The 72,089-nt window shown below is 38.9% G+C and overlaps 1 protein-coding gene and 2 long non-coding RNA genes across 14 annotated transcripts in view; all 3 read right to left on the bottom strand.

The window, feature by feature from the left end:
* slit2 (slit homolog 2 (Drosophila)) overlaps window positions 1-25,026 on the bottom strand; it is a 105,404-nt gene extending 80,378 nt beyond the window's left edge. For 6 of the 11 annotated variants that reach the window (XM_008412970.3, XM_017306450.2, XM_008413010.3 and 3 more), the window contains exons 1-4: window positions 23,906-25,025; window positions 23,054-23,125; window positions 18,426-18,497; window positions 10,100-10,171 (exon numbers count right to left, since the gene is read on the bottom strand). In XM_008412970.3, coding sequence (XP_008411192.1) covers window positions 10,100-10,171; window positions 18,426-18,497; window positions 23,054-23,125; window positions 23,906-24,120 — 431 coding nt within the window. In that variant the 5' untranslated portion in view covers window positions 24,121-25,025. Of the gene's footprint in view, window positions 1-10,099; window positions 10,172-18,425; window positions 18,498-23,053; window positions 23,126-23,905 lie in introns of all 11 variants that reach the window. The other 5 variants (XM_008413002.3, XM_008413029.3, XM_008413020.3 and 2 more) reach the window with 3 other exon arrangements.
* Window positions 25,027-31,356: 6,330 nt separating this feature from the next.
* LOC145552138 (uncharacterized) lies at window positions 31,357-56,918 on the bottom strand. Of its 2 annotated transcripts, none has more exons than XR_014088082.1 (3): window positions 56,648-56,918; window positions 34,601-34,684; window positions 31,357-32,144 (listed from the first exon to the last, which is right to left on the bottom strand). It is a non-coding gene; the product is annotated as an uncharacterized LOC145552138 (long non-coding RNA). The 2 variants fall into 2 exon arrangements; XR_014088081.1 differs by lacking the exon at window positions 31,357-32,144 and adding an exon at window positions 33,123-34,061.
* On the bottom strand, window positions 43,253-48,066 carry LOC145552141 (uncharacterized). The gene is made up of 2 exons (XR_014088084.1): window positions 45,391-48,066; window positions 43,253-45,287 (listed from the first exon to the last, which is right to left on the bottom strand). It is a non-coding gene; the product is annotated as an uncharacterized LOC145552141 (long non-coding RNA).
* Window positions 56,919-72,089: the final 15,171 nt, after the last annotated feature.

The following is a 72,089-nucleotide window of genomic DNA, read 5'->3' as shown; positions in this document are numbered from 1 at the left end:
CAAAGTCCCTGAAGATTTCTGCTTTTAGGAAGGAAGGTTCCTCCGTCTTGTGTCTTCTCAGTGATGCAAAGCCAGAGTTCACTTCGGGCCAAGTCACTTATACAAAACAGAAACATTTGAGTAGAAGCAAAGTAAGGAGACCCGAGATGAAGAGCGGGAAAGTTGGGTGGTTTTACCACACACGGTGACCCCTAATCACACATAAGGTTACGATATACTTTGACGATCCAGAAGACCTCACAGACACACAGATTCTCACGTATTTCGCACTGTAACTACCTGCTTCCAGGTAAGCTCTTCCTGGCTTTGGATTGGTATGTAACCCTCTGCCAGTAATCCAGACTCAAGTTACTCACACTCTCACACATAAAACACCTGGGCACTTCTCTAACAGACTCGCAGGCTCCATGCTTTAGGCTACCTGCCATAGACATTAAGGACTGACATACCTTTCTCCTATCATTTCCATGACTCTCTGCCTCGTTCCCCCTCCTTTCTTTACTTTGCTTGTCCATCAATCCCCCTCTAGACTGTGCACTTTTTCACACACATCTATCTCACAATGGCCAAGACGCCTCTTTCTTCGTCTCTGTAAATTCCTCGCAGCACTTTTTTCCACACCATTTAAGAGAGCAAATATGTCTCTAATCTTTCCTTTAAATTCCCTTCATTCATTCTGTCTGTATACACCCCTCCTCCTTCGCTGTAAGTTATTCCAGGCGCAGCTTTCACTCCCGGTGTGACACGACAGGCAAAGCAGCAGCATCACTGCTGGCAGCTCCATTATCCTGGATATCTCATCGGTTGACACCGACGCTCTCTGACCCTTTGCCCCACTGCTCTGAACTCTGACACTCGTACAGCCTGGGTGACAGGTGATTAATGAAGCCGCATGCGTCCAGCCAAACTTTAGATAGACAGCTTCATGTTTTAACATCATCTGCTGAGTTACATATTACATGAATATGAAATTTTTCTTTGCAAAACAAACTCTGGACATCAAATTTAGCTCTTTTCTTCATCTCTGCTTCCTGTATAAAATTTGCTCAATTAGCTGGCAACACAATCATGGTTGGTCATTTGCAAACTCAAAACTCTTGGGCTCGTAACAACAATCTTCTTGTGGAAGTTGTCACTGAGGAAAGAAGACTTGGCTCCATTTGTTCATTTTGATCTTCTAATCCCGCTCTAAAGTCTGTAGGCTGTGACGTTCACTCTGTCTACTGGGAGTTACTCACCAATTTGTATTTCCATTTCTTAACATTGTTTTTCTTCTTACTGTTTCTTCCATTTCTTGTCCCATTTAATTAAAACCCAGCGTAGGAGTTTTGTTTTCATTTGAGGGGTAACATTTCTATTAAATACATAGATAAATTAAATATCCACAAATATCCTCAAATCTGAAGTATAATTTAATTGTATGTTATTATAAGGACATTTTATATCATAATACTGTAAGTTCACATTTGCTCTGCAACTGTTTTTCATTTTGGTCCATGGAATTTGATCAAATAAGAGATCAAGCTCATTTATAAAGCCAAAATACCTCTAAGTGACCTTTTTCAGGTAAATATGTTTTTTTATATAAATGAACCAAGTTTCTTTACAGCATCTTTTGACTCTTGAGTTGACAAATGACATTCCAACAGGGGCCCAACTACACATTTTCTAATGTAAATGCACATTAGACAGTTTACACATCATAGGCATTCTCGTATATCATTTTTCTATTCAGCAGTACATCAAATTCTAGCTTTTACATTTAATGCTACATTCAATCTTAACAAAACTCTCCATTATTCTAATAAAGTTACCTTAGTGCAGTGCTCTCATGGTAAACTGAGTTAAATTTAGCAAGCCAAAGTTATTAAATCCAGCAGAGTTCAGGCCAGAACTCACGTCATGTTTTATGGCGCACAGTTAAAGCTGAGGATGTAATGCAGCTTAGCAAAAAAACGAAAGAAAAAAAACTGCACACAGCAGTAAAGACTACAAAAAGCACACAAAAAAGAGCTGTACACACATCCTTTACATTGTTGCTGTGTAAAATAATTTGTTGTTCTGTTGCTCCCTAAACAACATCAGCGGAGCTGGAAAACTCTTACTAAAATAACTTGAGAGTGAATCAGGCATTGTGTTCAGATGAGAATGACCAAATCACTTCTTAGGAATGAGTCGCCTTGAGCGTTTCAGGTCATGTGATTCATATGACGGTGAGTCACCAACACCTCGAAACTGTTGTAACTATTAGCTCACCCTCAAGGTAATTCATAATCTGCGCAAGGATGACATGGAAATATTTGAAGACCAAGACGTTAAACAGCAAGGAAAGAAACATACAATTACCTTTCCCACTGTTTTGACTAAATACAATGTGTCTGATCCAAGAGTGCTAATGAAAACATTTCTTGAACTAGAAAAAAAACCTGTGCGTGTGTGTGTGTGTGTGTGTGTGCGCGTGTGTGTTAAAGAGCCATTCTCTAATTAGAGTGCATGTTTGTGAGTTTTTATATCTGCTAGAAACAGGAACCAGGGGGTGCAGAAAACATTGCTGAATCGTAACGCAATGCGCCTGCGGCTATACTTGTTTCTTCAATGAAGAAAGAAAAAATATCTAAAGTGAAGCAAAAAAAAAGAGACGGGGTGGAAATGTATGAAATTTTATGGCCATTGGTTGTGAGCTATCCCAAACTGTATCTTAAAGCTTTGAGCTAATAAATTCTATCACCAAACTTTGATTAAATTAAAGAAAGTTTGTCAGCTTGTTAGTATTTTTTTTTTTTTTGTTAAGGTTAATTTGTTGTTTTTTTTTATTATTCAGGTCGTGCCTCTTTGTACAAGAGGCACGATCTCTCAACTTTCTGTGTGAGAGTAAGCAAATGGGAAGTGTGAATAAATTTTATTACAAATGGAACAAACCTAAGAATCAAGGTCAAGCACAGGAAGTAAAGAAGTACCTTAAACATTAAAGGTTTTTAAACTATATGAACAACAAGTATTGCAATTATTAGAAATATGTTTGCTCATACATTACTCACTAGGTGCTCAATAAGCTCTTAATTACGTCACAATTTTTATTTTACAATATAATTGACTTCTTTGCTGTTAATCTTTGTCAAAGTTTTGTTACTGAAAACTGCATTTAAATTTATTTATGATCTCACTGATAAAAACTGCAAGCCATAACATTTTGCATGGACACAATTCATCCAAACATACTTTAAATTTTTTCTTACCAAAGGTTTAATTTTTCACAAGTTTTTGTTGGTAAGAGGGAGGCGACAGCCCAGTTCTTTGCTTGTATAAATCACCTCCTACTTAGATCTCACGTCTGGAACATTCTTCACCTTTGACCGCTCTCAAACCCAGAGGTCATCGTCACTGTGGCAACAAAAACGCTTGGAGCACCTCTATCTTAATTAAAAAACATTATTTACTCAGAGAAAATTTCATCCTCTCTACCTTTGACCTCTCTCTTCCTTTCTCCCTCCTCCCCTCTCTATGCAACCAACAAACTATTGACACCATAGAAAGGCCCACATCCTCTGAAGTTTTCCTGCACTTTCGTGTCACACCAGTGCCCAGGCTGTAGTACTTGGCAGAGTCTGCATGCGAGTGTTTCTGTGAGAAAGTGTGTGTGTGTGTGTGTGTGTGTGTGTAGTGGGGTTAACCTTTCACAGAAGACAAAGGTACAACGTTAAGACTCAGTGCTTTGTGGCAAAGCGTCATCAGGAAAGCGTTTAGTAGAGGATTAGAGAGTACTATATACACATCAACAAACACACATTAAAAATGCACTTTAACTCATTCATTCAAACTCTTATTTAATGCTGATGTAATGTGTGTCAATTAACTTTTTAAAATGTTTACGCTTCATAAGTAAAAGTGGTAGGATACTTTCTTAAGTTCACGTGTCAAATACCATAAACAACTTTTCTTTGCAATTTTTTCAACATCCCTTCTTTAAAAATGAAACAAAACTCAAAACAAGATAAGATATTATTTATCCACATGAAATGACAATGAAATTTGACAATTAAAAACTGGAAAGCAGAAATTAAGTAAATGAAAGCTGTTTTTTTTGTTGTTGTAATTTTATATAGTTTTGTAACTGTAAATGAAAAGCTGATAAAGATAACACTAACAAAAAAGTAAATGAAAGGTTCAGATATGCATGAAGCATCTTTTCTGCTTTGTTGCAGATTGTCTATCAGAACAGCAAACATATAAAATGTTCTTTTTTTCTGCAACAAAACATATTGAAATGAACAAAAGAATAAAATGCAAACATGTATCTAAAATTCTGATGAGCTGAACGAGGTTAGAAATTTACTTCTTGTCCTCTCCTGCATTCCTCAGCTAAGTTCTCACAACTGGCGCACATGGAAAGTAGCATAATGTTGCAAAGCCATGAAGCAGACTGCTGAATCTTCTGCAAGCACAAGGTTAGACACTGAGAGCTTTAAAAAAGTGTTTTATGATCTTCTATCAAAACAGTGATTTGGTGGTCTGAATGTTTTATCGCCCGAAAGGAAGGATGTTATCTACTGGCAGCAATAGCACGTTCAGTTTGATTTAAGGGATGGAGAGCTGGTCAAAAATGAAGTTCACTCTTGGTAAACTGGGTGTATACTTGCTGCTGTTAACGATCCATCTAGACAATTTAAGTTTACTTCTCAACAAACTGGTGTGCTAACTATTCATCAAGTTTCGAAATCATACTCCACAAAATACTCAACGTATTGTGCAAAGTGGTGGGATCCTTGCTTCAAACAAAACAATAAAACTCAGCAGTTATACAGCAAAGATTGAGGAGCATATTAAAACTGTGTTTGAGTTCAGGCATAATCCTGAGTTGACAAGGAAATAGTTAATGTGATATCATGGTTATGTGGACTGGAGACGGATGAACAACTTTCCCATCATGATACTTCAGTTGCCATAAAAATGTCCCAGTCAGCCACAACATTAAAAATACAAAAGGCTATATGACTGACTATTGGGTTACAGTGACTAATGTAATGGTATCAGGTGTTTGTGATGGATTACTGAAGCCAATAAACTGTAATTCCAGAAATGGACACTCTTAAAAACAAAGCAAAAAAAAATCTGGATTTAAGACCCAAACGGCCTTTTAAACATTAAACACGCATGTAGACGCAGATGAAAGCGTGTTGATGTATACCACCAAACCACTACAGCACAAACAATGAAAAAGTTTAATTATGCATGTAAATGTGTTCTGTGCACTGTGGGGAAGATGTCAAGATGATGGAGGGAGTGTTATGTACTGGGAAATGTTCTGCTGAGTAACTTTAGGTGCTGTGGTTCATTTGGATGTTACACTGAAACGCATTAGAGTTGACGCCTCTCTCTCCTTCACTCATTCCCACTTGTAATTGGTTTCTTTTGGTCAGAAACTTGTAAAGAAACTTCTCAATTCTGAAGTGTTCTTCAAAGTTTTGTTTTTCTCTAAGTGACTGCTTCAAATTAGAGCTTTGTAACACCTCAAATATCTTTGCTTGTAACACATCTACTTAAAATAGTCATTTTAACACATTTTTTCCCCAAAAGTTTGCCTTCCTTTCCTTCTCGAAGGAAATTCTCACATAAAATACCAAGAACAAAATCTACTTAACCAATTTATGCTTCATGTTGCTTCAGACTCTTAAATTACCACAGTAAAGGCAGAATAAACAAAAATGTAATTAATCCAGACCTAACTAGCAATTGCAACGGTATGGTAACCAAAAGTGACCATAATCTTCCACCGCACACACAAATATTACCCATATATGAACACATGCAACATTTCTGAATTCATAACCATTCATATCCATACATTACAATGTGAAAGCTGTGACTTATTCTTGTTTCCTCTTACCAATCATTCCCTTCAATTAAGCTGGTCAGACAAAGATTAAAGATCTATCAAATTCAACAGGTTATCTTTTATTAATCAAAGTGTCAGGGTTTATTTTTCCAGCTTATTTTTCAGTTGTGTTGTGAGCCATGATTTAACTGTATATAATCTGTCCCTTACAACAAACATACTCATTACAGATGTCATTGGAAATGACAGAAAATGTAATTTCCAATAATGTTCAATTTTCTACTGCAGGGAATTTGCTAATAACAACTATTCACTGATGGTTTCTATTACAGTCTTATCCCTAAATACCTTTAAAATGTTGGAAAGAGATGTGCTAGTTAAGCTAAAGTAATAATTTTGCGTCTGAATCAAAAATAATTTACACCTGTTAACCAACATCGGGGTCATGAGGTCAGCTTGAGGTTAAACTTTCCTTGCTCTGCTGCACTTGCCTGCTCAGGATTATTAACCAAAGGTCACAAAACAGCTCAAACAACAACATGAGTTCTTGTAGGAGAACCATTTCCAACAAATTGACTTGGTTACTCTTCAACAAATATTAACTGAAAGTCACCATTAACATATTTAAATCAGAAAAGCAACAGAAAATCACAAAGCAGTGTTTTCAAGAATCAGTTTTCCAATTTTTGTCTTTTCATTTCATGGACATACACTGCTTGGTTAGACAAATAATACATAATAATAATAATAAAAACTATTTTAAGAAAATAAGGAAAAATATAAAATCACAGCATATAATAAGCATTGTATTTTTAAAAACAAAATTAAGTTATCCTTTCATAATGTAAAATGGATAAGTTAGCGACAATGATTCATTAAATAATTGATTTTCTTTGTATTTATTTCCTTTGGGTTTTTTGCAAAACGCAGTTTATTGTACTCTTATGCTTTTTTATCTACCTGGTTTTAACCACAGATTTTTCTGTAAATCTGTGGTTAAATAGTTTTATACATTTAGTTTTATGCCTCACTAATCTTACCAAACATAGAGAACCAGCATCTACTTTTATCAGAACATGAACCCAGAGAAAGCCCTACTAGTTTATAAATTATGGATTACTTATTCTTATTAAACATAGAGGACCAAGATGTAGTTTTATACTTTCACCCTTCTCTCTTTCTTTTGGTTTTGTTGTTCTGTTTGCAAAGCATTTTAAACTGCCTTGTCCTGAATATGTGCTACATAAATAAAATTGCCTTCTCTTACCCTATATAGAGTTTGTATTGTCTGATCTTAAACCTAATACGACAGGTTTCTAGAGCTAGCACAATTCTTGGTTAAAGTCCAGAGCTGGAAGTTATTGCCGGTCCATCTTACTTTACAGAGTCCCTCTAATGAACTGGCACAGTTTGATCTCCCACTAAAAGTGTCTCATTGCTCTCTTCTTTTCCCCTCAGAGCAAACAGTCCCAGCTGTGGTCCTCAGCACTGCTGCTGCTGCGTGACTCTAGATGGAGAAGGGAGCAGGAGGGCCATCTCTGTGTCACATTCAGACAGAAACACAGAGGACATTTCGGTACTTCCAGAACAATATGACTGCAGATGAGTCTTTGTAACGGAGTCAGGGCCCTGGAGTGCTGCGAACGACGATGTGAGCATCTAACGATGGCGGTAGACGGCGCGGTCTGGACAAAGGTGTTTGAAATGGGGTATGATGAAGAGGATTCAGATCTCGTTCTAGATGCTCTTTCTTCTGTTTGGAGGAATTTGCAACAATACTATCAGCAAGGACATGTTTTAAAATATTTTAATTTCAGATCATATTTGTTCATTTTCATTTAATTTACTTTAAAAAGCCACCAAGCCAAACAACTTCAAAGGGGCCGCCAATATTAAGTCAAGAAAGGTTTTGTAGATACTTCACAGTATCCCTTGTGACATAGTAATGATGGTTTTATTTCATCCATCATGTAACCCACTGACTTTGGCTATCTGTGGTATTTGAAGATATAGGTTAAACACCTAATAAATCATTTTAGTACAAGGCTATTGAAACCACTTTCTGACTCTGGTACATTTATTAATTTATGTTAATTTATCAATAATTTATATGTATTTGGATGTTACGTTAGCAATGTTTAAGTGCAACTAAATACACCAGTGGTCTACATTAGTAATGCTAACGGCATTTAACTCACCAACAAATATTGTTCAGGTCACTGCTGACTCTGTTTTTTCCTGCCAGCAACCGATCATTTGTCCTAATTAAAGTTTCTGTCTTACAGTTGTCTCAATATTGTGGTCCAACATGGTATTAAAAAGTTAAGAATCTAATATAACATTATGTTGGCGCGTCAAATAAAACATCCATAGTTTTATTATGTTTTTCTGACATCAAGACATCAGTTGTCAAGGAAACCCAGATTTGTTAGATTAACAAAAACAAAGTACTTCAGTTTAAAACTTTTTAAATGTGCTGCTCAAGACTGAAATATGGACAAATATATTATTGCATTCTCTGATTTTCAGGGTTTTTTTAATATATAGTACAATGATATGTCTAGGTAAGCTAAATATATTCTTAAATGATTTTAAGAATACATTTTTAACCTACAATTTAATCACTTTAATTCAAAGGTAACACCAGTGGGAGTTCACTTACAGGAGCAACCCAATTTCAATAAATAATTCAATATAAATTCAGATTGTGAATTTTTGGAAAACTAATCCATCACGTTTAGTCAGTCTTATTATGTGAAATTCTTTTTATTCAGTTTAGTTGACAGCAAAATCCCATACCTGCACGTATTCAGGCACAAATCAATCTCAGTCGCGTGTTTGTCTAAGCAAACAAATGTACAGAAATCACACCTGACCTCATTCGTACTACAACTCAGCTCTCAGAAGGCCAAACCACCGAGTTGTGCAAAGGTTAAACCCATACAGTACGTACTCACAAACACACACATGTCAAAGCCACAAAAAATGAAAACATTTTCATAATAGCAGGTTCAGCAAGTGTTCATTTATAGCTGCACTGTTGCAAAACTGAAAGCCAGTCAAGCTAGCACATACCTTAAGCCCTCAATATGAAACCCAACAAGATTGTATTTCAGAGGTTCTCAGGGACTTCTTTTGTTTTCTAAAAGTGAAAAGAAGACTATAAAGTCTAAACAACAGCAAACAAGAAGTTTTTTGTTAGACAATAAAAATGTGCTTCAGCTTTCACCGAATGGTGTGCAAATGTCATTTCTCACCAGTTTGATTAGTTCTTCAATTTTTTTCTGCGCTGCTTTCATTTTTTGTGTCTGTGAATCTTAGCTGAAATTAAATATTTATACATCATCGATGCCGAGACAACTAACATAAAAATGCTTGTAAGTGACATGTTGAGTAGCGCAATTTATCCGCGTTGTATTTTTACCTCAGCCCACACGCTGAGCAAAGTGCCAGCTCTTGGCCTTGAGAAGCACACACACTTGCAGAATCACAGACACGCATGCAGACACACACCCTTAAACACAGCAGGTCAAGCCCAGCCGACCACGGCAGCAGCCGCAGAACATAAACAACTTTCACACACTGTGTGAATCAGCTCAGCATTTCAGCATAGCTTTAGATAAATATATTCAGCCGCACATATAAATATATGCAACCATAATTACTCCCCGGGACCCGCAAATGACCGTGACGGGAAGTCGGTTCCCACAGTTTCAGCAGCGTTGCAGGCCCAGCCCAGCAGTACTGGGAATCCAAAACTCGGTTCACGGAGAAGACTGGGACAGACTGGAGAAGGTGCTCAGCGAAAACAAACAGCGGTTTGCCAGGTTGAATGCAAACCAGAGCAATTTATGTGTGCAACTGAAACGATGTTGTGGCGAAAAGGTAACCCAAAGGAAAAACCAGTTCTGAAATATCTGATTAGACCTTCTTCTGTCGGCCATTCTCACTTTCTCCGCTCACAGACTAAAACACACACCTCTCTCCCAGCGGGCAGCAGCTGTTGGGGTGATAATCTCCATTAGCTACTGAACTGGCTGCTACGGACAGTGCCATGCAAGTTTAGTTTCTCACTCTCCTAACACCTTCATCCAACCGAGAACCCCAGCACAATGTCACAAAGAATACACAAACTCATTTAAAGCATTAGCAATCTTTTGAGCTTTGTCACAACAAAAAAGGTTTTTGCGCTACTGACGTTCAGTAGAAATCAAATGAGCGACAGACATGAGAAAAAGAAAAAAAAAAAACAGCAGCATGACTTACAGTCTGTGAAGCTTTGTCGTTCCCAGGAAAAGCAGCTCAGGAAAGACGGCCAGATTATTCCGATTCAGGCGGCTGTAAAAACACAAAATATGGTTAGATACCTGCTTCCAGAGTAGGCTTAAAATATAGATGTGGATAACTGCTTTTTTTTTTTTTTTAAATGCTTTGGTTTTTGTTTTTCTTGATGATAATAATAATGCCAATAATTTTGCATTATAATATATATATATATATATATATATATATATATATATATATATATACACACATATATGATTGGAAAAATTATTGGAAAACATTAAGAGCCCACTGCACTGAACCCCATTGAAAACCTCCTGGTTGTTCCACCAAATATTTATTTCTGAACTTCTCCTGACTTAAAACATTAGTGTTGTTGTTCCTAAATGAATATTAACTTGTTCTCTTTGCATTATTTGAGGTCTGAAAGCGCTGCATCTTTTCTGAAAATAAATTAACCCAACAGTCTTGTTTTTTGACAATGGAAGAATCCAGCAAAACTGTCAAGAACATGCGAAACTTCTTGCAGGAAAAACCCAGATTGGAAATCAAACCTCTTTTTGCTACAAGGCAACAGTACTAACTGTGTCACTGTGGATCTTCTGAAGAAATGTATTGTTATAATTAAAAAGATCACTTCCAACCTAAATCTGATAGAGGTATGAATAATTCTGGGATTACCTGTGCATTTATGCAGTTTCCCATGCTGAGAAATAACAAAATCACGGCTGTCACAATGATTGAACAGTTTCCTTAAAACAATTTCAACTGGTTGGGTTTTTGCAAAAAAAAATAAAAAATACAAAACTAATGGATACTACTTCATAAATGCATGTGTTCATGGAAGTGTACATTTGAAAAAAAGGAAAAAAAAAAGGTTATCCATGATTTAATGGGTTGAGCATAGCCGACAAACAAACACTAAACCTGCAAAAGATGAAGGGAAGAGAGGGGGGAGAAACGCGAAGGGAAGGGGTTCAGCTGAAGGGGGCGATGGGGAACGTTATTTCCACAAAGACGAGGGAGAGGAGACGATGTGGGAAAAACAAACAGGCAGTCTGGCCGGGCTACCGAATGTGTGAAAAAGACCCCACTGAGTAAACAAGGCCCTCACAGGGGAAGAACCCACAACAACTCATCATCACACACACACGCACACACGCAAACACACACGCGCACGCAGTTGAGAGAGTTGAGAGAACTCGGGCGAGTTTAATAATCTGGGTGCGATCATTTAACCCCGGTTGAGAGGAGTGAAGAGGTTTGTGTGCCAGTTCATGTTGATGTGTGTGGCCGAGTCTTAAAGTGAGTCAGAGCAGAGCAAGGCAACAGAGTGACACAATGAGAGACGGCCTGCTGAAACAGTTTAACCTTGACGCACACACACACACACACACACACACACACACACACACACACGCAAACACGTGACAGGGACAGCAACGGATGCTCTCTGGACTACTACTGGACACAAATGAAGGGAGGAGAGTAAATATGAGAAAAACAAGAATGAGTTAAAGTTGAAAGAAAACCTGTTAGAGGCTGAAAACAACGACGTCACCCAACAGCGAGAGCTATGCTGGCATTATTTAGACCAAAGCATGCATATTCATGTGTCAAAACGGCCTAATCAAAGTGCAGCTCATATTTAAATTAAATGAGAGTTTATATGGGTACAGCTGGTAGAGATAATTCTGGGGTGGGGGTACAAATGCATGCCACGCTTTTCAGATTTGTAAGAATCAGAAACATACAAACAAGTTCAAACATTCGTGTAAGTCACTGTATTTATAAAAAATTACAACAAAACAAAACTCTCCCAGTTGATACAGCAAAACACCGACTCCATTCAAGAATTTGAAGATCTGTCTTTTCTCCTCTCATCAACTTTTTTCTCTTCCAACCTCTGCATTTCACCTCTTTTTACTTCCAAATAAGCCGAGCTGGACTCTCCTTAAATAACATCACCCTCTCTGCATTCGTCTTCCACCCCAGAGCGCACAGACGTGCAAAAGACGCCAGCGCACCAACATTCATGTTCCACAGTTACATCAGAGGCTGCTTAAATATTTAACGGCCAGCAGAAATGATGTTTCTAAATTATTCACCAATCTTCCGTTAAGGCTCGCTCTCGCAGCTAAGAGCTTCACATGGTCCCAGAGAGAGAGAGAGGCCCACTCCCCTCTGCAGCTCCTGCTCGGCCATCAGAGCCCGTTAGTGGGCTAGACATCCCCCTGGGAGGGTGTGTGCTGAAGTGGCGATGCCAGAAAGGTGGTATGAGCTCATCCTCTTAAAATAGTCTTACAGTGCTGTCAGACTTGGAGAACCAGATAATGAAGTAAAAACACAGAAATCAAATCTTGTCTTATTTGCTGAATCTCGGGGGGGCTGAGTGAGTTTATTGATCTGATGAAGTATTGATCTGTTATTTTTGCAGTATATAGTAAAAAAAAAAAAAACAATACATACATACATACACACACACACACACACATTATATATATATATATATATATATATATATATATATATATATATATATATTGGATTAACCAAACTTTACAAATTTGCTTTCTCCTCCTCACAAAAACTTCCCTGAGGTTATGAATTCTTAAATTTAATTATTGATAGTTTCCTCTTTAGTAAGCTGCCTTTTATCTGAACGAGTATTCAATAATGCAAAGTATCAAAAATCTCCCAATGCAGAATGGAACAGAAATGAAATGATACATTCACATCAAGTAACGCCACTAAAGGTCTTTTAGTGCTGACTTTTCTTTTTTTACACCCATTGCAGTTGATGTCAATTCTTTTGTTATTTCTATGTAATGTGTTGTAATACATTTTTCGACCCCTAAATACAAATAATTTCTTTTCACAGTTTATCTCTCACACCATAGAGATCTTGTGGGAACGCATTCAATCCGTTTTCAGTAAAATGAAGCACAATTTTAATTACCTCTAAGGGTAGCGACAACCAATGTATTTCTAGAAATTGCTTAGAAAGCTAATAAATGTTTTTGTCACAAAGATAGAAGTGAGCAACTAGTTTACCAGCAGCTGGAGAGCAGAAATCATGGTGCATTTCCTCCTTCACATATTGGATTTATAAAGCCAGGAATGTACCTTCAGCCATTGCTTTACTATCTGATAATTTTGTTATAGGCGTGTTTAAATAACCAATGATAAACAGATGTTGTATTAAGTGAAGCATTTGTTTGTGCATGGATGTGACCATTCAGTGCTTTTGCATAATCTGGATCCACTCGTATCACAGGTTTCCTCTATCCTGACCTGAAAATACAATACTAAACACTAAAAATACGACATCAAATATGAGACGTAATTTTAACATTTCTGGACTTCAGAATTAAAGTTCATTCAAACAAACCTCTGTCTAAACTCTTCCAAACAGTCATGAGTGGAAATGGGAATCTTGCTTTTCAATGCAACCATCCGTAAAACCCTCACGATGCTAAGGTGTAAATGTGTTGACGCATGCAAAACCGTGAATTTAGCAAAAAATTATCTATAAAAATTGCAAATACAAAAATGATGATACAAAAATCAGTTATACATTTCCTTTTTTATTCGTTCCAAAAAATACACGGCATACTCGGTCAAAAACTGTACTGCTCCGTTTCTATACAATCCTTCTGCCATCAGTGGTTTTTCTAATATAAACTAAAGTTCAACAGGAAGTAAGCTTTTCAAAGTAAAATTTCACAATTACACTGGCCTGAACAAATATTAACCTCCTTTAATAACTAACAAAATTAAAAAACAAAGCGTTGTACAAATAATTTAAATATATCTATGGCTCTTAAAGGTCAGGTTCACATAACTGGGATTATCTCTGTCATGTAACATTTTGATATTTGCATTTTTAGAACTTATTTAATCAAAAACAGATCAATAAAGAAGAACTACTTTATATTAGAAGCATGAATATAGCTAGGAACGTGAGCTATTAATCCTGTTGGCTGAACTTAAACAAATCTTTTTAACAGTGAACTTCCACTAAATTAAATATCTGTAAAATTATTTTTCTATAACAATTAACGTGTCCACAAATAACATTGGCACTTCAATTCCACTCGTATTTCAACATATTTTTTGGGAAAGATGTTGTGCAACAGATGACAAGTAACAACTATTTGCTCAGATGAGTCACTTCCTTTTCCTTGTTCACAACTAAGTAGATGCATTCATTTAAGAAATGCTTTCAGTTTTAGTCACTTAATGTTTATTTGAACGTACAAAGCTCAGCCAACACCGGATACCTCCGGGATTTTCATTCCGCGTTGTTTTGCGCTGCCTGCGCCGAGCTGAGCCTCTTTGTTTCTCAACCTGAAAGAATGCATCTTTGTCTTCTCTGGGCGTGTGCATGCAGATGCAGTAAACAGCCACTTCCATGCTCATTTGTCACTTGTCAAAGTCTGGCTGAAAGTGAATGAAGAATGAGTGGCCAGTGGTCTGAGGTGTGAGAGTGACTCCAATGAGTTAATGTCACACTGCAGCGTGGCGATAATCCTCACAGTCATAAACAGATGCTGGGAGGCCAGTAACCACACAGTAAACACACTCATTCTCTCTCAGGCATGTATAGGGCGGCACAACGGTGTGCCGAAGCATGGAGATGCAAATGAAGTCGTAAATACGCAGACATGTGAAAGATGAGTAGCTCAGCAGCACAACTCAAGATTCTGAGTGGGGAGAAAAAAAAAAAAAAAAAAAAAACTACCTCAACCATCATGTATGACTCTGAAAGTGCTGTTGAAGCTTTAAAGCTCGTAAAGAATATTTAACGCACACAGACGCGTTGTGGATAGTTCAATGACTTCACCCAGAACCACTTTAAACTAACCACCTGATCTGGTTTTACATCTGTTCCAGGAGTATTTACTGTTGGTTCACAGCTGTGCCTTCTAAAATGAACAAAGATCCATTATCTGACAAACACTTACTCCATTCTATCTCACAATCTCCTAATTTAAAGTTCAGGTGAGATAAAATCTTTTGCCTGACAACACAGATATGCTGAAACCTCATCTTATCACCTGACCGGCAAATTCCTTTGCTATCAGCCAAAAAATCCAACATATCACTGTAGGGCTCTTACAGTTACAAAAAGTAAGCACATATGTACATCATCTACTTTAAAAAGTTATAGACACAACACTACTGTAATTTCAGAAGAGAGAATACTGTGCGCTATTTCTGACACCTGAATAGTGTTGTGCAGCAACAGGTGGGGAAGGGGCATTACAGTGTACACTCTACTCCATTAAGCCTAAGAAATTCTGGTCTCTCCCACACTTTTTATGGGTTCTCACTAAGGTAAGGCAAGGTAATTTTATTTATATGGTACATTTTCAGCAACAAGGCAATTCAAAGTGCTTTACATGAGTTAAAAGGAAATACAAACAAAATAACAAACCAAAGGAAAGAGAAAAAAAAAGAGGAAAGAAAACTAATCTAATGTTGCTCTAAAGTATGTAAACTAAGTGCTCCTGTTCAGGGTTGCTAAATATCTAATACCATTTCTACATAGTGAGTACTCTATTAGAAGCTCTTTAAAGAATAAAAATGGTGTAATGGAAATTTTAACATTAAACTATGTCTGTGTAACCTGAGGGTGCCTTTTTGAGTGTCTCACACCTAATGGTCCTAGTTTTGTGGGAGATTTTAAGGTGCCCTGCTCATTAAAAACAGACACAGTGAAAAGGATGTAATTATTCAAACAACTTTACAGCTAATCATTTAGTTGTAATCCAGGCCCGTTCTCTGAAATCCACGATCTAGTTGCAATTCTGTTTTTTTCAGGCTTGTACAAAACAAGCACAAAGTTGACCACTGTCTAATTCCTGCTCCCAAATTTCCTTTTTTTGAACTTGAATATTTCCTGGCATTTACTCTAAAACATTTCTTTAATAATATTTATCAATTACAAGTTACTTTAAAAAGGTTTTTTCTCGGCTGCCATCCTTGCTGTTCTCTTTTCAGAGCACTCGGACTCTTAACATCTTTAATCTCTCCAAATTTAAACAGAGGTGATGCTTTAATCCTTTAACATGCAAATGAAAGATGTCAGGATCAGGAGCTCCTCTCTTTCCCATTTTATAACCTCGGGGTTTGAGATAGGAATTTGTGACATTCCTACATAAACAGAACAATAGAAGGAGAAACCCAGATGGTTGACAACGGTGCAAAAACATGAGGAGAGGTTAAAGAATGAATGACAGGCGAGCGGAAGCGTTAGAGGGTTTTTGGGGCCCCCCGAAAACCAAGATAAAACCAGTACTGACAGAGCAGCCTTGCGTAAGCGAGTGCCTCTCTGTGAGTGTATGCATACACACATGCATGTGTTTATATGTGTGCATGAGTGTGTTGTGACATGCCTGCCTCTCTCCCCCAGCCCCAGTCTAACCCTCGTCCCCCCGAGACAACAGGCCCACACCTGACCCAGCCCTGCACTGCCTGGCCCTCCAGAGCAAGTTGCAGAAAAGGATGAGAATGGGAACTGTTTTCCACCCCTGTGGGGGGCAGTCAGTGTGGATCCATCAGCCCAGCTTACGGTCTTCTACTCTGGGTAGCGGTGCCCAGCAGGTTCCCTCTCGCCCCCACCGGCCCCCGAGACGACAGAGGCCTTTGAATTGACCCCTGGACTCCAGACTCCAGAGACGTGCCTTTGTCTGGCATCTGTGGGGGGGTATTGATGACTGACTCCATCTTTGTGTTTGTGAACATGCCAATCTAGAAGCATTGCATTACAGCACTATGACAGGACAGCCATGTTGTATGACAACATGTCACTAGGGAGACGTAGCGTTGCTGTTTGAATGAACATGTGCGTTGAGCTTCTATTGCATATGGATGCATGAGAGAAGACATTTACCGGCTCATACCATCGTTTTATATCATGGATTTTCAGTCAGATTTCTCTGTTGAGTCCAGGCCATACACAGTTAAAATGTTTCCTTCTTGTCCGCTACTCTGTGCAGAAATTCCTAGAACTGCTTTGCCAGGCAGTGCTGCGCATTGCCTGCAAGTGAAAAACTAGCACATTCCCTCTAATGGCCCATAAAGCTCCCCATTCTTTCAACAAAGAGCAGCAGCAGTGCAGAGAAAAGGAAGAGACAAAATGAGTCAAGGAATCATAACAGACTATCCGCTTCATCCCCACAACTTTCAAAGAATTTAACCAAAACAGCAATCAGAACGATAAAATGCTTTCTTTTGATTAGTACTTGGTGCACAGAGGAATGCAGGTATGTTTTTTTAATACAAAGTTTAGATTGTAGACTCAAGAGAACAGTTAGACTTAAAATAATAAGTATTAAAACTCAACACATTTTGCTGAGTTAAGCTTCTCACTACATCTGTACTTAATAAGTACAAGAACATTAAAAATTGAGCAAAACAAAAAAAGAAAAAATAAAGTGTTTCATTGCAGTTAAGTATGTGAATGACGTTACATTAGGGTGGCTCTGATCCCGGACATGGGCTCAGGGTGCAAATTATTGAAATCAAAATCTGTGAGAAAATAGTTGTGGGTCTACCATTAGTAACTTTTTCAACTGCAACCCATGTAAGCTTTTTTTTAATTTATTGTTACACAGTTTCATTTTTCTTTTCACTGTCCAGACATTGTAAAATGTAACTTGTGGGTTCACACAGCAAATTGGCAGCTATTAACCTTTCACTCTTTAGTATGTCTCCATGTCCATGACTTGCAAAACTGTATAATGGAAAATCAACGTTGTTTTCCCAACAATCTAAGAATTGATGGCAGCAGCACCTTGTCTGGCTGTATCGCAAAACCTTTCCATAATGCTTTGCTCAGATCTTGAGAGTCAGCTATTCCCAGCTTGCTGGTAGAGTAACAGAGAGCAGCTGAAACGCTGGTCAGTATGGGTTATGATGCTCAAATCAAGGTATAAATTTTGTAAAGCAGGTAAACAACTTTTTCTTTTAGATTTTTCTGCACAATTTGTAGCAGTGATCTAAATGGGCCAAACTATTAGTGAGTGGAATCAAAGCACAGAGTAAAAATATTAACGTTAGGACGTGCGAAAAACATAGGATTGCATCTCAAATGTTTTGACAAAATTATGAGAGTAAAATATAATTTTTTAGCCATTTTATCACCGAGTATAAGCAGCGTACTGCAGGGGACATACAGAAGCTTATTTTTGTATGTACATCCCCTTCGAGGGCAATGTTTGTAAAGAAAATGACCCAGAAATATTCGGTAACATGACAAACCAATGAGGTCAACCAATGAGTAGACAACAGCTTCACTCACAGTCTCTCCAGCTCCTTCAGGTCCTGGAACGCTCCTCTCTCAATTGTGGTGATTTTGTTCTCCATTAACTGCCTGTGAAAGAAACATCAAGAGACGAGGGGTGAGACTGTGAGGACTGGATATAAAAAAAGGGAAGAGATGGGTTGATAAAAAGACACACAGAGTGTCAGAGCTGATGGATACATGAGAGACCAAACAGAAGGAGAGGCATGGCGATATTGACCTGCAGTTAAGAGAGAAAAAAAAGGCAGAGCAGAAATTGATAAAAAAAAGATGGAAGGAGATTGACAATAGAGAAGAGAGGGAATGGAAGAAGAGAAAGAAATGATCGGTTGCATTTGGTGTGAAAAAAAGAGACGGCAGCGTGGAGGGGATGGAAAGTAGGAGAATGTTGAAGCAGCAAAAGAGAGGGAGAAAAGACAATCACCGACAGGTCGATAAGCCCTCAGAATCGACTCTAAAAGTAACCCATCAGTTAGACAGAAACTCATCCATCATCCAATTTGCTTGCTGTCCAACCACATCGCTGTGACCACTCATTCCCTAACACCAGCACAACTCCAGCAGGATTGTGCCGCTGACCAAGACCAACAACAAGACACAAACGTTTAATGTGCTGTAAGCATAAGATGATTAAGGATCGGGGGGATAAACATGACCCATATCAGAGGATTTTACACCGAGAGATTCAAAACAACCACTAATTATGCTAATGCAATTTGTGGTCATGTGTGGCTCTCGGATCGTAAAGATCTGCACAATTTTTACATCACTCTGCGGTTATTTTGCATCTATCTATTACAATTTTCCAGTCATAACTTCTCTTTTCATATCATTTTACAAATCTTTGTGGTTGTTTTCACTCCAGCTCAGATTTACTTTTGTCTGGAATCTGGCTTTGAGTTTCTGTGGTTTTATCACACAAGTTTATGACTGTTTGGTTGGTGACTCACATTGCCAGTCAAATCTATTTAAAACTTTGTAAGCAACTTGTCATTCTTGAGATTGATTTGTAGGTTAGTTTGAATCAAAATTCTGGTTGTTTCCATTTCTTCTCATCCAACCACCCATTATCTATCTATGTAGAGTAGGGGTTGGGGTTTCGGGAATGATTGTCCATCTCGAGCTGTAACAGGGCCGGGAATGCCCTATGCAGGTCACCTCCATCTGGAGAAAACCCACGCAAGCACAGACTGGGATTCAAACCCAGAACCTTTGCTTTAGTAGAGACACGTAAAAAACAACAGGACCACTGAAGACTAAAGTTGGACACCTCCAGTCTAGTCAATTATCTTCTCTTCTGAAATGGAGAAGCTTTGGTAATGCTTGAAAATGGATATTCACAGACACTCCTACATTGATTATGCCTGAGCTTGAATTATTTGGGAAAGAAAATTCAGGTTGTAGATTTGCAAATCTGGTAGAGGAATACCCCCAAAATACTCTCTGCTGCAACTGCATCAAAAGATGCTTCAAAGGGGGCGAAAAAAAAAAAGTGACACACTTTTCATACATTTTATTTCTGAAAAATTGTGAAACCATGCACTTTATAAGTTTAATGTGTGAGTGTAAAGGAAAAGTGTGAAAGAATTCAGCAAGTGCTATTGATGTTGATTGTTTAGCCATTTGTAAAATCTTGAACATGATGTTAATTTAAAAAGATGCCTAATCAATAATTATAAGAATATTGCACATAAGGCGAACGCAGATGAAATGTTGGTAATTAAGGTTATAATCCCAATGGAATTCCAGCAATGTGCTCTAAAACCATTCACGTCGCCGCTCAGCTGCAATCAGGCTTTCCCAGCAGCAAATCAGCGCTGGGGAACTCTGAACCCGGTCTGATCTTAGGTTTGGAAACTTGTTCTTACTTGACTCTCTCTCTCCCTTTTCCTTCCCCTCCAGCCTTCCCTTCCAGCAGCTGCATTCCTCTCTCCGCGGTTACACCTAATGACCGCTATCTCTTTCCATTCTTGCCCTCCATCATTTCCTCACCAGTGTGTTAATCACTCCAGCACATGGACCCCGGGGCCCAGTGGTTAAAATAAACCCCGCCTGACACTTCCAACTGGCAGATTAACACGACGGCATTAACAGGTGCCAGAGAGCTGCTCTTTGTTGGTCGCGTAGGCTGTGTGCTCAGCGGAGCGACCGCTACAACTGGATGCAGTGCTGCATGCGGCAGGGCTTCAAAATGCAGGACGGGATAGGAAACGGTTTAATCTGCCTTGTAATGGACTGTTTGGAGCAAAAGAGAGCAGATCAGAGTTGTGAGTGTGAATATCATTTACTTCTGTCTTTGCAACCACCTCCTCACTTTAACTTCAACCTCAACCTCCACTTTGTGTGTATTAAAAAATACAAGCAAATAAAGGCCTGCTCACACACACACACACACACACACACACGCACACACCCACACACACACACACAGCGTATATTGATGCAGTGACATCTACACAATGCCATTCAAACATAAACAAAAAAAAAACAAAAAAAACATGTAGCAGCTGAAAAATTCATAATTATAACTGAAACTTTTACAGCTGTGAAAGAAAAGCCACGCAGGGACGAAAACAAGAGCTGAACATGTCAAAGAAAATATATTTCTATTGGAGCTGCAGATATGAAATCCACACCATATCTGAGAACCCAAGAGATCCACACTGATATTTTATCGGTTTACTACTGATAAAATATTGACCAGATCAAAGCAAATTGGTCAATATTTGATCAGTTATAAACTTGGCATGTGGAATAAGTACTAAACTCACAGGGAAAATGAGATGCAAAAATACAGAAAACCAATAAAATACATTAAATAAATGAAATCTGAGTATTTTGTGAACAATCCTGCCCCCTGTCAGTGCAAAGCAATATCAGCAGGCTTAGTCTTAACTCATGATTCATTCAAAGGTTGCTTTTTTTTATTAGTAAAGTGTCATAAAAGAAGCATCTCCTGATACATAACAGCAAACTCTTCCAAGATATTCATAAACTTCGCACTGGTTTTGGCCTATTTCTAAAGGTTCTCATGGTCACCATCAAAGCTAAATTTTCAAAGAGCCTGGCGCTCTTCAAAATACTTTCCACAGAGGAGTCAAAAACATAATCAGTGCTGTTTTGTAAGAGCCAAGTACCACAGAGGAATTAAAAAGGCGTAAAGAAGACAATAAGAAACTCACTAAATCTTGGTATACTCTACAGCCTCGTTTCCACTGAGCGGTGTGGCACGAGCCGATGCAGTTTGGCATGATATTTTATAGTTTGTGTTCCGGCTTGTTCACGAGAGCATTTCCATCGCCAACTGGACTCTCACTGGGCAGGCAGGATTAAAACAAAATGCCTTACTTTGCATCATACTACAGCGACAACAAACGTGATCCACCAGTATGTCTCGCAACATTTTTCTGTCCCCCGATCAATGGACTGTGTTGGGTGACGCCAGTAGCTCCACCCTAAACATACCACTGTTCTTTGGATCTTCTTCTGAAGGGGGCCCAGGAATGGTGCGGTGCGGGTCGGGTCTTTGAGCAGTTTTTACAATGGAAACAGACAAAATAGCGTACCGAACCACAGCGACCCGTGCCACACCGCTCGATGGAAACAATGCATATGTACACTCATTGCACAAGACTCCACACATCCACTCATTTAAAGTTTACTGCAGAACATTTGGACAAGCTAGTGAAGCCGCAAATTGTGTTTGGCAAAGAAGTGGCACAGCACAGCATCCCAAAAACACCACACAAACATTAAAGTTTTCAGATATCAGTCTCATGACGTGGGGTTGCTTCTCTGTATTTGGTGCTGGGTGATTTCACATATTTGAAGGAAGGCAGAATAAAGAAATTTACAGAGACACTCTCGATAAAAAGATGAAGATGAAACAAATGAGGATTTTTCTCCAATAGCCCCAAGCACAGATTTTGTTCAGACAAAAAAAATTTTAAACTGCTAGAGTGGAGGTCAGAGTGCATAGAAGAGTCACCTCAGTTCCTTTAACATTTGTGTGAAAGAATGGGTCAAACTTGAATGTAACTAGTTATAGTTACAGAAGACTTCTTGTTTTCAACATGCATAGTAAAAAAATAAAAAAATACTTTTTTACTATGTATTAAATTTCAGTAAGCATTCACTTCATGTTTCATTATTATCCAGAACATGTTTCATGCCTCCTATTACTCAGAACACAATTCATGGACTAACTTGTGTTGATTTTCTTTTGTGTGGATTACTTGGGTTGTTACTTACATCTGGTATGAATTTCTATGTCAAGTGGTTCATTACAATTCCCCCACCCCCTTTTCTTTTCATTTCTTCATCATTGTTGTGACTATATTGTTCTTTCCCCAGTTTCCCCATCTTTTTCTCTCTTTCTTTCCTTTCTCTAGATTTTTAGGTCTTTCCACTTTGTTGACTGGAACAGATTCAGTTTAAATTTGTCTTTACAAAATGGGGAACATCACATTATCTCCTTTTATCCAGCACTTCTGACATAAGACTGTGGGGCAATCAGACCCACTATAGCCTTTGCCTAAGCAGTAACACAAAAGAAACATATAATTTACACATTCACATTTGTGCAGAGAAGAATAAACATCAACACTTAAACAAAATCAACTTACAGAACTCTCAGATGCCTCAGTCCTGCAAAATCTCCTTTGGTGATTTTAGTGAGGTTGTTTGCATTCAGATCTCTAGATAAAAAAAAAATGAGAAAAGGAGTTATAACAGATTACATAAAAACATAAATATATAAATACATTTTCTGTTGCAAACCTATGATCTTAATTGGGATGTGAGTCTCAGAGAGAAACCCCCCCTTCCCCCACATCCCCAGAAATATTGTGCCGCTGCACTGAAACTGTTCAAACAAGTTTCATCAGGGGACTCCGCCTGGTAAAACGAGGCCCGTTTAAGTCAAAGCCCACTTGTCCAAATCCGTTTTTGATTAACTCGCTGGTCTCCACACAAACCGACGTGGTCGACGGAGGCTCTGGTAGTGCAACAGTGCGAAACCACCAGCAAGACCACAGCGGCAGCCCCTCCACCCCCAACTTCAGATCCGCGATCTGACTTACCCTGACATTCAACACATGGAGCAATAAATCTGACTGTTTTTAGGGGGGAAAATGTATGTTTATCAGCCGCCACATCTTGTGATTTTAAGTGTGCTTTGACTCGACAGTTGAAATATTTAAAGCCCTGCGGTTTTCAGATGTGGCCCTTCATGCTTAGCGCGCCGAGTTGTTTTGGTAATGTTTTGGGATCATTTGCGTAATTATCCATCCTCTTCTTAATGAAATCATTATATTAGCATTGTTAGAACAGAACCCAAATCTTAAAACTAGCTGTAAGGATGATCATCACGTTACATTTTTGCTACTTAAGTTAATTAAAAAAGAAAAATCATAATGTAAAAAGAAAAAAAGAAAAAAAAAGTACATTACTCAGGGACCAGTGTTCCTTAAACTTACAGTCTTTCCGTGTTTCGGGGTATGTTCCTGGGCACGCTGCGCAGTCCTTGGCCGTGACAGTCCACCGTGGTCCCGGTGCAGGAACACTGAGGCGGGCACGGCTGACTGTCTGCTCTGCTTATCAGGACCAGGACGAGGACGGTCCCCAGGAGCAGAAGCCTCGGCGCAGTCTCCAAGGAGCGGCCAAGGCCAACGGAGCGCACAGCTCCCACCATGACTGCGGCAGAAGTGGGTGGCCGATACGAGACCAGCAGAATACGGAGAAAAGCCTCGGAATTTCCGAAGGAGCTCACCAAACTCCGCACGCAACGCACTCTGTTTCTTTTATGTTTGCTCTGCTCCTTCCTTTTCAAGTTTGGGTTTTCTAAAAGAAAAACAATGCTATTCTTTTTACATTTGGGTCCTCTGAGTGAGTAAAGCGTGTGAAGTAGGAGTTTGATCCCACTGAGTTATAGAGATGGACCGGGTCTGTGGCTGCGCTACAGCGGCGCAAACTTCCACATGTCCCCGGCATGCGGTGGCCAGAATCCTCCGGCGGCGAGATCTGTGTTAAGTGTCTCCTGACAAGGAAAATGTCTTGATCCTTAATGTGATCCAGGTGCTTTCGAGCAATTACACTTTGCCCGTTAACGCACACTCCAGGTGAGGATGTCTTTGGCTATTAATTCACAGCACGCGTCCGGCGCTAGAGCAGCGGTTGCGCCAAGTTCGTCCTCAAAACTCTGCAGTGGTGGAGATATTCTGATTCCGATGGGATGTCAATTGGAAATAAAATGAGTGCCAGAAACCCGGCGAGAGACCAGCGCGCAATACTATAATCCAACTATGCGAGGTGCGTCAAAGCGCTGCTCTCTGTAGTGTGTGAGAAGGAGAAAGGCAGGCAGACGGGAGCGGGCACGTCTGCTACTGCGTCTGTTTAGGCATCCCTCTCCCTCACTCTCTCTCCCTTCCCCTCTCTCTCCCTCCCTCATCGCCTCACACACACACACGCGCGCGCGCACTCACTGCGTATTCCCTCAAGGTAGCAGGAGGTTTCAAACAGGCTGTTGGTCAAACAGCAACAGTTTGACCTCGGAAGGAGACTAATTCCCACTGCAGTGTCCTGATCACCTGACACCATTTAGTTGGTTAGAAAAAAGCTTGTTGCTGAAATTTAACTTGGAGTAAACAACAAAACACCTCAGGAACTGTCAGTGTCCACGATTCACTGATTTAGAGTACATACGTTTTAGTCTACCGTGATTGTTAACCATTGAAACATTATTAAATAAGAAGTCATTAATTTAATTTAAGCTTAATTTGTGCATGGCTCAAAAGGGGTCGTAGATATGCAACTTGTAAAAAAAAAAAGAAAAGTAAATCATCAGTGATGACCAACTTGGTAGTCCATTGTCAAAGGCTACTGACATGGTGTTGGGTTGGTTTGTCACAGCATATGAAGCTGCTTGTTAAGTGGCGCTGGATTAATTATCACAATTTATGACATTAGGATGAATGACTGGTTGTTACACAAAATGGGGCTGGTTGTCACAGGGTGTGGGGTGGATTGTGGTAGAACAGGTGCGTCAAACAGTGTCCAGCAACTTTTCAATTCATCCCTGGACCAACACAAATGAGTCATATGACAGAATTACATCTTTAACATTCAGAGAAGTCGTACCGAATCCTGAAGATTCCATAATTATTTCATTGAGGCGAGCTAAAGCAGAGAGTCATGTAAAAGTCGCAGGATGCTGGTGGAGGCCAGAGTTTGGCAGCCGTGTCAGTGATGTGGTTGGTTGTCAGGATCGAATGGTGGCGGCTGGGGAGTCCTGCAGGTTGCCTTGTTCCAACATAGCTGATGTGAACCTCCTCAACATGTTTTCAAGTCCTTTAGAGGCCTGGAAATGAACTGTTTATTCAAACCGAATCAGGCCAACATCAAACATGTTGGGGACTGGTCTTTGTAGCCCATCTTTGGACACTTTCATAGATTAATGTTGGTTGTTACATTGTATGAGGCTGACCGTAACAGGGTGACTCATGGACATAATGCAGATTGGATGTCACAAGATAGTGTAGTTGTTTCAGATAAAAGAATTAGTCTCTTTTGTGTAAAAAAAAAAAGATTTACTTTATGAAATGTTCTATTTTGAAAGATCCTCTGTATGAGCTATTTAAAAATAGACTTTATTAAATCTAAGCAAAGATAGAACAGATTCTACAGTTCAAGACTGTTATTAAAACTCTGAAAGGGAAAGCAAAAGCAACAGATGTCCTAAGAATTGATGTTAAAAGAGCAACTACATACAGATTATATAAATTATAATGTTATTGAAAAGGTGATTTATTTCAGTGACTCTGTTCACTTAGAGACTGGTGTTTTGAAGCCGTTATTTCTGTTCATTATGAATATTTCTGCATACAGCTAATAAAAGCATGACATTTAAGATTAGAATATAATATCAGACTAAGAAAAAGAATGCAGAAATGTGGGAAAACTGAAAAGTATATTTAATACATGAGAGCTAAATGTTCATAAAACAGCATTCGCACAAATTATTATTCATATGATTGATAATGTAATTCTGTTATAAGGGTAGAAGTTAGCTTCACTGATTAACTGAGGGCTTCAGCCTTGACCGACTAGAGTTAAGACCAAAATTCTTCTGATTTTCCATTTTCTTTAAACTATCTTTTAGGAGATGTCTAATTTTTTATTTTTAAAAACAGTGGTAGCTCGAGCTCCCCTATCTGAATTTAGTCACTTAATTCAATTATTGATTTTATTATAATTAAGGAGATAAACCAGCATACGAGAACAAAGATAATCACTGGTCACCACTAATCAGTGACCAGTGACTTAACACCTTATGCTAAGTTGTCAGTTAAAAAAGTAAAACAAATATCCAGAACCAGTACTCAGTCCAAGAAAGACTCCTTATTTATTTTGGGCAAGATTACTCTGTGCAAGTTGGTTTCAGTGTTTTAGCTCCAAGTCATCAGCAGCCAAAGATAAATTACCAACATCCTGGATTCAGTGTTTCTTTATAGAGATGGAGGAACATTGCAGAACTACCAAAGTCAGCACAGCACTCTATCAATCAGAATTTCATGCCGTACTGGCCAGACAAAGGCTGTTACTAAGTAAAGTCTAAAAGTCATTCATGTTACCTTTGAAGTTCCCCAAATGGCACCTGACTTTTAGAGTACGAAAAGTTAAATTCACTGAACTATTTACAATGCCCTTATGAAAGTATTTCTTCCCCTTGAACTTTTTCCCACTTTTTCCCCTTCCGACGATTTAACTTTGAAGAATTTCATTGGTACTTTGTGAAACTGACCAACACAAAGCAGTGCATATTAAGAAAGAGGAAATCGTTTTCCAAATGTTAGACAAATAAAATCTGAAAAGTGTGGTGCGCCATCATATTCAGACCCCATATTTACGATCCTCTCAAATAACATCTAAGAGGGTGTGTCATTTAATCTCAGTATAAATGCCGCTGCCCTGTGCGGGTTTCACATGAGACCAAACAGCGTCACGAAGACCAAAGATTACAACAGACTGATCAGGAGGAAAGTTGTGGAAAGAATGATGGATGAAACCAGCGAGAAAACAGGGTGTAAAATACTTGAGAATCAGAGGTTCACTTTTTAGCAGGGAAATGGCAAACTAATTCATGTTAGAATGGGTCAATCAAAATCCATAACTGAATCCAATTATACATCTGTGGCAAAACTTAAAAACGGATACCTACCATTGCATCCAGCCTAACTGAACCTGTGCTATTTTCAAAAACATAATCAACAAAACCTTATGTCCATTGATAAAAAGGCTGACGGACAATCGCCCCTAAGATGTGCAGCTGCAGCTGCACAAAAAGCTAGTTTTTACAAAGTTTTAACTTAAGCATGCTGAATAAAAATGTATCTTTCAGATTTTTATTTGCAAAGGAGTCTAAAAACTAATATCAAGAGTGCATCCAAAGTGATTGTAGCCATTTCTCCATCAATGGCTCAACTGATTTGTGAAGATTCTCCCAACCTGGGATGTCCTTGTGCAATGGATTTCCTATGCCTAACAGAAGTAAACCCATCTACAAAAAGGGGGCTGAGATTTTAACAATAAACAAACTTAAAGCATATGGCAGGATGACAAAACTGCTCAGGAGAACTGTGACCCGGCTCAAGTCTGAACCTTACCAGTCACTGCTTGAGAAAACCTGAGAACGTACTGACATTGATTCTCTTGATCCAAGTTGGCTGAGCTTAAAGATCTCTGCCAAGAGAAATGGGAAAAACATCCAGAGGGCAGGTGTGCCAAATCTGAAAACTTTCCACTGGCACAGCAGCAAACAGCCCACGAGCTGTTAGGTCTGTAAAGTTGTCGGCTGTTTGCTCCCAGTGGTGAAAAGTTGACCTCCTGATTATCAGGATGTCCTCATCATTTAGATTACTACTGTATTCAAAGTTTTTTTTTTTCCACCAGTTAAAAAAAAATGCATATCAGAGTTAAATTGCATTAACTTCACGAGAAATAACTGCTTGTCAGTCCCATCTCCTGAAGCCTTCCCCTCTGCTCCCGCTGCTATGCATCTGAATAGAAAAGATTGAGAAGGTCATTGATGATGGTGTGTCACAGCTGAAGGAAGAGAGAGGATCACAGAGGAGTCAAAGTATGACCTTTATCTCCCACAAAACAACCAGGCTTCAGGGCACAAGATGTGTTAGGACATGGCCTAATCTGACCTGCCTACTCCCTATCCACCCACCAACACACCCAGACACACACACACACGCACACACACACATCGTGATGTTTCCATATCCTCAAGGGATGCAACATCAATCACTGAGCTCCTGTAGTGTTAGCCGCAGACTAATCCCATAACTCTGAACCACATTTTAACACAAATTGTTTAGTTTTCTTTTTTATATATATTTTGAACTCAGTATTTACTTTAATTTCAACATTCAAGACAAACTTTAAAATGCCAACATCATTCCGTGGAGATGATTGTCTTCAGCAGCACAGCCATTGATGTTTGCAGATGTGGGCCCTGTGACAAAATGTGACTTATAATTTGAGTTTGAATACTTTTGTATATGGTTGTCGTTTCTGTCCTCAGGAGTGGCGTTTCCTGACAGAGGCACACGACTTTCTGTAGGGAGTGTATTTTGGCATTTCCACTCAGGTCATTGTGATTTTTGAAACAGCCCATCATCGAACAGGCAAAGTAGCAAGGTGGTTTGAAGCAACTTTGTTGTTACAACTAGATGTACAGAGACGTCCACTGTTCAAAATAAGAACTGCAGTAAATGCCATGTGCCTCCAGAGAAGGCATGAAAGTCAAATTGACGTCTAAAAATGCTGAGAAGTCTGGGGAGTAAAAGTATATTCATAATAACAACAAAGTGACTCTAGGAGCAGCAGTCTTATATGAATGCAAAGTCAGTTTTTGGTCATATTAAGGCTAAATTAACCATTTTGCTTTTGAAAGTCAATATGTAGCGAAATTTTAAATAAATTGGTCTAAGAGCTTGAACTCATACGGTCCATCTGAGTGGCTTTGGTGAACTTGTTTTTCAAGGTTTTTACCAAAGATTTTATGTTACAACAATGTAATACGTTACATTTGTGGGAAAAATACATTATATTAGAAGGTTTGTATTTTGCAAGAGAGAATAAGGCTGGTCCAGCTTTTCCAACTGGACTGCTGAAAGCTCACTCCGAATCATTTAATAGAAAATAGTTTATGTCTAATTACACAGTGAGGTGGAGGAATTCTAAATGTTTTCAAGATATTTTTTTTCCACCTGCTGCTTTGTTGTTGCTTGTGTCAGGATATTAAAATGTCATGAACCCTGCAAGAACAAAGATGTGTTATTCCCTGAAGTGAGACAGTTGGACAACGCTAGCATTGTCAATGAAGACAGGTGCAACTTGACAAACTTGATTTACATTTCTGAGACGAGGAGAGATCTTCAACCACACTGCTCCATTTTTAGCACGCAGCACAAAGACGACGCAATGTTTTGAAATATGAAGAAAGTAAATTAATTAGAGGATGCCTTTGTAGGAAACCTGAAAAACTTTAAACTTCCAGTAACTTCATTGGTTAGATTCTGTCACAACCTTCTGCTAATGTGTCATCTGAAAACAAATTAACCAGAAACGGTGTGATCAAAAAATTTAATCCTGAAGCTGGTTTTATATCATCTTCTATCTTGCCATATATTCTCATCAACCATTATATAAGGGATACCTTTTTTTGTCCCAAGTTGGACCTGTTGTACTACCAGGAGTGGCATCCAGTGTAGTCTTATGCTGCTGCGGCCAATCCGATCCAAAGTTCAACATGTTGTGCATTCAGACGTGCCATTGGTTTCAGGGAAGGTTCATTCTCCTCTGATCTTTGACATAAACAAGGTATTTCTGTATTCACAGCTGTCACTCACTGGGGGATTTTCTCCTTTTTTGAACCAGTCTCTATAAACCCAAGAGATTGTTGTGCATTAAGAGCTCCATGGATCAGATAGTTTCTGAAATGTTATGACCAGTCTGTTTGGTACCAGAATCCTGGCAAAAGTCACTTAAATTTCCTTTTTTCCACATTCTGCTGCATAGTTTGAACCTCAGCAAATTATCTTCCTAAAGTCTTGATGGTAAAATGCATCGAGCTGCTAACACGTCACTGGCTCATTTGATGTTTGCGTCAACAATGCCATGTTAATGACACATCTAATTAATTAGAGGATGAGTGTCTTTGCATAAAGAAAAAATAGTCTCCTATGTGTTTGTGTTGTCTAAGTGACAGCATGTGTTACTCTCATTTAGGGGATTGAAAACAGTTCATTTCTCTGTGTTGAGTTTCTTAGTTCTTGATCAGTTGATTCTTTTGTGTTCTTGTTTGGCTCCCTCTGGATTAATTTAGCCTTCATTGGTCACACCTGGTTCCAATAACACTCCCAGCAGTCAAAAGCCTGTCCGTTCCCTAACCCCTTCACAAATTTCTGCTGTTGGTTTCACTGTGCTGAAGTTGCTTTGTTGTTTCCTTTTAAGATTTCAGATTTGCTCAAGCTTTCTTTTGTTTTTAAAGCCCTTTATTTAGTAAATGGTCTCTCTCTCTCTCTCTCTATATATATATATATATATGATGATGAACATACTGTATGTAGGCATATCAATATATTATTTAGAAAAAAGGTAAATAATACATTGGTGTCGGTTTGACCTCTTCATTGGCGTTAATACTGCATTTGCAAGGTGTTGCTTGTGATCAAGCGTTATTGCTGTGATAATTGAATCGCACTTGTGTAAAGGATATTGCACTGGTGCACATTATCTGGTGTACAATGAGACTTTCAGTGTTACAGAAAGTTTCTAAATATTTTTTTAAAATGTGTTTAAGTCTGGCTTATTGGGAGATAACATTGTGCCATGCATAATTTGAACAGCATAGAAAGTTTAACCCACAGCGTTTATAAGCACAGAAATCTGTTAATCTGAAGGGAATTTATCAGTCGGTTGTGATTCTGGCTCTGCTAATTGCAGCCTGTTGATTTAGGAGCAGTTTGTGTCATCTTTGGTTTATGGCTGGGCAGTAAACCTGAAGGTGTGGGGGAAGTGTGCCTGTGTGACTGAAGAGGTCACTTGAACCACCTGGACTGGTGGACAGCTGCTGCTGAAGCACGTCCTGCTCAGAGTGGGTTTTATTGTGGACAGAAATACATCTGAGCACAACTTTGGTCATTTTCATTCGTGCATAGCCACAAGTTTACACAGCAACGCAGGATGAAATTCAAACAGCATGTCACTCCCATGTGTTAATGACAGCAGTTTCACATCAAAGCTTTTGAGGATTTGTGTTGCGTATGCGTGTTTTGTTTTGTAATTACATCCTTAAAAACCAAATGTGTTTTGCTTCTTAGGTGGCTGCACAGCTGCAATGAGGCATGCACGCTCCCAGACGCCGAAACACACGCACTGCGCCACGCCAAAACATACAAAACAGCATTAACAAAACAAAAGCATTTCCTCCGAGTTCCCGGTTTCATCTTGACGAGATCTTTCCATATGTGTACCGAAAGTTGGGCTCTCAGGTGTGGATGTGCGCAGTTACCTTTGTTGCGATGGGACTATAGTAGGCTGTTGTGTTGTGTCTATACACACCCCACCGCCGAGGCCTCACGGAGATGCTGAGGAGATGAATAGGATTCTCAGGAATGACTGGCGTGTTGGAAACTCTCTATTCTCCTACACATGGAGAAAGGCGTGTCGAGTTTCACGTATCAGGTGAATGTGTTTGTATGGGTGGAAATAATTATTCATTGCATTTCAACAGGAAAACAAATAGAGAACAGAAAGGGAAAGAGTGCTCAATGTCTCTGGTATGGTGTAATGTTGATGAGAGTTTTTATGCAGAGGCCGATTTCGTCAAACTGGGTGCCAGGGCAAAACACACACGGGGAACCTTCACTTCACTTCTTTGTCCATTTTCATCCATCAGCCTTTTAACTTGATATTGTTAAATTTCCTCAAGTATGTATGATTTTTTTTTTTTTTTTAGGTAATAGGTAATTACAAACTTCTCACATACTGTGGTTGAATTGTTCTATTGTCAAGGCAGAAAAACTGATTAAATTGAGGATTTCTTTTGAGTTGTTTCACATCCTTCAGCTTGTTCGTACCTCTCAAACTGTCCAGTGTTTTGATGTTACAAACATAAACCATAACATGTATTTTATAGGGAACTCACATGACACACCAGCACAAACTCTTATACTGTATAATTGGGAAGTGGAAGGAAAATGATTCAGTTTTTTTATATATATATTTTTAACAAATAAAATTGGAAAAGGTGTGATATGTATTTGTATTCTGCCCACCTTGATATACCTCTACCGGCTTTAAGCATATTAAGACAGACATTTTTTTTTTCTTTCTTTCTTTGCAAAACAACGCAGAGACTGGATGAAGAGCATCTGTGAACCACACCTATCAAATGTATTTAGGCTTCGACTTTGGGCCACTTTAACACATGAATATGTTAATGCTGTCTGTTTACAATTTAGGCAACTTCTGACAACAATGACTTACACTGAATTTTATTTAAATGTGAATAACTGACGTAGAATACAAGTAAGGAAACACTTTTTTCCTTTTTTATTGTACTTATAAAAATTTTGAAAACTATGAATGAATGAACTTTGTGATAATTGTGGTAATAAAGTAGCAAGAAAAGGTTGAAGAGTATGAATTATGTTGTATACTTGCATATACACATGTTTGATCAGATCTTGCTTTTTCCTTGGAATCAGGAAAGAGAAATGTGATGCCAGCAGTGTTTTAGACATGGTTCAGGAATGCTTTGTAACCTCCTGGATGCGTTGCTGATGCATCCTTGCAGTAAGTTTGGTAGTTTACCACTGGTTCACGTTTTCTTGTGATAATGGGGAAATACATTTGTAACAGTGTCCAGACTGATAAAAGACAATAACTTTGTTTTTGTTTCTTATCCGTCTTTGAATTCCAACAAATTGAAAGGATTTCTTGAAATTACTCATCACTTATTAACTTTCCAAAAAAATGTGATGAATCTCAGAGAGGTTACAACTCAACAAGGGAGACATTTACTTTTTCGCAGCTTTTCCCCCTGATAAATTAAATCATATTTTGAAATTGGATTTTGTGCTTGCTCCGGTTATTTTCTTCTGATACAATTTAGTTTTTAGGCTCTGAACCAAAATTAAGGAAATTTGTAAACAGGAAAATATTTTTGAGCACCATTTGTGTTGCTAAGATGGCATTTTGTAGCTTTGTGCAAATGTCAAGATGCAACCATTTGCGATTCATAAAATGTTAACAGATTAAAGTTTTACATTTAGAAGTGCCACAGATTGGTGTAACTGGGCAACACTCTAAAACTGAAATTGAGCAATTTCAGTTTGGGTCCAGGCTTCAAATTGTAGGGAAATTTAAACTCTTGCAATGCGGTAGTCAATATATAAGGACATAAACACACGGAAGTAACACTTAACAAGTTATTAACATGAAATAACCTGATCATTCGTTGCCTTCCTATGCAATTCAACTCGATTCTCATCTCCCTTCAATCCCTGACTGGGATTTCTTCCACTGAGCTGAATTGTTCTGCTTGAACGTCACCTGAGTCTGTCAGCGAAGAGAAGGAGTCATTATGAATGATGGCATCAGTTTTCTGCGCTGTTTTAGAATTGTTGTCTGCAAATGGTTGTAGTTTGGCAATGGGGGCGAAGGAAGTGAAAGAAGCCATTCAGTACATTTTGGCCACATTTCTAGATATTGAGCTACTGAAATTGGAGTAGGAGGAATGTTTAAGACATTTTGCAGGCTGAAGATGAATAACTTAAAAAAGAATGCTTTTTCAAGGCAATCTTGAATTTTGGTGACATTTCATAGGTCTTTTCCGCCTTATACACTTATCTTAAAATATTCTTGCTGCCTTTTCAGAAGTTACTGCACTAAATTTAAATAATGCGCCGCATTGAAGTTACAGACTGTGTCAGTAACTGATGACAAAGGTCATCTGAGTGTGTGTGTGTGTGTGTGTGTGTGTGTGTGTGTGTGTGTGTGCGTGTGTGGGGGTGTCAAAGCCACCAGGGATCGTTACAGAGCTGCTGTGATGCCTTGAGAATAAGAATGAGTTGTTTAATGTCACTCTTAGTCATTACCAGGTTACTGATCTCAGCTGGACGTTGTTGCAGACATCAGCGTTGTCAAATGAAGCTTGTCTTGATTACTTGGAGATGTTAAGGCTGCAAAAAAATGGGCAAAATAGCTTCTGTTACAATTTCTGGCTGCACTGACTTTCATGGTGACTAGCTGCCTGTTTGTATTTTTAGACAACTCTCCACAGAGAATCACCGTTGGATATAACAAAGGATTGTTTCCAAGCAACATGTTTTTACTTAACAGTAGCACGTGTTTTATCAGTGGGATTTGGATAAACATTCTGAAACCATTGTTGGTTTATTTTGCATTACTTTCAAAGAAGTTGTTCACGGATTATTACATATTGTTTTATATCATTACAATCCTGTTGCATTAACTAATTAATTAACTAATTAATTAATTAATTAAAGTAATGCTGTCCAACATCTTTGTTTAAAAGTTGTTTTACATAGGTTTATGCTATTTTTTTCCACATTTGTCTTGTTTTTACTGTAAACATATTGGCGCCCTGTAGTGGACATATGTAAAAGGCTATCAAATAAATTAATCTTTTATTACAGCAACAGTTCTACAGGATCTTGGTCCATGAACTGATGGACCAAGGTGATCCATTGATGATCGTTAATATATGTTTTCCCCCATTTAACTGTTGAAATTTCTAGTAATGACCTATGTCCATCTTTCTGTAAGAGACTACTCAATTTTTATTTGAACTTTTTTAGTCAAGAAGTTATTTATTTATTTATTTATCCTACATCACATTTGATTTAGGTGTATTGGAGCAGGGATGCATCTAAACATTGCAGGACAAGAACCAATGAGGCCTGGGCTCAAAAAACACTGAATTAAAGTAATTTCTTGATTCTGCAAAGTCTGGCAGAAAACAGGGCTGAGTGTTGCTATTGAAACTGAACCAAAAAATGTGTTTAAACACAGTTAATTTATGAATTAATAATTACTTTTTCACAAACCAGATTGATTTGGATGGCATTTTTCTCAGAATAAATTAAATCCACTTATTGTCTGAACAAAAATTCAAACAGATTTCATTGTGATCAACAGATGCTTTCCAAACATTGTACTTTTACAAAACCTACAGGTCCATGTGAAGTGTTTCAGTTTGGTTTTGGTGAGGATGAATGATACGCAAGTATCTGAGCAATATGACATCATAGCTTCTCGTCTGACCTACCCACAGTAAATCAGGTGCAACGGCAGCAACACCTAAGCCCATTTTTTAAGGTGGATTTTAGTGATTGTATTGTATTGACAAAAACAGGCGTGTGATAATAACAAAAGCCTTTTGATTAAGTTTGATCCTTTTTTCTTTTTTTTTGCATATATGAAGCCATTTCAAGAAAGAACAAACACAGAGCTATCTGACAGGGGTTGTGTTAACCTAACTATCAACTAACACAATATAATCTGAATAAGGAAAATAATTTTGTATGGGTATGGGACCAAAATGTGCCTTAGGCCAGAGACTAACAATCCTCCTATATCCGGCCAGGATGATATGCACTATTAATCCTGATTACCCTCTCTGACTTTGTACATCTGATGGTGTTTGCTTTTGAAACTTCCTCATCTTCTCCTATGAAACTGGCAAATGAACAGTAAGGTCCAACTGTGTACACCAACGCAGGTAAGTACGTCTGTTTAGTAATGACAAAGGAAGCAATCCAACCAGACTTGATAATCGTACATAGATTGCCTTGTGGAGCAACAGCAAAGTCTCAGCCGTTCTAATCCCTTAACACAATTATGGCCCTCTGTTTGTGTGTTTAAGCACAGCTACTCTGCCTGTGGTTTTCCACAAATGTGTACCAAAACAACTCAACTGCCATTATCTTAAAATTCCCTGTAAGTGCAAGGCAAACAAGCGTGTGACACTAATTGTGCCGGCGGGTCTTGAGGAATAGCATTGTTGTGACAACAGATTAAGAATATGTCTGAAGCCATTCCTAAATCTGAAGAGAGATTAAGAGGGAAATTGAAGGTATCCCAAATATATCCCCCGTCTCGCCAAACTGGGGGATGATGCAGTCGAAGTGGCAGGAAGCGGGTAGAAGCCAACAGGAAACAAAGAAGGTCCAAATCTTTCCTGTCTATTTTTTTTTTTTTTCAAACAATGAGCAGTGAAGATTATTTCTCTTCATTATGCGTTTTGCCCTTCCTTCATTGTTTTTCCAGCATGCTGAATCAGAGCACTTGGAGTTAATGGTAAGTATCGCCATAAAACACTCTTGCCTGACACACTTGCATTCACACACAAGCACGCACAGGCGTTCTGGCAACATTGTTCATGCTGGAGTTATCTCATCCATGCACACAATCCTTGAATTTGTTAGAAGATTTGTTCTTGTCGATGTTTTTCTACAGCACATTTTGCCGAGTTAAATCAACATTGTGCTGTGTCTCCTCAATACTTTTCAGAATTGGTATTAATTTAACTCTCAGATAATTATTTCATCAAGAGATTGAGTAGTTATAACTACTTCAAGAGTTACAATTACTTAACCTGAGGTTTTGTTTTTAGAAAAACATCTGAAAGTGTTAAATTAACTGTGAAATTTGCTGTAGAGTCCAGAAAAGATTACAAGTGTCACAAGAAACCTTGATCCCAGTTTGATCAGGGATCAGGGGAAAGCTACAGCAAAAGAGGTGAGTGAAGGTTTTAGCTGTCTAGTCAAAAAGAGGATCAAATACATGAAGTATACAATTTGCTGTCGGGATTTTGTTCCAAATGAGGTTTTATTGATAAAGCTTGTTTTTGTTGTAAGTAAGAAAAATGTGTGGATTCTTAATTTATAGTAGGAAAAAAAAAAGGTTTGAAACAATTTGTTTTACCTTGCTTAACCATGCTATAACAAAATTTCCAAATGAACTAAGTCATTTAAATGTTGTATGTCATACCTAATCAATTTTAACAATTAGCTTTAGTTGTTTGTCCCATTAATCAAAATCCTATTTAAGAGATAAGCAAAAAGATGTACACAAAATTAAAACATTCATTCAGGTTGAATGGAGGGAAAATATGAATACATATCTTGCAACAAACAAGAATTTGATTTGTGTCTGGACTTTGTCTGGACCGTTCTGAATATGCTTAGCTGTTCTATTCTATTGTAGCTCCGGCTGTGTTTTTATTTATTGTATTTCTGAAACATGAATCTCTGCCTCACTTTCAAGTGTTTTTCAGTTTCCATCCAGTTTTTGCTACGGACTGTCCATTTTTCACCGTTATTCTTCGCATCAGCCCTGAACGGCTCCCCTGACCCTGCTGAATGAAACCATCCCCACATTATTATGTTTTCTTCATTGTCATGTATTCATTTTCTAACAAATCAAAAAGCTTAATTTTTTTTCTCATCTGACCCGAACACCTTCTTATGTTGGCTGTGTTTTAAACCAAACCTTGTACTACATTTTAAACAATTGTGTAATTTGCCATTCTTTCAGGTCAGAGTTCATATGAATACTTCAGCATGTTGCCGTCTGTAACCTGAGCATTTTATTGTTTACTGTTTGGGTTGTCATATGGCGCATGCTCAGAGTCAAACGGAGTATTTTGTATGAGCTACAACAGGTCAGATCAGATCACAAAGTAAAAAGTTTAAAAGATGCGAGCGAAATCCGAGGGGGAAAACGGTAAAAAAAAAAAAAAAAAAAATAGAACAAGAATAAGGAGGAAGAGGGAGGGAAAGAAAAATATAAGCAGAGGCAGAAAGTGGAGGCGCGAGCATGAGAGGGAGGTGTGTAAAAAGAGGAGTGTGGGAAAAATCAATATGCTCTCTGGAGCAACTGGAAGAGACAATCAGTCCTGTCTGACCCCCGTCTCCCCTTGGTGTCAGTGTGTGTGTGTGTGTGTTTGTCTTTTTGTATATGTGCGCTTTTTGTGCATGTCTTTAATTCAGAAATGCCTGTATGCATTTGTAAGCAACCGAGCCATAAATTGACTTTTGAATTTATGCAGATTAATGGCCCGATATGCCCGACTCGGCGTGGGCAGCTTGTGTGCCTTTGTTTGTCTTGTCCTGCATTTGCTGTCCTCAGCTCAGATATGCTTTATTGGCATGACTGCTGAGGACAAGAGAAGGATGGTGCCAGTGATGCTAATGGGATAAAACTTCATTACTTTCCCTCTATAAACTTTATGCGAGCGTCGATCGACTCGAGGCGGAGTTGAAAAGGAAAGAGGCCGGCGTGTTGCGAATGGACACTGTATAGAGGCTTTAAGTGGCAGCGCAAGAGCTGCATTTAGCTGACGGTCACCCACAGTCACTTTTCCCTGCAACTCCATCTGGCTTAATGCCATCTACGGAGTCACCTACACACACATGCCATGGGCGGTGGGCCAGCGACATTCGGTGAAATGGTTTTGCTTTGATAGCCATTATCAATAGAAAGAAGAAAGGGCTCCTTTTTCTTCCCTCCCTCCTTGTGTATGTATGTGCGTTTGAATGGTTAGGGTTTCTGCAGGCCTCGAGGCCAGCAGCTTTCACAGGCCATCCACTCGACGTTTGGGGTTTGTATAGCTGCCTCGGCCCTCCATTGTCCGTTTCCCTCCTGAATTCAGCTTCTCCATCTGCCCCCGGGGGCCTCTCAGACCATCGGGGGGAGTGGGTGTAGATGCACAGATGAAAGCACAGACAGGAAAGAATGCAACTTCTCTGGGAGGAAGAAGTTTACCAATCATAGAACATCTCTTGTTTAATTCTCTGCAGCATCATCTGATCACTTCTTCCATTCACCCTCCTCCTCTCTGCGTCTCTCTCTGCTGTGCAGTTGCAGGGGGTTAATTGAGGTCTGAACAGCAGGGGGGAGAAAGGGGTGTGTTATGACACCTTTCTAAAGAGGACACATTCACAAACCTGCAATACACAGCTTAATATATACCAATCTGGCAAAACAGTGTGCCTCAGAGTTCTTCCTCCCCTTTTACTGCTTAAACAGTCATGACTTGTCATGGCATGGACTCCACTTTAAAGGTGTGCTGTGGTATCTTGCATCAAAGTGGTTTTATCAGATTTTTAATTTCTGCAAATTGTGAGGTTATCTTCATGGCCTTGATTGCCCAGCACTTCGCATAGATGCTTGACTGGATTGAGATGTGAGGAATTTGGAGGCGAAGTCAACACCTCATATTTAAGAATATATATATTTCACTGCACTGACAGATGGAAGCAGCAGACATTTTAATCTAAAGTGCAATTGAGAATATAAAAATCTTTAACATATCTGGAAACGGTGCTTGTATAATAACCAAGGTGTCCAAAGTTTGAGAGCCAACTTACTCATGGCTATAATAGGTTAGCATTTAGACTTCCAGTAAATGTTTTAAAGCAATTCTAGACGTGGAAAAAGCACTCATGTTTAAAGTAAATAAACATGAGTGCTAAGTTTGATAGCTGAAAGATAGCAGCATTCAGCTATCAAACTTAGTCTGATGCTGGCCTGCCATTTTCTGAATGTGTTTGAGAGAAACTCTCAATGTGTTTCTCTCAAACACATCGAGTTTCTCTCAATGTGTTTGAGAGAAACTTTTGGTGTGTTTGTTTGTGGAGTGAAGTCAGATTTAATGATACTTTCCACTATTTAGACATGGCAATCTTTCCTAAAATCCAGAGACACACTGAAGTAATTAGTCCAACATGTAAGGGTGGCATTTTAAAACACTTTCACGTGTGGTTGTATCCTCAAGCATGGCTGCACACTCCTCCTGCATTCTTTGTGAGCAGCAGATGGTAGGACGGTGTTCTTTTGCCAAATTCACCGCTTGAGCCCGTAAATAATCACAATAGAACAACACAAACACCTCAGCAGCTACACACCGAGACCTAAACAGCAATAAGCAGTAGAAGAAATACAAACGAGACAGCCAGGATGCAGTGACACAATCAGGTGAAGAGGATGATCACCCCTTTCCTCTTCTTTGAAAGCTCCGTCTCATCTCTTTTTAAATTCTCACTGGGAAGTGTTGCCAAACAGTTGCCATGCTGCTGTCTTTGTGCAACAGTTAAAATGCTTATTGAAGCTGAAGTTTAACAGTGGGAAGCTTTACATCAAAGTCTGACATTCACCTTTTATATTCCCTCCCTTTTGATGCAGGATAACACACTCACACACCCTTCCCCGAGAATCGACAGTTTAACCAAATCAAAACGTGACATCGGTTTAGGGTCTTCTGAGTCTTGAAAGCACACACACACACACACACACACACACACGCGCACACACCCACACAAACAAATGAGCAACTCCTGCAGTTTTTTGGGCCCCTGTTGGCACTCATTACCTCCACAGGGCACTCCCCATGCTTTGGCACAATTAGCACAATATACAGAGCAAACACACAAAAACAACTTCCCCACACACATGCATGCATTTTGGCAGCAACGCCATCATGCAGCAGATGCTTCTGAATGAGCTGCTTTGCTGGGAATGATTCATAATGTGACAATTGAAAATCACTCTCAACACATTCATAACCACTTAGAGCTGCCTATGAATATTCACAGTCTGCAGAATCCACCACATGCAGCATTCAGCTATCAGTCTAGACAACCACACATGTCGACAATGGCCCCATTTTCTCTGTTTTATATATTATGTATTTTGTACCTCTTTAGCCTTCAGACAGTGTTTTGTTTAACATGATGCATTAAAAGTAATTAGAACTGTGCAGAATAATTTGTGGCCAAATTACCGCCGCTAATGTTTTTTTGTCAGTAAAGGAAATTACTTTCCAGGACTCTGTTCCAATGCGATACAAATAACGCTGATAACAGTTGAAATATGTGTCTGTTGTATGGGTGTGTGTTGTAGTCCATATGTAGCCTTCACGAAAGCCATATTTTACTCCCATGAGAGCAGTTGGTTATTGCTTCTCAAAGGATTTAGAGTTGCGAGTCGTTTATCACTCACTGACGCTCGTTTCAGGCTTAAGCTCTCTCTAACTTCCTTATATCACCTGACTGGCAATATTAAGGCTGTCCTAAGGGCTACACAGTTGAGACTGACATGAATTTATATAAGCTAACTAATCCGTGAAGGTTTTACAGATAACTTAAACATTATTTTCCAGCAATAACATTCAAAAGACTTAGATTATGGACTATGTGATAACTGTAAAGTCCTGTCAAACTCTCCATAGCCTACACAACCTCTTAGAACATGGCTGAAATGCATTATGCTGCTATGTTCTTAGTACTCTTCAAAAAGGGTTTCTTTAAATCAGTGTTCTTCAGTTCTGGTTCTCAGAGACTGCTGCCCTGCATAGTTTAGATGCGTCTCGGCTCCAGCACACCTGATTCGAATGAGCATAGCTCCGCCATACCATCAGAAACTTGTTAATCGCCCATTTATTCAGGCCAGGTGTGTGACAGAAGGGAAACATGCAGGACAGAGGGTGGACCAGAATTGAGAAGTAACTTAAAACATCATTAAAAGCTTTCAAAGTAACTAAATGTTTCAGTTGAAATTGAAATAAAACCTTCTATTTTGTGTTTATATATTTGTAGATTTGACTCCAGAGGAATCAGTGGCTCACTAGTCATGAAACTCCCAGCACATCTCTGGTTCTGCTGTAAGGAGATGCTCCAAACTAGTTGTAGGTTTTGTGAAGCCACAAGAAGGTCGTCTTCCAGTGTTGCCCTCGTTTTACCTCCTTCCATCTTCCCTTGGCCTTCTGGAAATAAAATCCATTTTATATAATGTTTTAGCACTTTTTTGTCTGAACTTTTATACCTGATGCTGCTGCTACACCTGAATTTCCCCTTTGCAGGACAATAGGCGCCGTTTCCATTTCTGTTTCTAAAAGTTTTGTAAAGATGAACTACTTTTGCAAGGCACAGACATTATTTCTTGTCCCTCCAATTCCTCCTTTTTTCCATCCCCCTCAATGGATCAGAAGAAAATTTGTTTTGTTTGGCATATTTACATATTTTCTTTCACTACATAATGATATTTTAACCGGCATTCTCCCACATCTCACTTTGATGTTTCTCCGCAGTGTAAATGTTGCTATGCGGCTATGTGACAGCATTGATCCATTACCGCAGCACCGCAGCAACAATCTCACGGCATGGGATGCAGACAGACACTTTCTCAGGTTGACACTGGACTCCATCTTACTGTGACTGATCACAGGAGACAACATTTATTTATTTATTTTTTTAGTCGTTTGATCTCATCCGGTGGACAATTTTCTCATAAAGAATGCCAAAACATTTGGGTTTTCCCTTTTAGTCCCTCACTAGTGAGTGAAAAGCCGACAACTAGAAAAAAAGGGCCGAAGAACAAAACAAACGCGAAAGGTGAAAAAGGAAAAGGACACAGAGGAAAATGAGTGAAAATTTGCAGCAGCAGTTCCTTTAATGATTGAAAACAGATGAGGGGAGAGAGGTGATGAAAGATCTGGGAAAGAACCATTTGCAAATTACATTTCCAAAACAAGCACGTCTCCATCTTTTGCCCGAAAAACTCAGCGGAGGAAGTTGGTTGACTGGGTCATTTGTATTTATATTTTAAAAAAATAAAATATTTTACCACAGGATCAACTGAACAAGAGCAAATGCTGTGTTGAAAGTGTCAAATATGCTAAATCTGTGGTGTGCAACAACCACAAAGAATAAGACATGCAGACTCAATAAAAACGACTCCTTTTATTTACATCCTTTTCTTTGATTATCTACAGCACTTTGTCTTTTCCCACTAGCAGCAGGACATGACTTCATAGATCACAATAAGTGGAATGGATGCATGTGTGTTAGAGACATGTGTGCAAAGCCCTACTGTGTGTGATCTTGTCTCTCTGTTGCTTCCAAACAAATTCAGACCACATGTTTTTCTAGCAATGACTTTAAGGTCAGAACTGGGAAAGCACCTTGCAGTCCCTTTCCGCCTGCTGCTGCCTTCCAAGCACCGCCGCACAGCTCCGTCCCTCTTCCTCCACCTTCTTCCAACTCTGTCCCGCTTCCTACATCTCTCGCCACATCCAGACCATTTGTCTCAGTCAGCACAACTCTGTCCCCTCTCTCATCTGTCACATCTCATTTCTACATTGCGTTAGAGGAGAGGTCCACAACAGCAGCAGGAGAGGGTTAGCTCAGTGTGAAATGGATTATTGGAGAGTAGGTACATGCTAAGAGTATATTATGTGACCTGCTGCCTTGGTAAAAAAAACAAAAAAAAAACAAAAACAAAAGAAGAGCCAGGATGAAATATGAATCATAAGAAATTATATTTGTCCATGGGTAAAATATGTAATTAGGAACCTCCTCAACACTCGTGGGTTAATGCTGAGAGTCAGAGAGATGGAGAGAGAAACTTTCAGGACTGTGACGACGAAAACAGAAGAAGGAAGGAGTGGATGGAATAACAAAGAGAAACAAAGCCGAGCGGAAAATGAAAAGAGGAAGGGAAAGGGTGGTGCTCTCACCTTTTTCAGTGCTGTGCTGAGATACAAAGAGTAAGTGACATCTCCATGACAACACAGACACAAACATGTGGATTTAAGTTTAACACAACTTGTTGGGACACAAATTTGTTCCACACGGTCACACTACAGCCTCAAAATACAAAAAAGTTTCTATTAACAACTATCCATGAATTCAAGATTGAGGTGAAGCTAAGCATAGTTTCGGTTGATGAGCTCCTTCTGATTAAATTATGGATTATCCTTAACAGATATAATAAACCAAATGGCAACACATTCCTTGAGAAAATCTTGTTAGTGCAACAGCCCTTATAACGTGTAGCTTTTTAATTCTTTTTCTTTCTTTTTTTTTGGCGTTATTGTTAGACACACAGCTATTTCGACCATTTTTAACGTTAAATAGAAATCTGGAAAGTGTTATGTGTGTCCGTGTTCAACTCCATTTCCTCTTATTCTCTAAATAAAATTTAATGCAAGCTCAAACGATGACAATCTAGCTGCGTGGAATAAAACTCAGAATACATCCAGCTGTTCTGTGAAGGCCTCAGGGGTTTATTAGTGAACAAACATCATCATGAAGACCGCAGAACACAGTGGAGGGGCTGGAGACGAAGTTATGAGGCAGCTTTAAAAGCAGGTTATAAAACAAAGCAGCAAAGAGTACCGTTTACCCATCATCTGAAAACAGAAAGAATACCAACACATGGGCTTCCACCTAAACTGAAAAGTTGAACAATGAGATAATTAGTCAGAGATGCAATAAAGTGGTCCATGGTAACTTTGGAGGAGCTGCAGAGACCCACAAAGCAGGCGTGAGAATCTATGAATAATAATGAACTAAAATATTGTTTTCCAGTTTATTACAAACATTTATTACATTTTACTACAAAGAGTAAAAATGTAGAGCTCAATGTTAAAAAATCACCCTGACCTGAACACACAATTCCCAAAGTGAAAAGCTGTGGAGGCAGCTTTACGCAATGGGATGATTTTCTGTAGCAGGGAAGGGAAAGCTGTTCAAAGTTGATGGGAAAGTGGATGGAAGTAGGTTCTGTAGTATCCAGCAAAAAAAAAAAAAAAACTGCTAGAAGCTGCAAAAGACAGCAGACTTCTGAATGCTCACCTTCCAACGGGCAAACAAACCCAGACATGTAGCCACAGATGTAATGGAACATCAAAGCAAAGCATATCAATGCATTGGAATGGTCCAGTCAAAGTCCAGATGAGTATCCAAAGTCACAATCTTCCTATTTTCATTTGTAAAAATTAGACATGAAATGCAAATTAAATGAGTTAAACATTTTCCTTTAAAACTCTTAAAAAATCCAAGCACTATGAATATTTTTATACCGTATAAAGAGGCTGGCGTATGCAACCGATGCACACATACAGACCCAAAACATTGATTCACTGTCCAATGGCATCCTAAGACCAAAAAACAAACAAACTCCATGTCATATTTTTTGTCCAAAGTTTGTGAGCCTGCAGAGAGAGATGCCTTGGCTGTGATCCTGGTTGCGTGTGATGGAGAACTCAACAAATTTCTAAACAAACATTCTGGTTACAATTAAGTGCAAGAATCACTGAGACAGAAGTTCTGAAACCAGAAAAAGTGGGAATGAAAGAGATAAAACAAAACAGCTTGCAGGTTATATGCAAAACAATTACCCTTGCTATTTATCAGACTTCTTTCACAAGACCAAAGTGTAAAAACACCAAAAACGCTGCATGCAGTCTGTAATTAATTAGTCAGGATAGATCCAAGATTAATGCTGATAACACAGCAATTCCAAATCACAGGAAATTGTAATTCCCAGAACAGAGAGGAAAAAGTGGAGCCATTAGGCTGAAGCTTTAGGGACTCATCAACTTCAAATGGCTGCAAACACATTGATTTCCACCTGCTGCAGCTGAGTTCACAATGAACATTAATATAAGCCCTGACTCACATGCACTGAGAGAGTGCCCAAGTCTCCTGAGATGATAATAGTCCTGATCTATTTCAATCTTGCAGCAGCAAAACAGGGTAAAACTAACCATCCTTCTTCGTTTCCTTGGTTCACTTTGGCCTTTAAATCTCGAGGCGCTCTAGGGCAAATGGGGGACATAATCCTTGCTACGAGACCTGGCTCAGCCTCGGGGTTTTCACCAAGCTGAGAATGACTGAGAGACTTCCAAAGGTGTCAGGAGCGCATCATTCCATGGCTTTGAAACATCTCAGTTGGCTCATCTTAAAGCTGCCGCCAACATGTTCCTTATATTCCTTATATTTCCAGATATGCTGGTGTATCTAAAAAGATGCTCTCTGTGGATCTAAACATGACAGAAACTCAAAGATAATTTATGAAACTTTAAGTCCTTCAAGTCACTTATATTGAAGCCTGTCTTGTAAAATGTGCCTGTTTTAGTCCCAATGTGTGTCATGGAATGACACACATTGGAATATTTAATCTCCTGCTGCTTAAAGTGTCCCCACACACATCAACATCTTATAATCACTTCAATATTTCAGGCTGAAAGTTTAATGCTATAAACACAGTGCGCGAGTTCCCCGAAGTAGCTAAACAATTAATAGCTGAACCCAAGGTGAGTGATTTTAATTTATGCTCCATGCAAACAGAGCCGTTGCAGAGCCTAACATGATATTAAGCAGGGTTGTTGTTGGATCATTGAGCTGCCATTTAAATAGCTCCCAGAACGTTCTATTTATGCTGCATCACAAATTCTGTCGGAATATCCAACAAGTCCCACATTTTTGTGGTACTCTTCATTTGTGGGAGTTCCAATCATACATACAAAAATCATTCTTGAGCTATGTTCATTTAAGAAGTATTTCTTTGCACACTAATAAAATGCAAGTGTTCAGTGAGGGAACAACATGTTCAGTCTGAGCTGACTTCGAATTAATCATTTTTGTCCAGGATTTCAGGTATGAAAAGGGAATCAATTTCTATATAATCTATTCCAGCAAACATTTCTTCACTTTTTCAAACTGCTTCCATTGTTTTCCTTGCAGCTGTTTCTCTCTCAGTCAAACACCTTCCTTTATTGACCAACACAAGTCAGAAAAAAACCCTCCTCTATAGGAAATTACGAGCTGCTCCACCCCATCTCCAGCGCCACACCCAAACTGCTCACGTCTGGTACCATCTGGATCCCCCTCCGTGCTGACTTGCTATTCTGAGAACAGTAAGCCATTACTCGCCCTAATAACGTTAACCAGCAACATACTTGCCCTTATCCAAACAGTCCTAATGTCTCTCTTTTGCTTCCCCGTACACAACCTGAAACCAGAACCATTTGTGACAATGTAGAACTTTGAGCCATGTAAATACTGGAAAATAAACCTTATGTTTTCTGGCAAGCTTTCCTTATGTTTTTTGTTTTTTTAAGCCTCATGCTACTATGAAATCTTTTACATTTTTCATTTACCATCTCTCAGAACAGTGGCAGTTCTTGCATGAATGGTCTCCAGGCGAGTTAGTTTTTGTTGTGTGCCCCCGTCTTCCTCCATGCACTGAAGACGAGGAGTTAGCTGGTGTTTCACCAGACATGGACTTAGTTTGATAAGGGTTCCAGCTGGACATGCAAACAAGCAATCAAATGTGCTTTGGGTGCAAACAAGGCTTAAAAAACAATAACCTAATGTAGATTCACTAAAAATCAGTTGATTCTCAGCTCCGGTCGGAAACACAACATTTTTCTGATCAGTGAAATCGCCTTATCTTGGCGTTTCTGGGCTTTCCCAAACAAAAGCACACCTCAGTGTCGATGCTGTGATGGAGTAAAAACAAGTCAAGGAATAGTGAGGTTTCTGTCATCTGTTAAAACGGAAACTATTTTCTACAATATTTGGAGAAAATATTGTGCTATTCTATTAGTCTAAAATTTGTAATTTTAGACTAATACGACTAATATTACCTACCACGTTATTTCAGCCACTTGAGACTTTTAATGGAATCTGCCAAACAAAACCATAAACAACAGATGTTAAAGACATGCAATTTATCAAAACACCGCTGCGGTGTCTTAATTCCTCTTCGCATCTCCATATTCATACAAGTTTTATAAAAAGGAAAATAAGAGAGTGGGTGTGACGCTTGAAAAAAACAAGCCAAGTAAAAGAAAAGCTTGCAGCACACAGAGGCGCATCGACTGATGAGAACACATGCAGAATCTCAAACTCCATCAACTAAAAAACTGAAGTTTGCCTTATTCCTCTGTCATAATCTGTTAACTTGTCAAATAAACATTTCTCTGATTATAACCTTGTGTAACTGTATCTATTCAGTGCTAATTTACCACGATGTCCATGTGAAGTAGATATTCCTGGCCGCTTCGACGTCTGTGCAGAGGGGCAAGCTCGTGTCCATCAGAGGAGCTGTCCCTCTTGTCTAAACAGTTAAAAGATAGATGTCTCCTGTAATCAGGACACTGATCACAAGATGATGTTGCTACGATTCACATCGGCTCATAAACGACTGGCCTGGTCCCAATGGGAGGTTCACAACACCACTACGGCTTGTTTTGATGAATCATTTGTACCGGGAGCACAATTTTGTCTCACTGTACATCTACAGTATGGACTTGATGTTCCCTGATTAACACAAACACAGAATGTAGATATTAAATCTCAGGAAGTTTTATTTCAGTCAACGCTGTCAATTCATCTGTAGAGGTAGAAAGTCAGGTCATGTTTTTTTTTTCTTTCTCTGATTTTGTGAAAAGAAAGGAAAGATGGGCACAGTTTCAAACTGACTATCCATCTGGCAGTTTGTATGATTAACAGCACTCCTGACTTCACTAAGATAAATATTTTGGATAGGCCCATCCAGGAAATGCTGTTTAGGAGTAGTTCTTACAAGAAATGTTTTCGGCCCATTTGTAATACGTTTTCTTTTTCTTTCCTTTCAGTCTGTGGCTGCAAAAAAGGGAGTCGAAGAAAACAAAAACTGCTGCCACAAAATGAATTCACTGATTTACATGACTCAGTTGCAGCTGGTGGTGGTGGAAGCAGTACAAAGTAAACCAAGAAAAACATCATGAACTCAAAAAAAAAAAAAGCTATGGATAATGGGGTCATGTTCGTGCATAGTCATGCAAGCAAGCAACATTTTTTAAATAAACAAGGTTCAGTTCTGGTAAATTTTGTTGCCACAAAAGCTTGTGGGAAATTCTGCATTCAGGGGCCTTCCTTTCTGAATGAAATCTTCTCCCGGCATAATATTTTACATGAAAAGAGGGAAGACGCAGACATTTTTTGCCCTTCAACACAGAAATAAACCCCTTAAAACCTAAGAAGGTGAGTGGTGTGGCAAAGACTGAGTGTTAACACAAAGCTTAGCAGGTGCAACTCTACGTGTCGCAGCTGTCTGCTGTTATATGGGCTCAGTGTCAAATTATGCTGAGCAGCACAAACAGGCTTGTTTTGCGGTCTTGCTTATGTTGGCTCTTTGGTTTTGTCTGGCCAGAGAGAGAGAAAAAAAAAAACACAAGTTAAAGTGGATAACGTTTCCAGTTGGAAAGGATCACTTCAAATACATGTAAAGTTCTTTACAGCATCGTTAACTCGGCTGTGGTTCTTGATTGTCCATTTCAGGCTCATCCGCTTGTCAGGATTTAAGTAATATATCAGTCTGTACATCCGCCTTATTTTCAAAATTGATCTTTCTAAATTTAAAGCAACCAAGTGGAGACCATTACTGAACCCTGGATCAGCAGCACAGCTCCAAACTGAACACGTTTAGTTGTGTAACAAAATAAAAGGAGAATATTGTTACTGTCCACCCTAACCATGTAAAAGTCATTCAAATCCCATCGAGAGAACAATGCCGTATCCATCTCTACTGCTAAATGAATCAAAGCTATCCAAGTCGTTCGTGTTTTTTATTTTCATTCATTTCTTTGCCACAGTGACCGGATGCCTGTAAAGGAGTTTTTAACAGGCAAAAATGTCAGACTCTATACTCCTTCCTGAGGACATTATTGCTGCTCAACCAATAAGTCTATCCATGAGAAAAAACAGACCATTCATTCATCGGCCGGCCTTGTCCTCCATTCATTTGTCCGCTCACAGAGACAATAGGCTGTTGTTGTTGTGTTTACGGTCCCTGTTGGTGAGTCTCTCTCCCAGGCCCGGCACTCTGTGGACTCAGGGAGCCTGTTCACTCTAATAAAGTTTAACAGGCCTGCTTCAGTCCCAGAGGTCCACCGAACACTCAGAGCGACAGCGGAGCAATGCTGACTTTCATTATCTCAAAATCCTATGACCTAATTATATCCAGTCTAATCAGCACTCAGTCCTCCGCGGTGTGGTTTTCATTACAGAGACGTGGTAAGGTGACTGACAGGGATGATTTAAACACTGACGAGTTCAAGGCCTGACTCAAACAAATTACTTAATCATGAAGCGATTGCTTCATTTGCAACACATAGATCCTGCGACACATGGAAAGAATTTATCCCTAAATGAATATTTTCATCATGCGAGAGTCGAGCAGTTTGAACTTTGGATAATTAGAGTGAATCTAAAAATGTATGCCGATGCACGGGCGTCACTGTGGCAACGTTTCTGATAGCGACTCAAAACTGACAAAACCCTCCCACCGCAGCAGACAATAGCTATGCATCGTGGTTGCCGTGGCGTTGACACATGTAATCAGGACAAACACAGAGGGATCAGGGCTGTGTATGTGATCGTGTCGTTGGCCGTTTCATGTATGAGCTTTTAAACATGGCTGCATGATTAAAACTGTGCAAACGCAGTTTTAATGCTCACAGCCACACAGTTTTCTCGCTCAAGCTCTCCGCTGGCACTGCGTCGGCAGGTTGTTTTCACTCCCTCATCCCCTTTAAATATGTTCCTTCTGCTGCAACTATAATTCCCCCAGTCTGACTCTTTTTCATGTTTAGTGTCTGTTTGTCAGTGCTAGTCTTCCAGAGCTGGGTGGAGTAAAAACAAGATAAATGCTCTTCAAGTTGAATTATTGTGTGTTGGGAAAAGGAGTTTCGTCATATGTGCACGGATTTTAGTATTAATGGGTCTTAAGGTGCCGGCAGCCTTTGAGATTTCAGCAATCTATTAAGTTCAGAGCAGGCCGTACCCATTAAACTTTAGTACAATATCATATTTGATGTATGTAGTCTGTAACTGAATTATAAGTTGTAACACATGGCTGTAAATTATCCACAGATTTTTCTCAAACATTTTTTTTTATCTTGTTTTGTCTCGTGTCGTGATAAAAGAAAGTAGGAGGAACCATCATAAAGAAAGAGTTTCTGCAAACAATATTTCTGTTGACATCTTTGTGACTCTCAAAGTGCAACAAACGAGATTTGGAGCTACGACCACAAATGCTGTCACAGTTGTTCTCCTGTTTACTTCATATTTTGGTTCGGCAAGCCAAATTACACAGTAACCCACCAGCTCTGAGCAGTTAACTCTCTGACAGGATGAGGGAGTGCAGAGCAGCAAATAATTGTAAAAATGAACACAAACTGATTCAGATTGTAACACAGCTGAATTCTGTGGCATACATGTGGACATAGACATTTTGACCATTTACTGGATCTAAAAACAGGAAAATTGTGGGGAAAAAAACACAAAAAAACATGCTGAGACCTGCAAAACACTTGAGGCATAGATTCAACTTCAACCTCCGAGTCAACCACACTAAACATGCAGTCAGAGCTACAATGGAATGGTTTATATGTAGCATAATATATAAAGCATATGCATACGTTGAAATGGTCCAGTACAAGTTTATATCTAATTGCAGGTGAGAATCTGTGGTAAAATCTGTGAAAATAGATTAAGCTTAAGCTCTGACCTTCCTGAAGCTGATTGGTTATTTCTGCAAATGGCAGTAGGACCACAGGGATTTTTTTCAATGATTACCTGTCTGAAGTTATACTATCACAATATATAACAACTTCAATAAATATGTAAAAAGACACACATTATCATTCAAGTCACCTACTGAAGTTTGAAAGGGTTTTTTGAAATGGAAAATTAATAGGATGTAATTTTTTTGTCACCTTTGATTTCACCAGGAAAATCCCACTGAGATTAAAAATGTCCTTAATAAGAAAATCCCAGTCAAGGCTGGCAACAGCAGCACAGTTTTACAAAACACTTTTTTCAATATACAATTTGGACATGGATCAGATAAAGCAAACACCTAATTTTTGCCTGAGCACAATAATATTGCAATTTGAAATGACTAACCCAGTCCCCTACCTTGTTTGTCAAATTGCAAAATGTCCAATTCAGCTCAAGACCACGACACTGGCTCATCACACAAACTCCTCTGTTGTAAGCTCCACAAGTACAGAACCCACTGTTAACTCAACCCCCAAACCCAAGAGACTTTCATTTTAGGGCAACACTCCAGCTCTAATTAACAAAATCACATTAATGTCTGCCAACCACTTTTCAACAGTGTGTTTAATCAACATGAGCAAGTTCAATCCATGACCCATGAAAAGACACAGTCTGAGAGCAGAATCAGTATTAACTGTCCATGGCTGCACTACAAATAAGGATAATATGAAGTTTTGGCTAACGAGTTAGATCTGCAGTTCATAGGTATTTTCCATGGAAGTATCAAATCTAAACAAATCTTTTCTGTTGTTTTCACACATGGTTTTTCATAATGTTGTATGACATCTTAACAGCTTACAAATAAATGAAATTGTTTACAGTTTGATCTACATCCTGAGTTAGATTTGGAAAACATTCAAACATTTCCGAATACCATTGTTTGTTATTACAGAAAGTGATTTTGTCCAGTTCGTGCAAAACTTCCTATAGGACATGTAGATTATTTTCATAATATAAGGAATCTAGGCTTCCTTAAAATTAGCTATAATTAGCCAAGCTTAAAAAGCATGCTAGGTCAGATATTTGTACAATGGGAAAAAAAAAATCTATATTATCACCTTCCTAAAGAAAAGAGGCCTTAGTCATTTTTGCCAAAAGTAATATTGGGAGGAAAAAAAAATCTAATTTTTTTGCCTAAAAAACGATTTAGGCAAAAAAAAAATAATCTCTTTTGGCAAAATATTACTTGAGCCATTATTTTAGGGAGGTGATGATATGCAGTGCAGCTCAGTACAGAGAGCTACAGGGTCTGATTAGGGTAAAACATCTGTTAAGAAACAAATAAGCTGCAGCGTCGTCAATACTAGTCTGAAGCAATTGAAACACGTCGTCATTATCAAATATAAACTCGGTTGCACTACACCTTGCTTGAGCCAGGTTTGACCCTATTGTGTCTTCAAAACTGCATTAATTCTTTATGGCATCCATTCAGCAAGGTGCGGAAACATTCCTCTGAGATTTTAGTCCATTCTGACGTGATTAAATCATTGCTGCAGATTTGTCAGCCGCACGCTGTTGATGTAATTCCACTGTTCCACTGTATCCCAGAGGTCTTGTGTTAGGTTGAGACTTGATGAATGTGGAGTGCAGTGAACTCATTGTGATTTTGGCCCTGTGAGCTGTAGCCTCAGTTTCATGTTTTTACTGGACAGGAGCGGACCTCTACTTCTGTTGCTGGAGCTCGTCTGCTTCTAGGTTCAACAAAATGATATTTATCATACTTTGGTTGTGACAGGTGATTGGTTGAGCTACTATTGCTCTTCTGTCATCTTGAACCAGTCTCTTCATTCTTTTCTGTCTTCTGACATCAACAAGGCATTTTCATCCACAAAGCTGCTGCTCACTGAATATTTTGTTTTTTGAACCAGTCTCTGTAAACCTGACAAATGTTGCGTGTAAAAACACAGACAATTTCAAGGCGTCAAACTGCGATGTCAAATTTCCTTTAAGCTATGTTTGAGATATATATATATATATATATAGAGAGAGAGAGAGAGAGAGCATTTTTATAACAGAAGGTAACATAATTACTTGGTTATGCAATAAAATGTCATTAGAAAATACATAATACTGCACCTGTAAATCCCATTTCCTACCAATTTCAATCTTCTGTTTGAACTTCAGCAGGTTCTTTTCACTGTGCCTACATATCGAGATGCATTGAGTTGCTGCCATGTGATTGGCTAATTTAAACTATCTGAAAAGTGTCAGGTTGAAGTTATAACTTCTTCTTATTTAAATATTTTTATTCAATGTCAAGAAACAAAAATACCAGTATTTTTGATTCTTGACCAGTAGAAAAGAAGGAGAGATGTAACTATGTCTGTTTTTGTATTTCACAGGTCTTTCCTATGAGTATGGCATGGACTTGTACATATATTTAGTAAATCCCAGGTAGTGGGAGTAAGATATGTGCAGACCCAAGCAATCTAATATTTGATAAAAAAAAAATGACTTAAAGCATGCATTTACAAAAGAGCTCTGGTTGCTTTCAAATGCCATATCCCAATCTTTAACCACCATCTCACGAACATGTCTAGAGAAAACTCTGCTTCTGTTCTCGTTTAATAAGGAGCAAATTCCTCATAGAAATAAAACCCACGATACAAGAATGCTGAACAGATGTAAAGAGAGAAAAAAAAAATTTAAGAGAACCCGACATAGTGCTTTATTCTGACACACATGCTGTTGGGAGAACAAAAGACGTTCAACCTGCACATGTACACATAAGCGCTCACAGAGCGAGAGTGACAGCGCGAGTGGGTGAGCGGAGAAACAGAAAGAAAAGTGTCTTTGAAAGTAAACAAAGGCAGAGTGATCAGGATCAGATTGATGCAGATCAAACAGTTGTGTTGAAGTAGGAGGAGAGAGGCCTCTGATGAAGACATCAAACAGAACTAATGTAAACCACATATCAGCCGGACATCTCACATACACACGCACACACGCAAAGTGGCAATAACGCTCTGCAGATGCACACAAAGCATCAATATGAGCACTCGCGCGCACACAACCAGGATGGACAATAAATCCAACCTGCACAAAAACAGGCAGGTTCTGTCAGAACTGTCTACACTCTCAGACCAATGAAAGACACACATCTGTGAAACAGGAACCACCCACATGAAAGCCCTACTGCCCCTATACACCCTCTCCAGGAGCCAAATAGTTTACAAATGCTGTTTAAAGATATAATATCATGCTCATTTCTTTCCAGGAAAATATAATTATAGAGGAAAACAACAAAAGAAAATGAATTTAAAAAAATTGTTCTTCAGCCAAAAAGCTTAGAAACTTTAAAAGAATATTTGAACTAAAGTTTGAACTCATCACGGATGAATTGCTTGTTTTAGTCAAAACATATTGCTGGAAATGACTGTGCTACGCTTGTGCTATAATGGATTTGTAATCTTTGCATGACTGTGTTCTGCATGCAAGAAAAAGTTTCAGACTCATTAGGCCAGACACTTGCCAAAAGGGCGATATAAAAACGTGAACATGGCAGCGATTATGTAGAGTTCATTGTGTTTGTGCGTGTGTGTGTGTGTGTAGGGGTGTGCGTGCGTGTGTGTGCGTGCGTGAGAGAGAGAGTGAGGTTACAGAAAGGTCAGAAAGAGGACACAGCAGTGGCAGGAACAAGAAGATAAAGGTATGAGCTCCACCCAAGCTTTGTTCCGGCAGCTTCGATATTCCCAGAATGCATTCCTGGATTTATTCTCAGCTCTACACGTAAAAAAAAAAATGTTGCGAGATGTATTTTTAACATCATCTAAGAACTGTAGGAGGTGGGAGTGGCTGTTCTATTTCATTTTGGAAAGCTAGAACGTTTTAGATTGAGTCTGGACTCTCCATACATCTTATAAGACGTATTCTTCTTGTCTTAAAGCAAATAAACCAGCTGTTCCAAATTAAATTTATGAGTCAAGCTAATCTCTGTTGACCAGAATTCATTTTCAGCTTGACCAGATCTAACCTTTAACTATCCATCCTGAAACTATATCATCTTTCCCTTGTCAGTGGTCATACAATACTTAGAGGTGCCAGGTCTCTGACAACTCCATTTATTGGTTTGTTATTTAGTTACGGATCATTTAGTATAAGAACATCAAAATAAGGTCTGAGGAAACACAATTTCGAGACACATCAGTGGTTTATTAAAGGTGCTTCTTTGAACAAACTATAGGCAGGATTGTGAGCTACACAACACGTGTTCATTTAATTTAATACACAAAATCACTCTCAGATATTGAGGTTTCACCTGAACAATTCCGGCTGTTTTGAGCTCATTAAGGAATGCGCCGTTTTAGGGATACGTGACGATTATGCAAATAAGCTGCTGCTGCCCAAGACCTCCTAATTCAGTGTTTATATTAGCTTCTCGACAGGTGCTACAGGCCGTAGCACAATGGAACAACCTTACATATTTGACACGAAGCAGACCCAAAAGCAAATGAAGCACCTCTCTCAACTAAACAACAATAAAAAAAAATCTGTCAATGTCGGTAATGTCCAGGTGTTTGACATGTTTTCATAGACACTATATTCTCAAAGTAGACTGCACTTCCGGGTTGCTACAACAGTAAATGCGCAGATTTTGTGGGTAAGCTAAGGTGAGACAGGGACTAGCAGAGGTCTTATTTATCACAGTTAGCTTATGCTAACTGACAAATCATGTTCGTGCTGAACAACAATACAAAAACACACAACGCGTCATTATGTACTTACCTCGCCCAGAATTGTGACGAACAGTAGGAACAGAAAACCTTCATGCAGTCCAAGTATTTTTGGTAAATCATGCCTTGTACTGTTTGTAGTTTTCAGAGTCCTTCCTAAACTGATTTGCGCCAACTTCTACTTTCTTTTGCAATATCGCAGGGACATTGCAAGCAAAATAAAATGAAGCCACGCAGCTCTGTTCTCCGAGACTGGGGGAAAGCGCTAAAGTCTTAAATGAAGTTGGTGGCTCTCCACTTGGGTTGCCAGGTGAGAGGCTGGTCTTGACTTGTGGTTGCTAGGTAACAAATTGTGACGCAACAATTTAGAGGTTTTTGAAACAGGTTATTTTGCTTTACTCCTAATGTTTTTTGTTTGTTTGTTGTTGTTGTTGTTGTTGTTGTTGTTGTTGTTGTTGTTGTTGGACGTTTCCTAGAATCACGAAATACCCATATGGTGGTACAGAAACATGCCATGCAAAAAATGTATTTTGTATAACGCAAAGTTGGGCTGGGATCCTACTTGAAACCAAGCCAAGCCGATAGTTTTCTAGCGTGGTCATTGCCTTACTACACAATGCTGCTTGATTCTCATCTCCCTTCACTTTTCAGTCTGGTCTTTCTCCGATTGAGGTGGATTTCTCAGGTAGAATTTCAACCATGCCAATCAGCAAACAGATGTTGTTTTTCTGTGCAGTTTTAGAATTGCAGTCTGCCTGTAGTTTTAACAAACTCAGCAGTGGAAGAGAATGAAGCCATTGGTCTATGTTAGACACGCATCCATGCAATTGCAGGAAATTTTTTATAGAGTCTAACTGGCCAATTGGGTAAAATTTAAAACTTCAACAGAGGCCACGCCTCCAGCAAGTAATTGTTTCTCAATAGCCAAGGGTCCAGACCCTATGTACGAAGCAAACCGTAGAACAATGAACTGGTTTTTACCAGCCTAGCAGCCTACGGCTTTCTGTAAGACAACTGATTGGAAAAGGTTTTGATTAAATAAAATGGACCCTCCTTTCTAGGATTCATTAGAGTATGACATTATCCTAAATACAACATTTGTATTTATAGCATTATTAGAGAGAATTTCAAGCCAGTGTCTGCGATGGTTTGCCAAATGATGTTGTTAAACCTCTGAGGTGGAGTCCAGGTTGCTTGTTTTTCTTTGCTTCCTTTCTCTTTCTGGTCTTTCTTTTCTATCGGTCTATTCATTACAGCTTAGAGTGCATTGAATAACGCTCTAATTAATTTGTTGACCGATTATGTGCTGTAGTATATGTGCATGTGTTTATATATATGAGTTCTCATGCATGAACAACAACCCAGTAAGGATTTGTGTGTAGCATGTGTCAGGGTCAGATATGCCTGCTTGCATGGTCTTTGTGATGTATCGGTGTGTGTGTGTTTAGGAGTTTATGAGTGCATTGTGATGCACACAATGTTGCTGGTCTTGTTCTGTTTAAAGGTCACCAAGAAACACAGGAAGCAAGTGGATTATGGTCGCAAAGAAAAACATAATCTGATGCAGTGGATGTCATGAATTGTCTGTTTTGTGTAAGAATTGTCTGCTACTAAAGCTGAGTTTCTGTCTCCCGCTCATCCTGTTAATGTGATATTTCACCCTTGACTGTCCTCCTGAGAGGCACCATGTAAATGATCAGTTTAAGCATGCTGTGAACGTGAAAGAAGTCATGACTGGAATTAAATCCAGCATTCAAAGACGGAGATGTGGGAGAGAACCGTCGAGTCTGGCATCCTGTGGAAGCACAAAGTAAACTAATTACACATCGGAATGGCTGATTAACCAGCTAGAAGCTCAAATAACTCTTCGAGAGGCAGACTAGCTTGATAAATAAATAAGCAAGAAAAGATCTAGAGTCTCACAGACACAATTGCACACATACCACCTCTGTTGGGTTATTTTACAAGGATTACACTGGCAATTACATACATTGCTTTTACTAGCCGTTCCCACATTCCACTCTCTCCGTCTCACTTTTTTGTTACACTTTCTTCCTGGCTCTTTGCATTCTTTCATGAACCCCCTTTGTCCTTCCTCCTTTCAAAATCAGATGGAGAAAGTTATCTGAGTGGAGAATGTGCAGCTTGCCTGCATTACCATTTCAATCATGCTCTTAGATCACAGGAGGAAAAATAAGTGTGCTTTTGCCTTTTGCTCCTCCAAACTGTACGCTACATCTCCCCCTTTGCTCCCTCTTTCCCTCTCCAAATGTTCCTGACCCATAAGACCCAGGCCAATAAGTGAATGATAATCCCTGCAGGAGCAGTCGGCTGGAGGGCTTTTGTAGTTTGCAAGGCAGATTAACATGGTGGCTGTAGCGAGAACAGAGTGCTTTGTCTCTCTAAAAGCCATGGATTAGATGTAAGGACTGGCACATGAAATTAGGGAAATCTTGTGCTTGGATGTGCTTGTGTGTTTTATCATGCATGGGAACCAATATTCAGCAAAAAAAAAAAAAAAAATGTGTAGAAACTATAATTCCTTTATTTTGCAGAGTATGAGGTATTGTGCCTATTAGGCTTCATGCCCATTTGAAATGTTTAACTTTGAAATATATTACTTGTCCATACAAAGTTGAAAAAAAGTTATGACTAATTTTTTCCTCTGAGCTCATTGATGTGAAATTCACTCCAGAAATGTGAAAGTAATTCAAAACAACTTAGACCATGAATTCAGTTAAAAGTAACAAAGAGGAATTGAACAGTGCATGTGTTGCTCATTGTTACTGAAATTCCTTAAGTACTTTATAAAAAAGGTTGGGTTTTTTTCTGTTTGGAGAACCCAGTGGTATATGTTACTTTTGACAGATTTTTCTACTCAAAACTGTCTATGAATGTTTTTTCTATGAATTTAAAAATGAATTCAGGTTGAGTGACCGACTGAATCATTCTAGCATCTTCATTTTTCATTCTTTGTCTGTATCCGTTAATCCTTGCAGGGTCGCTGAGGTGCTGAAAGACCCCGGGACGCCATTCAAACCCAAGACCTTCTTGCTGTAAGGCAGCAAGTGCTACCACTTGAGCCAATGTGTAATATCATCACTTCATTTCTTTTTCCTCTAAAAACAGCAGTTTTGTGATGTGTAAATGGTAAATCCACTGAACTTGTATGTTGATATGAACCCAACTATACTAATAAAGTTTCGAAACTCGTATGTCTGAGGTTAAGTGCTTTGTCCACGTCATCATGTGGCAGGAATTAAATCCATAACTTTTTGATTTCAAAACAAATTCTTTGCCCATTGGTCCACAGCTTTACAAAATAAACAACAATCTGCCAGTGATGTATACTGAACAACAGGCCACACTGTGATGCTTTCATCTCCAGACATCACTGTTAGCCTGGTGTTTTTGAGGCCATGTACAGAGACGTTTCTCTGCCAAAAAAGGCAGGCAGGCAAGTAGGTAAAGTTTATTTATGTAGCGCCTTTCACACTGTGTGTGCTATTTCAATAAATGAGTCAAATTTTGTTCTCTCTTAACCAGACTGTGATCTCCCAGTATTTCACTGACTCCTCCAGATGTTCCGCACCAACCCATAAATGATATTTAATTCGATTCAATTCAGTTTATTTATATGGCTCTTATTCACAACAAAGTGTGTCCCCAGGCACTTTACAAAAAGCAAAGTAGACTTTACTTATATACAGAAGCATATGCTCAAAGAAATATGACATATATTTGGTTTTAAATATTTTTAATGTTTAGATTTTTTATCGCAGTGAGGCGAAAGGCTGTGATCTTCCATCAGAAAGAAAAAACACTTTTTTTTTTTGTCTAAACTGACAGATTAGACCAAAAATGTTTTGCTTTAATGTGGCAAAACCCAAAAGACTACAAATCAGTGAGGAGCACCAGAACGGTGGTGAAAAGGACGGGCTTGTTTTGCAGCTTGATCTGCCCATGTCCAACTCAACCGTTCACCAAAGTATTTCTCTTTCTGTTAGTTCGTATGTGGTTTGTGGTAAATGGTCACTCCTTTGTATTTAAATCCTACAGACCCCGAGGCAGGGATATTGGGAACATGAAGCCGTTTTTAAATGTCTTGAACTGAAATCTGAAATGTTCCGGGTTTTTTTTGGGGGGGTGGGGGGGTTTATGTGGATTGTGTAAGACAATTTGCTTTAAGTTTTAGTTTGGATAACAAGAAACATTTTGTAATTCTACTTTTATCAGAACTTACACAGTGAAATAAAATTAGTGAACCAGAGCTCTCCTTCAGATGTAGGAAACCACACACCATTCCTTATGCCGGACAGCAGTGGGACTCACCAAGAAATCTGTATGACTTCTTAGTCAGCAATGTCTGTTCACCGACCGCTCTTCGGTTACCATGGCAACCAAACACCACACTCAGAGACGGACGGTGGTGGTCTCCACTTCTTCCATTACTTCTTTCGATTTCAACTCGCACATTCATAGCTGCATCCAAATATAAGTTTTACAGTGCAGCCACCACTTTATCAGAAAGCATGTTACTTCCCAGTGTCTCTTAAAACCTTTGCCGTGCTAAAAGTTAAAAACCCAAAACATGAACAGAACTCCACATGTTTGTAAGTTATGCGTCCAGTCATGATACTGCAATGGTGGATCTGTTTCTAATTAGCCGGCACTGGCTGGCTATAATTATTATTAAGCTTTATTTCACCAGGATAATCCCATTGGGTGTTAAAATCCCTCTTGAAAGAAAATCCTGTATAACTTCTTCTCTGCCCAGCTTACATCTCCAGGCACGCAGCATTCTGTGCCTGGTCAGCTAATTTCCTCCTCTGTTTTTCATTATTCAACTTCTTATCCAAACAAGCTGCCTATTACCTTTCATATGTTGTCAAGGTTCCTCGAAAAAGAGGATGTCATTGGATATATAAAATTGTGTCATTTATGTATTTTGGACAAAATCCGTGGTAGAAATGTTAAAGTAGCATTTCAGACCTCACTCATTTTACAGTAGTCTTTGTCAACTTTTTTTTTTACAAAAGCTTTAACAGTCTGTTTTAACAAACTCTCAACATTTATACAACGGTAACATATCTATCAAGAAACAGGCTTAACAAAGGGTTTTCTGTAGCTTAGTAACAGTTAAGACTGAACATTGCAAATAACTTTCATTATCACTTTCCCAATATGGTGGTTCTTAAAAAAAACAGAAAATCCTGTTGAAGTGGTGAGCCTGTGAAGAAAGACAAAGATGTGGAAATACAATAAGCATGTGAAGTTACAAAGTTTCTGTCAAACAAGGCATTAGCACGTTTAAATAAATACACAACACATGATTTGAGATGACTAAAACTGGCCTATGATGAGTCCCATTCATCACACAGCCACAGAAACACACATGTAGCGCTTCATTCCACCCTCTGCATCAACAAACATAGTCCCTGATTTAGAATCACAGAAAAATGCCAGCAATGAAAGGATGTTATGAGAACAACCACCACTGCCAGTGTATCTCACCACCCTCCTCAGACAACGGGCCTCTTTGCCTGGAAACGCATGTGTGCGTGCAGGGAAATTAGCATTCAAGCACATATACTCAAACAAATATAAGGAACTGAGAACTGCGAGTGCGAAGTCTCTGTTCAGCTTCAAAACGGACTGCAGCACATCGGCTGCTGCGGCCTGCTACGCTCATACTTCGCCCAGCACTCACATCCGCTAACCGCTAAATAATTTGAAGACGCTCTTGGGAGCAGCCCATTAAAAATGAAGTGACCGTCAAGGTTCAAGTGCAACTTTATTTTAACTGCCTGTTTGCCTGGTAAGTCGAGATGCAATTTGAGGTGAACTTAGACTGTGGAAAAAGTCATTATCTTTACATTCAGTTTAGCTGCTGCTGTCACTGGGAAAACAGTTGGTTGCCTGCCTCCAATCGACTGTTATTCGTATTACCATTGAATTTATGTATCCAAGATGCAATTTTCCTGTGGTTTTAAGGCTATTGGCACCTTCAACCACTTGGACAGTTACATAGGCTGGAAAAAATATGCATGAGAGTGTGTGAGAGAGAAGGGTATCATACACAAGGGTATCGTTACACAAAGCTATCATCCCCTGCCACTGTAACACACACATATACACGCACGCACGTCCAACACACACACTCACAAGACCAGCTGTCTTTACAATAAAGTGAGGAAATGGCTAAAATTTATTCTGAGAAGCAAAAAGTATTATTTTCTTAGAAGTAAAGCGTCAAACTGCAATATGGCCCGAATATAGAGAAAACAAGTTAAACATTGCTGTAAATTAGCTTTAAAAGTATCTGAGTGTGGACCCTGTTTTCACTCTGCTGCCTGCATAGAAATGCATTTCTAAAATTACATGTTTGGCTTATATCTGCCTGAACCACACATTCAGGACCTGCATTCTTGAGGCATTGCAGGGTTTGTTATAATGTAACGTGATCCTTCAACGCTGTTGTTCCCTATGATATGAAATCAAATAGATCCGCAGCACACTGTTGTAAGAGGTTCTAGATTACATAAGCTGAATGAAAGATTGTTGAGAATAACTGTATGTGAAAAGAAAATGGACCTTTTTGTAACTTGAGAAATTTTATATGAATGATAAATATAAAGGGAGAGCAGTAACATTCCTGTAGCAGTGTGCTAAAGAAATGACTAGTGGCTAGTAAATTAATCTTGAACAATCACTGCCATATCAACGCCCGGACCACATTTGTAACGATACGCTTGAATGTGTGCAATAAAAATAAAAGTTTTCTCAGGTAATGGTGAGAATAGTTTGTTTATGCAGCTGGCTGAATTAAGATGTACTTTGGCTAACTTTCATGGTCCTTTAGACTTTGAGTTGTTTTAGTCGTTTTGGTTTCAGTATTTGAATGTTATTATATTTCAGTTTGTTTCTTAGGTATTCTGATTAATTATTTTTTCTTTTCTTTTACTGTGTTTTCATTCCAGGTCTTTTGGCCATTTTAACCCTGACTAACTTCTCCTGTCAGGGGAGGAAACTCTTCGCACTTTTTAACTCTATTTTCTGGTCCTTACTCCAGTAACCGTGGTTCCTCTTAAGTGTGCGTTTTCTTTGTTTAAATGGCGGTATAATGTATTTTCCAGGCACATAGTGCAATCGTGTAGCACAATCAAATAACTATGTTACTTCCTGTTGTTATAAAAATGTTGTGTATTAAACATAACTTAAACAAAATTTGACTTCAAAATTTGACGATTTGAAATTGGCTTCTGTCTCTTTAAGAAGAGACTATGTTTCCTTTTCATACTGTTCAGATCTAACAGAAAAATACATGATCATCAATACAGAGAAATCTTGGGATAAACAAAGAGTTAGATACACTGGAATGGCTTAGATCAAAGCTAATTATTTTTTGCTAGATTGGCCCCAAAGTCCAAACCTCATCAGTTGCAGAACTTGAAGATATATGTTTACAGACACAGTGGTTGACCAACCAAATCTAAAGAATGTTTGAAATAATTTGTTGTAATGAGAACAAATAAAACTGAAGTGTAGTGATTATCTGCTCTGTAACAAAATTCTGAAGATGTCATTCTAAGTCATGTTTTTTAAGCTGTTCCAAGGATCAGGGGCGATCAAGAGCAAAATCCTCACTGTGTAAACTAAACAAGTTGTGAGTTCAGTAATGATGTCAAAGAATCAATCATTAATACATTTTTTAAATGATGAAACAGGTACCATCTGACAGCCTGTCATGCCTCTGGTGTGTTTCTGTGTTTTCTGTGGGAGTGTGCGTCTTACATCTTACTGCCTGCCCGCTCTCCACTGAAACCACCGCTCAGCTCTAAGATTTGACTCCCACCAAACTCACAGGTTTGACTTACCGCTTTTTAATCTGCCTCTCCGTCACAAACCCACGCCACTGCAGCCAGATCCAGAGACGTCTTCAGTCACACTTTCCAAATGTTGTAAATATTGTAAATAAATTTGCCGTGCCTTTTTATTACTTGTGTATTGTGACTCAATCTGCATGTGGGTCATAAAAGGAAAAATGACAAGACAATATTTGTATGACATTTTTTTCAAAAATTGTTCTTTATATTTTGTTAAAAATATTGTTGAATCTTTATGAATATGTAAACTTTTTAAAGAAGAAGCAGGCTATGACATGGTATGATATGGTATATCATGGTATATAGACACAGTATTTTTTAATTAGCTTGGGTTTCTTAAATTACTCAATAATAGTAGGCAGTATATAAATAAAAATACCTAATTTAAATATAGTCTTAAATTAAAGATTGAAAACTGGATTTAGGGATCCTCAGACTACTTTTACTTTAAAAATATACCTTCAGTGCTCTTTAGAATAACTTCAATGGAGAACTCTGTCCCTGACCTGCAACCCTGCACATGTTCAGGTGCTTTCTGGAACTGTTTCCAAATTGAGAAGTCATAAATCTGAAATTAAAACCTTGGCCTTCTGAAGCGGACATGAACGAAACATTTCCTTCTCTAAATTTCAGGTGGAAAGAACAAACTGTGGTTGCCTCAAAGGTCTCTTTGTCCAACTAAGAAGTCATTATTGTTTTAAGTTCTACATTTACATGTCTGCACCAGTTCACAGAGAAGGAGAGTTGTCCAGAGAAAACCAAAGAGGATATGACCGTATGCTGTTTAGGTTAACCTTGGGGATCTTTGAGAAAGCCATTGAACTTCCTTTTACAATGCAGCACCTACACACCACTTGAGGACTGGCTCTTAGTCTCCAGAAGACCCATTCTTGTGAGATATTAGCCACATGCAAATATTGGTCGCTTTCCAGAAACTCAGTAATAACAGTCTTGATATCTGAGCTCCGAAGGCAAAACTTTATCTGCCAGACTGGGGCACAAGCCCTAACCATGGTCATTTTGAACATTATCATGAGGTTTGTTGAATCTGAGGCAGTCTTTGAGAGACGGAGGTAAGTTGAGCCCCAAAGAGTTTCAGAGCATTTTCACTTCTGCCAAAAATATTTTTGTAGTTAAGGTTGTAAGTGGCCCTAAGCCTAAGAAATTTCACTTCCAGCTTGGCTCAAGGCACATGCAGTGCATTGAGTTTGTTTCTGAAGTTATATTGTGGATCTAAGAGCGGCGTCACACCTGAACACACCGTGTTCTAGTTGGAAAACAAGAGGAGTTATGAATGATTGTTTTGAAAATTACTATTAGCAGAATGAAGCACCTGTCTGTACTTCAGTCATTCAATGGCAAAAAGAAGTATGATCATAAATAGAGGTTGTGTATTTATGAATAGGCAAACCTCCAGTTAGGACAGGACTTGGACTGGTCCTCTGTGGTGAGACCAGTCAGTTAAGTGTATTAAGGCAGCGAGGCCTGGGCCCCATAAAGAGAAGTGCTGTTTTTGGGTCAGGGGTCAGGTTTAGGACTAAGGTCTGCAGTGAAATGAGGTCAGGTTAAGTGCAGGATTAGGTTCAGGGTGAGGGTAATGGAAGTCAATGCAAAGACCTTGTAAAGATATTAAAAAAAACACTGTGTGTGTGTGTCTTTGGTTGTTTACATGGCCGCAGGCATGTTCTTATTCAGACATCCACTTATTCATTTGAGCATTTCTTAGTAATGAATACAACACTGGCTTTAGGTTTCCACCTCACTGTACCAGCCAGAGATGTTAATCAGATAACGTGACAGGGATCTGCACAGTGTCTGATCTGAACCAATCTGCTGTGTTTACATTTTTTTTTCTCCTTACAGGCCAGAGTGGGAGGAAGCATGAGAAATCTTTATCACATTAATAATATCCTTGTCAGATTCCTTTCAGGACAGGGTGTGTGATGGAGAAAACAGACCCGGAAAGGAGAGAAGCAACGCAGACCGAGCTGCATTTGATAGGTTCTGGATTGAATAAACAAAGAGAATCGTACTTATCCTGTATGTTTTGGCTGCAAGGAACAATCCAGTAGCTGAACAGCAATGCTGAAGCCCAAGTGCTAATTACATTTATATGTGGCTGTAAGATCAATGTTAAACAAATGGTGTGAAATATGTTTTAACTCTGCCTTGAGTCTGACACTCCGATGCTTTGTGGTGTAAGCGTGATTGATGAGCTAACCCTTTGTCCAAGGTTGTTTCCATGTTGAAGTGTGCCAGGTTATTATTTTCAGAAGGTTCGTAAACCCTTTCTGCACAGTGCTGGAGTGTTTTCCAACGTTGCCTCACAGCTAGAAGGTCACCGGTTTGATTTTCAGTTTGGGTCTTCATTTGTCTGCTTTTCATGTTCAAAGCAGACTATTCTCCAGTTACACTGGTTTCCTCCGCCAGTCTTAAAACATGCATGTCAGGTTAGATGTCGACTCCACTTGCCCTTAGGTAATATGCGTGTGTGTGTGTGTGTGTGTATGTGTATGTTTCTTGTCTGTCAGATTTCAAACATGTTCAAACATTTATATAATAACCGGGATCTTTGTTCATGGGTTTTTAAGACAAACACACTTTCTAGAGCTTTATTTGAAAAGTCTTAGTGAGGACGTGATATATTTACTAAAATTAAATATATTGCGTAATATAATATGTATTACATTATATATTACTTAAATTAAAGCTTAAAATATATTGTTTATGTTACTATAAACATTTCACAAAAGTTAGAATGACACTTTGAAAAAGGAAACATGATGAAGGATGATTTAAGGAATTTTAAAGTTAAATGCAGGATATTACAACACAGCTTTAATTTGCCTCAGATAGTGTTATTACAACACACTATAATAACACTGATAGAACACAAATGACTGCTAAAACAATTTTACTTGGCTGCTCAGTATTGAACAAAAGCCTCTTTAATTAAACAAACATTGCTTACCAAAAGAACATGTCACAAAACAGTAAGTCGATGTAAATAAACCTGAAGAAGCTGAAAACAATATGACTTAAACACCATTATGAAACTACTTTTTAGGAAAATAAATAAATCCTTGAATAAACTTCCTTTTCCATACTTTTTATGGATAAATATTAGAAATAAAGATAACAGACTACACTTTTACTCATAAGCTGCGAGGCAAATCGAAGCACCTGAGGAATAAAATGGGATTTATTAGATTGCAAAAGTTTATCCAGTCTATCCCACTTCAGTCATATAGTTGAATTTTTAATCTTTTTTGGTTTTAAACTGCTTATAATCAAAAAATATATATTTTGGTCATTTATGACAGTTCATTTCAATTCTATCCACTCCAAGATTAATTTTCTACTCCACTAAATTTGTTTTTATGTCAGTCCGGATTTCAAAACTTATTTAAATGCCAGAGTAATGTGACAGAGAGTCTTCTTAACAATAGTAATAATTTATTCTGAAAAAAAAAATCGTGCTTGCTATGATTTTTCTTTTACAAACACAAGTGCTGTAAATTTGGCTGTATTGCCTGAATCGGTGCAGCAGCTTTAATTTGGCTCAGATAAACACACCCTCATTATTCCTTTATATATCTCCCATCAAACATTTTGCTTAATGCACATTCCCTCCCTTTCCATCAATATCGTTGCTCCCCACCTCATTCCACATCCTTCTATCAGCCCTCCTCCCATTAGAGACCTGCGTCAACATTCCTCCTTGTCTCATCCTCCCATTTGATCACCACGCAGAGCCAGGAAAGCACTGCGGTTGACCTCCAGATACTCTGAGCAGCGCGAATGTGGGTGGGCAACTCTCACTGTAACGACTCACAACAATTTAAAAGAAGTACCCATACACACACACACACACACACACCGATACACAGTCATCAGACTGACTCAGCCGCACACAAACACGAAGGGTCCTGCAAATACCATCCGACACGGATGTGAAAGGCAGGAATGTTTAATGTTCAGAGTTCTGCTGCAGAAGGAAGATTTGGGATAAGTTATGTTTTTTTCCTCATATTAATAGCCAATAACACTGTATCAATGTCCTTTTTGAAATGCAAAGAAAAAACAAATAACGATCAGACAAGTTGAAGAAACAAGAAAAAGCTTTCTCTTCAGTAGGTGTCATGGATGCAATCGGTAAATGTTACATTGCTGAAAATCTGTGAAATGACTCGGTCTCCGTTTTTCAGACACAATCAGATGCAATAATTCCAAAAATCCTAACAATCCTTTTCTGACATTATCTGGAGAACAAACTTGACATGAAAAGGCACCCCTTACACAAACGATGTAAACATAGACATACAGTGCATTGCAAAGACATACGCGTAGATGCTTGTTTGAGAACATTGGTGACTAGCATCAGAAAGACCAACAAACAAAACTGGAACAAGTGGAAAACAAATTTTAAAAGAGCCATAGAAAGTGAAATTTAAAGTTTACCGTAATCTCTTCAGGTGACGCTGCAAACATCTGGAACGAGGTGCTCTGATCAGATGATGCCAAAGCTGAGCTTTCAGACCTATAGCCAAAGAACTCAGGTGAAAGCCTAACACTCCACATCTACTTGAACACAAAACTTACAGTGACACATGATGGTTGCAACGTTGTGCCGTGGAAGGTTTTTCCTCAGCAGGGACAACGAATCTGGTCAGACAGGGAGAAGGGTGAAGCTATGTGCGGAAAAAATGGCTTAAGAGGTTTCAAAAAGCTTGTGATAAAAGATTCAACGTCAACATTGTTAAAAACAGACACTCAAACAACGAATTTATTTTAGAATGGCCCAGTCAAAGTCCAAACTTAAATTTCAACTGAGAATCTTGAAAACTGGTGTTTATAGGTGATCTTCACCTAGTCTGGCTGAGTGTGAACTATTTTACTGGGAGGAATTGGGAAAAATTCCAAAGTGTAGATGTACAAAGCTGGTAGAGACGCACATGAAAAGCAGCGTGGAAACTGAAGTGTTGAATGTTTATTTATTTATCTATTGTTCATCATATTTACTTGTAAAAGATTTGAAATTCATGTATCTTATAAGGTAACATTACAAAAAGTTGCATAGTTTTGCAAAGCACTGCAAACCCTGAGAAACCAGACTGGGTTTACGCATTTCTGTTTAGTCAAAATGCTTCATTCAGTAAAAGCTAAGTGGCAGTTGCTGTCAGACATCAGACGCTGCTGCTTCTGACAGTTATGACGGTGTTCTCTTTTAAAGGTATTGCAACTTGATATCTGAGCTCTTTCAGAAGCAAGCTGCAAGGTGAAACTGCACTCCAACTGCTGCTGAAATGATGGCGAAATTGAAGCTCTCCTGTGACAGTCGTCCCGCTGGTTGAGGAGCCCTCTGGGACGCGTTTTATGGAGCTCGCAGGTCCTTGTTTTGTGGCATTTGGGCTGACATGAGTCCCCTTTTCTGCTGCTGGAAAGCAGAGCAGCGCTGCGTCAGAGAGTTGATGGAGAGCTGAGGCTAAAGCAGCGAAAAACTGTTTTCCTGCAGGCAGAGCTTTACGAGGCAACCAGTCGTCCACTGCATACCTGGCTGACACTCAAACACACATTGACATATTCAACCTCAAGGCTTATGGGGTTCCTTCAGTGATTCAAACCAGGTGATTAACAACTTCATTATCATTTCCTTTTTCCCTCACCAAGACATGCATGAACACCCACTCACACTTTGTTTGACCCTGAGTGTTTGGTTCATATCCTCGTTCTTTCTCCTGATTTTTACCCACACTGCTCCTACACACACGCACACAAACACACACACAATTAAACACCTCTCCTGGCCCTTTTGTGCAAATCCCTGCATTCCTTTGCTTGAAACAAAGCACTAATTAGCTCATTCCAAATCAGAGGGAGATTTACAGAGCTCACTCCATAAGCTGTCACACCGGTTCGCTTTGTGCGTTCGCATTGTTGGAAAAAACGCGCATTAAACACAAAGCACGTTAAAGGGGAATCACGACTGATAACTATTGGCAGGAGGGGGCGCGGCTGGGTGACAGTGCGGCGCTGTGACATGAAAAACAATCCTGCAGGGTTTCGCCTCGACACGACTGCTGTCAACAAGGCTCAGAAACAGATGCAGCAAATGATTTGAAAAAGAATAAAAAAGGGTAAAAAAAAAACCCTTTTTTTTACCCTTTCAGAGTCGTACGACTCTTTAGGTCAGAGTCGTACAACCTTGTCACATGCCATTAGTGGACCGGTTTCCACTTTGTGGCCCTGTCACTACTTACTGCTCGTCTGACACACATAAAAAAAATAAATAAATAAATGGACGCGGGGCCTATTTGTCCTGAAGCTAAATAGTCAAACATGTCAAAGGGAAAGTCTACACATGACAGAAAAATCTGTGCTGCAAGTTGTCATTGTTTACTGTGCAGAAATGGTTCCTTCTACTGTGGAGTTATTCACTCCTTTGATTTGGTTTTAACTTGTTTTATTTTTATTCAACAGAGAAAGAAATCTTTGGGTTTACACGTAAATATATATGTAACCTTGTTTTTGTCCGAGTGCTGGCCTTCATTGGTGGAAATCTTACATGTTACTCAATAAATCATTATTTCCTATTCAAAACGTCTTGTGAAACACTGACTAAACTCACATCTGCTGTATCTCTAACTTTGAGTGAAAAACAAAGAAAATGTTGAAACCTGACAACTGTGGGTGGGAAAATTAGTTTGTTGAATGATTTAAACCTGTGAGGGCACGTTTCTGAGGAAATTGCATACAGCTGAATAAATAATAACAATTTCCTATGCTGTGCTTTATGTTACAGCTCTGTGACCGAATATGGTTTCGTTCAGGGTTTTTTTTGTTTTTGTTTTTTGTCGGTTCCCCTGCTGTGGAGAGTTTAATGTACCCCAATGAGCCTTTTTAAAAGTCAGTGTGTGTTTGTTTCCCTCTGTTTGCTAACAGAAACCATTCGGATGGTAAATGCTTTCCCATTTTCCTACATGAAGTCAGATGCACCTTTTTACTGGTGAGCGTGAATTTTCCACACTTTCTTTAGCTATTAAAGTGAGATTAGATTTATTTCTGTCAGTTCTATGTATAAGAATCAGATAACCTTCCAAAATGTTATGGAAAGCGATGCTATAACTGCAATAAACAACCTGTTATACTTTAGAAGATTAAGAAACGCGTGTTGCCTCATAAAAAAAAATCTTATAGAGTTTGCTGTATTTACGATTATTTTAATGTAACTATCATAAAACAATAAAATTGTTGAGCTTTTGATTAGAGCTTGCCTACGTAGATGTAGACATATACAGTAGTAGTGAAATACATTTTCAATAGTAAAATCAATGACTGTACAGCTGTGAGCCGGTCTTTATCTTTTAAATTTATGAGTAATTTGTTTGTAACAATGTGGGAAAATAGGTGGCATGTAGTGATTGATCAGTGAAACATATTACAAGTGCAGAAAATATTTTTGTAATGATCCATTCATACATCAAGTCTAACTAAAAATGTCCTAACTCCGGCATGGTTATGGTTTTATCCCACGCTATGACCAATACCTGCCTGTAACCAACTTTTTCTTGACTCAACCAACTCAAATGAACGTTTCCGTGTCATAAT

The sequence above is a fragment of the Poecilia reticulata genome, chromosome 1 (assembly GCF_904066995.2).
Source record: "Poecilia reticulata chromosome 1, P_reticulata-male-v2, whole genome shotgun sequence".
In the NCBI taxonomy this organism is placed as follows: Eukaryota; Metazoa; Chordata; class Actinopteri; order Cyprinodontiformes; family Poeciliidae; genus Poecilia; species Poecilia reticulata.
Note: the sequence above shows the minus strand (reverse complement) of the source record. Positions and strands in the feature narration are given on the sequence as shown.